Source organism: Mercenaria mercenaria, chromosome 8 (assembly GCF_021730395.1).
Source record: "Mercenaria mercenaria strain notata chromosome 8, MADL_Memer_1, whole genome shotgun sequence".
NCBI lineage: Eukaryota > Metazoa > Mollusca > Bivalvia > Venerida > Veneridae > Mercenaria > Mercenaria mercenaria.
Window position 1 is genome coordinate 49052093 of NC_069368.1, and position 72089 is coordinate 49124181.

The 72089-nt window shown below is 35.4% G+C and overlaps 3 protein-coding genes across 3 annotated transcripts in view; 2 read left to right on the forward strand and 1 right to left on the reverse strand.

Moving 5' to 3' along the window:
- Window positions 1-3809, reverse strand: part of LOC123566387 (long-chain fatty acid transport protein 2-like) — a 22610-nt gene extending 18801 nt beyond the window's left edge. The window contains exons 1-4 of the mRNA XM_045360416.2: window positions 3692-3809; window positions 3212-3454; window positions 1479-1596; window positions 435-545 (exon numbers count right to left, since the gene is read on the reverse strand). Of these exons, the coding sequence (XP_045216351.2) occupies window positions 435-545; window positions 1479-1596; window positions 3212-3454 (472 nt within the window). The 5' untranslated portion in view covers window positions 3692-3809. The remainder of the gene's footprint in view (window positions 1-434; window positions 546-1478; window positions 1597-3211; window positions 3455-3691) is intronic.
- Window positions 3810-23875: 20066 nt separating this feature from the next.
- On the forward strand, window positions 23876-46586 carry LOC123566386 (arrestin domain-containing protein 2-like). Its single transcript, XM_053549142.1, has 7 exons — window positions 23876-25364; window positions 37806-37940; window positions 38390-38494; window positions 39751-39890; window positions 43820-44008; window positions 45391-45567; window positions 46467-46586. The coding sequence occupies exons 1-7, from the start codon at window positions 25250-25252 to the stop codon at window positions 46584-46586; spliced, it is 981 nt and encodes a 326-aa protein (XP_053405117.1). The 5' UTR covers window positions 23876-25249.
- A 14227-nt stretch (window positions 46587-60813) lies between these two features.
- The window catches only part of LOC123566385 (BLOC-1-related complex subunit 8-like), a 19925-nt gene continuing 8649 nt past the window's right edge, over window positions 60814-72089 (forward strand). The window contains exons 1-5 of the mRNA XM_045360413.2: window positions 60814-60961; window positions 67377-67466; window positions 68072-68184; window positions 68896-68960; window positions 69772-69879. Of these exons, the coding sequence (XP_045216348.2) occupies window positions 60913-60961; window positions 67377-67466; window positions 68072-68184; window positions 68896-68960; window positions 69772-69879 (425 nt within the window). The 5' untranslated portion in view covers window positions 60814-60912. The remainder of the gene's footprint in view (window positions 60962-67376; window positions 67467-68071; window positions 68185-68895; window positions 68961-69771; window positions 69880-72089) is intronic.

The following is a 72089-nucleotide window of genomic DNA, read 5'->3' on the forward strand; positions in this document are numbered from 1 at the left end:
AAAGCAAACAAAACTCGTATCATACTACTGAAGACTTTTCATAAAACAAACAAACTAGCGTCATATTGCAGAAGACTCGTCGGAAAGCAAGCAAAACTTGTGTCATAATGCAGAAAACCCGTCGGGCAGCAATCAAAATTCGTATCATACTGCAGAAGTCATATATTGAAGCAAGCAAAACTCCTGATATACTGCAGACCGAAAAATTAGTAAAACTCATTTTATAAAACAAAGGACTATTTTTCTTTACCAACATTTTGACCAGCATCTTGACCAGCTCCAAATTAGGACATGTATAAATATTCTGTCATATTAATTGAAACGATTACAGTGAATTAGAAAATGTTTCTCACTGTGATTAGGATAACGGAAATAAGTGGGGGAAAAAGTTATATATTAAGATGTCAGATTTCAAAAAAGTCTTAAACTTTTACCACTTCCAGTTACGATCGTGTTGGTTTCAGACACAGTTAGACAGTGTAATAAAGCTTTTCCTCGCAAATTTGTGTTGATAAGTGACATACGTATACCAACTTTCAAGCAACCTGAAAAGAAATCAAGAAATGTCTCTGCAAGTACAGACTTTTTCATAAGTCAGAAATCGTAATATTCTGTATCAAGCGTTTGATGTCGTAAGAAGCAGAAGAACACCTTCATTTATCACGCGTTTGACGTCGTTTTAAGTAGAAGATCAACGTCATTTATCACGCGCTTAACGTCATTTTAGTAAAAGACCAGTTTTTTTTCAAACGTCTTTGACGTTTCAAGTAGAAACCAAACATTATTTATAACACTTTTGACGTCGCTTTAAGTAGACGTTGACACTATAAAGTCAGAGGGAAATACATTTGACAAACATGATAGATTGTAAATCTACAACTGCGAGATGAAAACTTAAGGTTAAATCCAATTCTGCTTTGTATAAAAATATTTGAACGTTCAAAAATACTTCAAAAGGACAAGGCGTCTAAAATGGTGATGATTTTATTTCCTTGCAGTAGCAGACTTTATCTCAAAGTGTGTTTGCTATGACCAAACTATATAATGGTTAAGGAAGAAACCAGATGTCATTCCGATGCGGTTGGGTAATTTGTTTAGTGTTTGTTGCGTTTAACGTCGTACCGATACAGTCATAGATAATATTGCGACTTTCTAGCTTTGATGGTGGAGGAAGACCTCATTTGCCCCTACATGCATTATTTCATCACGAGCAGGCACCTGGGTAGAACCACCGACCTTCCGTAAGCAAGCTGGATGGCTTCCTCACATGAAAAATTCAACACCCCGCGTGAGGCTCGCATCCACATCGGTGAGGGGCAAGCGATTTGAAGTCAGCGATCTTCCTCACTTGGCCACGGAAGCTCCCAGGCGCTTGTGTAAATACGACTACCTTCAATAAGTGTCTGCTGCATGGCTTCTTCGCGAGAATGTTCGCTTAATATACGTTTTTCATTGAAACATTAAACTGTTCCTTTTACCTAGAAACGTCCACATAAACTCTGGCCCATTGTACTGCATTAGCGCTATCGTATCGCCCCTCTTAAGTCCCAAAGACATGAATGTCCTTGCCACCTTGTTAGCAAATTCATTTGCTTCCTGAAATGTATAATCACAGATTTCTATTCAGCCTTTTCTTATGATATTCCTGTAAAGTTTCATAATCCTAGCTCAAATACTTTTTGAGACATGTGAGATACATGTGGACGTTTTTTATGAAAATGTTTGAAAGGCTATAACTCTGGTCTGGCTGTGTGAGATCCCAATGAAAACTCCTGGAGCACAGCTTCACATGCTGAATGTGAGGTAGATAGATACACGTGACACAAATTCGGACGGACAAACAGACGGGCAAGGTCAACTATAAGAGCCTTACCCCGCACCCCCCCTCCCCCCTCCCAATATTGGTTAGGGCACAAAAATAAGAAAGTGTACAGTTTTAAACACAATCATTAAATGCATATAAAATCAACCCCTTGGCATGAAGCACTTCCGACATTTCTAATTGTGTTGTGAAACCATCGCTCTTTTGCCTTTATTTTGAAAAGTGCTGCCATTAAAACTATATATCTACGAAGTGAAAAGTATTTTTTCGGTCCGACAGTTGTAGGAAGAGATTTTCTCTATTTTTACCTCACATATCGCATAAAATTCACCAAGGTTTGAAAATCATTCACGTTATTATCACGCATGAATGTAATTATATAAAATAATACATAAAGTAACAGACCTGTGTTCTTGATTTAACAAATAATATATAGCAAAATGAAGAGGTTTCACACCCGCTAGTGGATCCGTGGAATAATTTCACGAGGGCGTAGCTAAGGAGTGCGTGGACGTATAGTCAGTTATTCTATGCGCCTAATAATCGATCCAGAGGCTGAGAGCTTGTGAATTAAATGTAACACCGTTATAATTTTGATTATGGAACGTTTTTTTTTTTTATACAAAGTAGTACATTAAAATATGACAGCACTTTTTCTCGACGCCTATTTGGCGCCAAATGGTATGTCAACGTGACGTCAAATTTCCATACTTTTTATTGCATTGATAGTAAATGGTAATTTTTAAAACATGATGAATTTGTAACAAAACATATTCAATGTTTGAGATATGTTCTCAGTGTGTTTTAAAACACTAAAAATATTGGCTGATATCTGGCAGGGGCGGTGAGGGGAGGGGGTTTGAACAGCAGAGTACACCTTATCCATATACAGAGCTACAGTGAAAGTGAAGGTAATTCGTGCAGTGCAATTCAAAAGGCGCATAACTGCATTTCTAAGACCAACGCTGAAAAAAAAACTACGACTTACACGGTGAACATCATTAAACGTGTATTCTAGCATAAAACTGATGTTATTGTCACTTTTCGGGGGTGTTTTAACTGGAGAAAGCGTGTGTTATCAGAGAGATTCTCCCGCTCACTTGCTGTTATAACACCTTTTTATATGCGAGTTTCGTGGCAAAGCGTAAACGTCATTCGACTCCAAAACGGATAACTCAAAACGAAATGACGTCAACGTAAAAAACAACTCAGACATTCCCACGCATTTCATGGAAATTTAATGACGATGATGTAGAATGAGTTCATTTATTAGTTTTTTCCACGTTTTATGCTAGAATAGCGTTAGCGCATGTTCATTTCGTGTTAAACGCAGATGTTGTAACACGTAAAAACATGCGTTGTCCGTACATTAATGAAAACAGAACTCACCTTATATGTAAACGTCTTATCTTCGTACAACAAGAAACGTCGATTTGGATTTTTCTTCACCGTGTCTTCAAAGTGTTCAATGATAAAATACTTCTTCTCCAACGTTTTATTAAAGGCAGAAATCTTCGGAACTACTTTCAATATGTATCGTACGTCAAGCAGCAGCCATGGACAGAACACTTTGATCCCTAAATATCCTGCAACCAGTGCGGCTGGGATTGAGCAGACTATTTCAAACCACATCTGTAAGGAAATAATACATGAGTTAGTAAAAGAAAATAATAAATAAATAAAACAACAAAGCGCGTTCCGTAAACTACGCTTACAATATCGTGTCTACGCCCCTGACCTTCTGTTTATATGATACAAAATTCAAGTACTGACATTTGGCAAGTGTCGCATAGACACGCATGCATGTACAAATTCAACACCCAGTGAGTACAGCTAAGTTTGTAATCTGAAAATTAAGTAAATACTCACATTTTATCACCAAAACAATCCTTCACGCAAAAGCTACATGTACATTCTACATGCAGTATTAACTCCGCTCTACATTCGGTAGTGTTATGTCGCAAAAAGATAGTAACCTAAATAATAAGCCAAGCGTGATTACAGCAGCGTAGCTAGGAAGAACTTTATGTGTGAGGCTAAATCTTGCCATACGTTGCACACACTAAGGTATAATGGGGACAATAAAAGACTCATCTTGAAAACAGAGGATAAATATTCATCAACTGACAGACTGTGTAATATAGTTTTAACACAGATTCTTTGGAAATATCGTGTTTTTTTATTGATGTATAAACTATCGAAATGAAAAACATGTAAAGGTCATTATTAAATAGCATGTAAAAAACTGATTTCTTTAACTTGACATTTCGGTTTATAAATACGTTAGATTTTGGCACATAGGCTATATACTTTGAATTTTACGTGGAACAAAACATATAAGAAGTGCAAAATCATTCTCTCATGCAATTATATAAAACTACAAAAAAAACTACTTATAAAACAGTGTTGCAAAGCTTGCGAGAATATTAACTTTTCACCAAAATATGGATAAATATCGTTAGAAAAAATAAATTAATGCTCTTCTTAGCAAAGGCACATCAATGACTTAATAAAGAAAAGTTTTGATTTTTATCAAAGTAAAATTTAAAATGTTATCTACTTTACATGCGTTGCTGATCTGTTAACTACCATACCATTAGGCAGTATTGGCAGAGTACAGAGTTCAGGAATGTTCTTTAAATATTACATGTAATGGGCAGAACTAATTTAAACAACTTTTATCCAAACAGATAGTATTATTTAAATTTTAAACACATTATTATTCAACGTAATTAAATCTCAAGCAGAATTTTTAAAGTTTAGAAAATGTGAATTGGTCCAGCCAGTCCGACCATTATATAAAAAAAAACCTAGAAATGTCAGCAAATCAAGTTCAGTCTATAGAAAATATCAAGAATATATACAATATACAATAATATCAACAAAAATGAGAGTCAGTTCAGATTTACTTAAAAAGAAGAAAGACAACTCTTGATAAATAGATATCTATAACCACACATTTGGCCTGCAGAGTTACCTCACATAATGAGGTCCAAACATTGTCTTTAAGTGCAGTTATTTCCTTAAAGTGATCTAATTAAAACTGTTTTTATGCGATGTTGTTAATTATATCTTGCACTTGAAAACTGCACTTATTCATAACGGCGTCTATGAGATGTTCAAGTTGTCATTTTGTCAAATGGAAACATTCTTTTTCACAGCATTATGAGAGAGCCTTTTACCAAGATGAAAAATTAATCCAAACTCGAGATAAGTTTACTAGAATCTGAAGAGTTGGAGCCATGATATGGCATCCATCGGCTTTCTGTCGAAAATTACCTATACTGACGAATGTTTCACAAGGAAATGTATTAAACTGGTTCAGAAGTAGTTGCAATAAATAGGTAATCTGGTTTCCTTTCCTACACTGGTTCCCATTCAAAATGGCTGCCTATTGTTGGGTTAGGAAAGCGCCAGGTGCATTGGAACCAGCCGTGATCAAAACATGCCATGAATATCCTACCACTTTAGATTTCATACAGTTTGCTGGGTTTTAGTGATGAATATAGCCAGTCTATCCCTCTGATCCATGACATTCCGTGCAAAGCATGGTTGCAAATTCATTCCGTGCAAAGCATAATTGTAAATTATCTAAATACATGTACACTGCTAACTTGCGTACAAATTAAACCAACTATCAGACAAATCGAGTCTGCAATATTTACTATTTGTTTTGTCCTCATTGCTTCTGAGGGATCTATTTTTCAGATTTTGTTAGGGCCTAATATATTATGTTGTTATTAAGTGATTAAGTATATATCACATGATATCTATTTCAAGAAAAAAAAATAAAAACAAAAACATTAGATAATTTTAGGATTTTATTTAATGATAACATCCTTACATCATTTAAAGATGTTTCAGCAAATAACCTTTTTATTTACACTACAGTATGTTCTTTGATTTTAATGCCGACCGTAACTTTGTAAATTCTTGTCCGGGCTGTAATTCTGTCATCCATGAAGGAATTTTGAAATAGTTTGGCATAAATATATTAACCTTTATGAGACGACGTTTCATGTGTAACACTCAGACCCCTTTCTACACTGTCAAGGTCACACTTAGAAGTCAAACAGTCTGTTTTGTGTCCGGATCGTAACTTTGCCATTCATCAAGAGGTTTTAAAAGTACTTAGCATAAATGTTTATCAAAATGAGAACCCTATCCATGGAGAGATTTTGAAATATCTTGGCATAAATGGTAACTATAATCAGACAATGTGTCAGCGCAAGACCCAGATCCCTTGCTCAAAGGTCAGTGTCATATTTAGAAGTCATATCATAATAGATCTTTACGTGTCCGATATATAACTCTGTTATCCATGAGGGGGTTTTGAAACAACTTGGCATAAATGTTTACCATAAGGAGGCAATGTGTTACGCGCAAGACCCAGACCCCTAGCTCCAAGATCAAGTTTACACTTAGAAGTCAAGTGAAAGGTTAAGAGGGTCTGTTTCATATCCGATTCGTAACTCTGTCATTAATCATGTTACAATCTAAATATTTTAAGATTTTGTACCAATTGCAAATTAGCTCAGTGGTAAAGCATACAGTCCATGTTCAACAGATCTTTTACCGTGTGGGTTCGAATCTCACCATCGACATTATTTTTTTTTTCTCGTAAACATTTAGATTCCTTCATGAACTATGTGACAACACAACAGAGAAGTATCATAAGCCGATATGGCAGATCAGAAAAGTTTACCATTATATCAAAGATGATATTGACTAAATACATGCATTTAAGCCATGCAAATAATAAACATACTGTTGTTTTATATAAAGGCATACATACAAATACAAACCACCAAAGAAAGAAACAAAAATATAGGAATGAAAATGAAAACATTAAAAATATTCCCCGATAACGAGAAAACGTGTCGTGCATAACAACCAGACCGCTAGCTCCACGATCGCTGTCACATTTAGAGGTTAACGGTTGACATGGTGTGTTTCTTGTCAGTTTCTTGTCAGTTCCATACCTATTCCGTCGGTGAAGACATTTTAAAATTACATGGCATAAACGTTCCCTATATTAAAATAAGGTGTCAGACGCAAGTCCAAAATCTCTAGTTTCAAAGTCAAAGTCAAACTTAGATTAAAAAGCTAACATTTATGTTTCTTGTCCAGTCAATAACTCTGCCATCATCAAACATAACTTGTCACAATTTTCCCTATGATGAGTTAGTGTGTCATGTTCAAGACCCAGACCCTAGCTCTAACGTCAAGGGTACCTTCGGAAAAATTTTTTCTCTTGTCGAAAAATTAGTCATAACTTAACTATTCTGGCATATTTTGCGCATCGAACTGTAGCATTCTTGGACAAACCTCTGGGGCGTTTGTCACTAATAGTGCCATCTCTTGTTTGAGCTTCAATTCTAACTTTGAGAGTTACATATATTTGTACTTATCACTTTAAAATGTCAAGGTCAGTAGTGGCTATTGTCATGTTACCTTAAAGACACACCACTAACTAACTGTAACCTTTTGTATTTCCATAATGCTGTCTGACTAAAGTACATCTCCTATTACGCTATACTTCGGATCTGAAGACGTGCTATTGATAGCCTCGTTCTGACGACCATTCCGTTAGCCAGGCAGAAGGCTTACTTACAACATTTTGTAAGAATAAAAAATATGTAAGCGACTGGTCCCGAATTCGAGTCCCTGACAGCCTACACATTTTTACTTACTTAAACATTTTGTAAGAATACAAAATCTATATTTAGACTGGGTTTTTGATAGTTACATTTTTATGACGTAAAGTGTCAGCCGGTTAGCTCTGTCGGTAAACCTTAGCTCTGTCGGTAGAGCACTTGCTCTGTAAGCGACTGGTCCCGAATTCGAGTCCCTGACAACCTACACATTTTTTTCTTAATCTTTGACATTCGAACAAGTCGTCTGATTGGTTAAAATAAAAAAAATAGAATTGCGAAAATAAAAATAGCAATTCTGGAAATCAAAAATATACAGAACACGATTAAAAATGGGTCCTTCTCGGATCTTGGTTTAGAAGATCAAGTATTTCAGTCAGATTGTTCCATAATTGTAATTATACATTTTTGTATGGAGAAATGAGAAATAACAAGTGTCTAATTACAGTTTGACAGTAACAGATATAAGGCTAAGACAATGTATATTCAATTAATGTAGTAGTATGCACGGTACTTCATGTATTAAGGTGAGTTTAGATCACACTTTGTTTCTATATACAGTGTAAGATAGTTATTATTTTATTTTTTATAAAACTATACTGAGAAGAGAATGACTGAGTAAGTTTGCAGATGAAGTTATGAAAACCGGACTGAGCTTGTCCACCTGTCATCTTGTAGAATAGTTGTATGATACCAGTATTACCAGAATTATTTGCACAAAGTTCATGTGGGAGGAAAAGTAGACCACTAGGTATTGGTGGGTCTTTAACTCTTCTAACTTGTTAAATACCGATGGATAAAAATAAATGCTAGAGCCTACAATTAACGGTCAATGCAATACGTTAATGTTACACACCGATAGCCACACGAAAACTACATGCAGATATAGACTTGCCACAGTTCTCTACTGCGAAAATCTAAAGTGGTAATTTTGACTGGGAATTCACGGCATGAGACTACAGCGTAAAATTTTATTTGAACCTATACCTCATATGCCACATACTTTGTTGAACAAATGAAGGAAAGCTGAAATCATGAGAAAAACACTGTCCAAAATAGACGTGACTCAAGTTGACTAAAAAAATGCATGCTGAACAAATTAAATCAGAATTTCATAACTACCGAGTTTTCAGTAAAAAAAAAACACGCAGCTTCCAGTTCAGGCGTATATATTCTTTCAAGAACGTCAATAAATATAATTATATCCATATACACGTATTATCATAACCGCACACTTAGTAAACTACTAGTATAAAAAAAGGTTAAACTACTAGTATAAAAAAGGTCTAACCTGCTTACTAGTATAGTTTTATTGATTCAGCTACAAAAATCTGTGACAAAGCCCTTACTTTATACATGAAATATTCTAGTCCAGCTGTATAAAAATGTATCATTGAAAACTGTTTCTACTTGAGGAAGAAAAGTAAGTTAGCAATTTAACAGCACATATTAATTAAATAAGACCACACTGTTTTTTTTTCCGTGACTCTTGAAAACTGTATACATGTATCTTACATGGTCTAGGTTGAAAGTGAAAGAAACCACTAAATTATCATTAATGCATTAGATGGATGAAAAAAGTTTATATTTGATGCTATGAAAGTGTTATTTTTGTGTTTACAGGCAAGCCTAATAGTTTTTTATACAGCAAATCAGGTACAATAAAATGCTGAAATGTAGCATAACTTGCCTAAAATACAAATAATAATAGTCGTCTAGTGGTTGAAAACCGGTTCCGCTGTTTGGTTGGAAACCGGTTCCGCTTTTTGGTTGGAAACCGGTTTCGAGGACTTTAGGATTAAGCTTCTCCATCTATCCTTTATTCCATCCGTCCTGATCCTCACTTTCCTGTCTGGTCCATAACTTTGTCATCCATCAAGGGATTTTAAAATTATTTGGCAGAAGCGTTCCCAATAATGAAATGACATGTTTTGCTCAAAATCTAAACCCCTAGCTGAACGGTCAATGTCACACATGGAGGTCAAATGTCAACAGCTTTTTTCCTGTCCAATCTTTAACTCAACCATCCATCAAGGGATTTTAATATTCCTTGGCACAAATGTACCTTAGTATATGTCATGCACAATTTTTAGACCCTTAGCTTAAAGGTCAAGGTCATGCTTGGAGGGCAAAGGTTAACATTGTATTAACAGGGTCTTTTGCGTCTGGTCTAGAACTTTCCCATTCGATGAGGGATTGCAATATCCCATAATCATATGACATCATATGACATGTCTTTTGCAACACCCAGACCTCGAGCTCAAAGACCAGGGTCATACTAAATACTCTTGGGTTGTTTGATATGTAAATAAAAAAAAATGAATATGATCACAACAATTATCATGAGCTGCAATATCTTTGTTATTAAAGGGAGACAACAGTAAAAATATCAATACAAAATGAAGCACAAGTTGTTTCCCTGCCAATAATTCCAAGTTTTTCATGTAAAAGCATGTACATTTACAAATCATTTAGACCATTTTTAAGTGAAATGCTCCGTGCCATAGCACAACATTTTGTGAACAGCGGAATACGCCGTTGCACTTTTTGCAAAAAGTATTAAATCAATCCGACTTCTTACCATCATCGAGAGAGGAAAGCGTTCGTCTTTATATAATGAAATTCCATTGAGTATTAACAAAGTTATGACCAAATATCATACATTACCAACCGGGCTCCGTAACCTTACCTTCTGGTCACGTGGGTTCCCCAATGTGATGTAATAAACTGATTATTACAGATAGTATTTTTCAGAGGTATGCCCCTTTTAAACGTGAACCTTTTTTTATAAAGAGTACAATACCGTGTTTTGAACCATTGCAGATACTAACTTATAACTTCACACTCATCTTCTAGGTAATAACGTAAAGTTACGGTATCTGACACGTCCTAGAATTTTGGCAAACTATACCCCTTCTTGGACTTAGAAAATCTTACAAATTGCGCTCTCCAAAGTCAGTAGAGATATTGAACTGAAACCTTTTACAAGTTATTGAGATGGATAAAACATGGTAAAAGGTTCATGTCACATAACCCTGAATTGTATTTTGGAAAAGTTATACCCCTGCTTGGACTTTTAGAATGAAGGTAAAAGTTTTGCATGCAAATCTCCAAACCTAATGCAGATACTTGGTTAAAACTTCACAGGTTAAAAAGGGATGTTTCCTGTCTGCTCTGTAGTACTACCATCTCCTTTCAATTTATATCCAAATGTAAATTAATTATTTCTATGACATGTTGTATATATTTAAATTATATCCCAGTAGAATTGTTGTTAAAATTTCTTTATATTCAAATAGGTGTAAATAAAGGCGGAATTGTCACGAGGCAAACAATTCAATACAATGTCATGCAGACTGTCAGATCGTCCTAAAGAACAATAGAACACTAATCGTGTGTTTAACTTATTGACTATGTTTTCGTGTTTTATTTTCTACCAGTTTTAAAAATCTGTATTTATGGACGGCACCATTTTATAGGAAACTGGACAGGAAACGGGAGTTTATCTTTGACAATTACCAGATGCCATACCAAGAGGAAAGTTTTAACCATTAGGCCAAGTTTCATATTGTTTGACTTGCAAACCACACATTTGAGTGGGTTGTATCACTATTAAATGTAGTATTAATTAACATTCCTTTTCAGTAAAGATTTACCACTTGTTGTCTCTGAAACAAAGAATATCTAGGTCGTGAATTCGTAGATCTGTGGACATTATACTGTCTCTGAAACAAAGAATATCTAGGTCGTGAATTCGTAGATCTGTGGACATTATACTACGATACTTCTCACCTGTAAACAACAACTTCCTGAGCTTACGTCAAATTTCATTTCCTCAAGCTATCCAGTATTCTAGCAGACATTTAGTTGTTCCACTCTCGTCCAGTCCTTTGATACAGTATAGCATGCATTTAGAGAAAATGTGAAATTACCATGAATTCTAACACGATCCGCAGCAATTGCTATACTTAACAACACAGTGATCAGATAAAAATGGTCCAGGCTCACATTTCTCTACATGAACACCATTAAGTGACTCAGTTATAACTAGATCCAAGCTATGTCCTCCTGTATGAGTACTGAAATCAACGTGTTGTTCCAGGCCCATTACTACTAGGGAGTCCTTGAAGTTTGTTACTGGTATGTTGTGTAATAAAGGTCGTTAATAAATTAAACTCAGTCAAATTTATAACCTTTTTGATAATATTTATTTTGAGTTATGTTTGCATAATAATTAACGGCTTTTTTGTCATAGGATGTAGAATTAACTAACAATAACCGTTAAAGGGTGATATGGATCTAAATCTTTAAATGTGTGCGGAATTACCTACCAGTTTTTCTGTTACAACATACAAGATGTGATGTTTAGTCAAAACTAAACTTGATTCCTTTGAAGAACAATTCTACCAAATTACCCTTTCAAAGGAGTATAATAAACTTAATGCTAAAAGAAAGTCAGAGAGTGTGGGTATTTATGTTTAAGACAGTTGGCATTTCTGTACAGTTGCCGGCCCGTTACTTATTGATTTTCATTCTGGTTTGAATATAAAGTTGAACACTTCGTGCAAGGTTTGAGAATGTTTTAGTTGCTAAAAAGTTAAAGGGTCAGTTTCTACCTAAAGGAAGGCAAATGCAATGAAAACAGAGATGCCTTTTTACATGTAAGAAGACAAGAAGACGGGGAGTAAAGAAAATGCAGCACATGCACTTAGGTGGGCCATGGATGAAAATAAAATCTTGAAACGTGTACTAATACTGTTTTTAAATTAACTTAATGCTCAAGAGTACTGTCATTCTTTGCAGTTTTATAAGGCAATTATTTTCTTAAAACCAGATTTGAAAGGACCTCATTAATTATTGACTGCATGTAAGAGTCAGATTTTGGGAAGTTTGTGGAATTATGTAAAAATGAATAATGAGCTGGTAGTAAAACAAAATGTCATATCCTTAGAAGGCTGCAGTTAGAACATGTCTTCATAATGGCCAGTCAGAGATACTTAAGTCTGAAAGTTGCTGTGATCTTTCACCTTCCAACATCAGGGATAGATCGTCTACTGACAACAGACAATGAAGCTATGAAGTTTAATGGCCGTATGCCCTGCCCAATTATTTACAGGTATTGCGCGGGTCATATCTGAACTTGAAGTTTGACCCGCTGGCCCTATGTTAGATATGGATCATCCATTAACCATAGGCAGTCATCCTTTCCAAGTAATCTGTGACTCTAGTTACCTCCCTGACCGTCCGTCTACAGTCCCGAGCTGTGACTCTTTTTACCTCCCCTGATTGTCCGTCCACAGTCCCAAGCTGTGACTCTAGTTACCTTCCCCTGGTCGTCCGTGCACAGAGTCGCAAGCAACGGCTATTTAAAATCGGCGTAATGGAGGTACTTCAGTCTTTAAGGTATGATTGCTAGCACAATAATGATTAAATAGAGAAAGGAAAATATGTCTGAAAAGCAATTTTATTCTTGTGCTTGTTTTCATGTTCTTATGCAGAACATGCTAAAGAACGTTTCTGTTCACGATATAAATGTTTATATCACTAATCTATTTGTTAATTTTATCACAGTCGTTCAGGAATATTTCTCAATCGTTTAAAACTACACAGCGGGAAGTTTATGATAGCATGTTCAAGATTCGCATTACGTTGATTAATGTAAAGTTTTGGCGGTCTTGAAGGAAAATGAAGAAAAATTGCAAGTACTCATTATGCAAATGAAAGTTTCGTCAAAAGTGCTAAAAGCGATTTCAAGTGGCTTTCTCCAGGAATTTGAATATTTATAAACTCGGCTCGTTAAAGCAGATTTTTGTGTTAAAAGTAAATTGATGTAATAACAAAACTTGGATGGCTTACTAGAAGCCATCAATGAAACTTAGAATAAAAAGTATAACAGGCTTGTCCAGAGGAATGTGTCCTTATCTTTGTAATCTGATTCTAAGGGTTAGGTTTCTTACCCCTTCCGTAGGGATTTTAGTTTATCCAGTACACTAAAGCTTTTTAACAAAGTTTTTACAGACTTCAAACGCTGTCATACGACCATAGTGATATGCAGGAATCGAGGAAACGGCTGTTAAACCTTCAGAAAATAATTATGTTAGAGATCTATAATTTTCATTTTTTGTTTTATGCTTAAATTAACTTTAATTAGCAAAACTTTTATGTGAAAAATATGGCGGCTAATTCAAGTTAGGCCATTCCGTTATGTTACGTTGGTGTGCATACAACTTCTGTATAGCACATTTCATTGCATCGTCCTGGTGCGCGCGCCTAAGGCTCCATGACAAAAATTTGAAGGCTTTATGTGTCATTTTTGCGCCAAGCCTGTGTTCTGCGCCAAGCCTGTGGAACAAAACGAACCTAGTAATGCGAGATTGTGGCCAACAAAGAAGGTATCAAAGTCTCTTCCCACGTATAATAGGGAATCGATCCTACAGATTTTCGTTGCGAAGCGACGAAAATCGGGATCGATCCCTCTGCGGTAACATGCGATATACCGAATGAGATATATACTGTCGAATTAAAGAATGTGTCTATGCAAAGAGCGTCTGACTTCGGATTTTTTGGAAGAATACGCTTTTTCCTTGTTTTTTTAGGATGTCCGCCATTTTGAAAAATGTTTTTTTCGAATATTGGTTTCTAACAAAAGTTTTGCCAAAAACTAATGTTAAATAATTAAAATATGGCTAACAATGTACCATTTAACCAAATATATTCTACTTTTTGCGAAAAAAAATTTTTCACCCTTAGTTTTTGCAGGCATTTGCCTAAAACTGACGTAAAATTTACAATGGGGTAGGAGTAGGTTATTCAAATACCTATTAAAGTAGATCAGGTTTGGCTTTGATATTTTCCTGACTTATACGTATATTGTTAAGCTGTAAGTAAAATAAAAGTTTTCAAGATAGCACTATATATTATCTAGAAATTGCAAATTAAAACAAAAAGAACAAAAAATATAAAAAATCACAAGTTTTTAGCAGCTTTTTCTTAATAAATCTCTTAGATGCACGGTGACCCCAACTTTTTTTCTTTCCATTTTGAAGCATTTTTGTATGTCATTAAAGCTGCAAAATATTTTGAAAATCTTAACGTCAGAATTTTTTTTGTGGATCTAAATATGTGGTTTTTTTTCCATTGAAAATAAAGTGGGTCGGGTAATTACGTCAACATGTTTGTTTGTTTGTTTTGAGTTTAACGCCGTTTTTCAACAGTATTTCAGTCATGTAACGGCGGGCAGTTAACCTAACCAGTGTTCCTGGATTCTGTACCAGTACAAACCTGTTCTCCGCAAGTAATTGCCAACTTCCCCACATGAATCAGAGGTGGAGGACTAATGATTTCAGACACAATGTCGTTTATCAAATAGTCACGGAGAACATACGCCCAGCCCGAGGATCGAACTCACGACCCCGCGATCCGTAGACCGACGCTCTACCTACGTCAGCATGTAATAACGAAAGAGATTTGTTAGTGACATTTATGCTTATATAATACTGACATCACCTTATATTCATATTAACCTGTAAGACTTGAAATCCCTATAAGATTAAGTGGGATATTATATGAGCCGTGCCATGGGAAAACCAACATAGTGGGTATGCGACCAGCATGGATCCAAACCAGCCTGCGCATCCGCGCAGTCTGGCCAGGATCCATGCTGTTCGCTAACAGTTTCTCCAATTCAAATAGGCTTTAAAAGCGAACAGCATGGAGCCTGACCAGACTGCGCGGATGTGCAGGCTGGTCTGGATCCATGCTGGTCGCAAACCCACTATGTTGGTTTTCTCATGACACGGCTCAATTATGTTTTATAAAGTACCACCATTTTTTCAATTTTACAAAAATTCTGAAATGCGTAAACAGTGGGTGGAGAAAATGCCCTATAAAATTAAAACGAGTTTGGTGACCTGTGTTTTTTCTTGTCTTGTTTGTCTTTGAAACTAATGTTCTTCAAGCTTATAGAGTATGAAAACATTCTTAACGTTAGAAAAACTTCGATCCTACATCCTTAATTGTCCGAAACGCAACGTCTTGCGCATCAGTACAATTTTTTTTACTCCATACGGAATCGATGCTCTCATTAGACAGTTCTTTTCAAATCTTATGGGATGAGTTGAAATCGGATCGATTCCCGATTGAGGCCGAGCCTTATTACATATTATCACCATCATCATTATCATCGTCATAGTCATTATTTTTTGTCATCCTAATATGTATACACGGTAAAACGTGGTTTTTCATGTTAAGCCGAGGAATTAACCACTTATGCATGCAGTTTTTTATGACAAATTTTAGTTTGACAAGTTTCATGATTTGATTTCTTCCAGAAGGTCACAGACCCATGAGGTATAACAAAGCATATATACAAATACGGCTAAAAAGTAAATATGATATAACAGAAAAGCATCATGACATGTAACTATATAATTGAATTATCACTTTTAGACGTGTTCTTATGAGCGTCTACTACAATAACAGCGTCAACAAATCAACACATATATCGTATTTACTATAACTACAAGTTCTTGTGTAATAAAGTTCGTAAGAGGTTATAACTGACAAAACTACATTATGTTTCTGGCTGATGTAAGAAACATCAACGTTCAAAATTATCATATGCAAGTAATATCTTTCTTTACGATTACAAAATGTTCTTGTATTTAAACTATTAACCTAGTCACATTTGTCAGAAGTTCATATATGAGTGTAAATGAAGAGTATGCAACAAGGATACATAGATGATTACAAACAACGAAACATTATTTACTTAAGTGGAAACAAAAACTATATATGGAAAATTATCTATTGCCGCTTGACCTTGTTCGAAAATCGAAAAGTTTGCAGCAAAGTCCGCAGATAATAGCGATAACATACGTAGTTATATAATACACATATACATATTGAAGTAGACATGTTTCAAAATATAGAGATTCTACCATTAAAAGAACTATTCCCATACGCTTATATGACATAAGACCTAGCGAGGAATCACTGTTTTATATTAATGTCATTGTTTGACATTTGAGCCGTGCCATGGGAAAACCAACATAGTGGGTGTGCGACCAGCATGGATCCAGACCAGCCTGCGCATCCGCGCAGTCTGGTCAGGCTCCATGCTGTTCGCTTTTAAAGCCTATTGGAATTAGAGAAACTGTTAGCGAACAGCATGGATCCTGACCAGACTGCGCGGATGCGCAGGCTGGTCTGGATCCATGCTGGTCGCACACCCACTATGTTGGTTTTCCCATGGCACGGCTCATTTAAATATAAATGTGATAATTGATTACGCTTGTGTTTTTTATTTTATCTTAAATACAATTACTCGTTGTTATATAACATTTTTATGCTTTTTAGGGTAAATGCCTTGTAAATATAGTTTCCCATTTTTTTTTTAATTTATGTTCATTATCATTGTTAAACAAGTCTACATGTTTCTGCATATTTGGGCGTTTCCAATTACACATAGGTATATATCTCTTTCGTAACACATTAAATATTTTACATTCTAGCATACAATGATATTTTTAGGAGACACGTTCTTTTCAGTATGAGCAGTTCAAGAAGTCAGACAGGCAATAGACGGCCAACGAGTCTAACAGTGAAAAATAAGCATCACGTGCCAAGTTGTACCAAAACACTTGCAACGTTTAAAAGAAAAAGTCTGTTAATAAGAAATTAATTATTAATGGTTTCAAATATTCATTAAAGTGGTCTAAGTTATCCATTAAATAAATTGATTTAACATATAACATAATTAGTTTCACTTGATCTTCTTTGACAAATCTTATGCACCTGTTCAACCCACTTTGGCTCATACGACCAAAGTCAGTACTACTTTCATGCTGAGCCATTGCTGCTAAAGAGAATATGTTTATAAAAGTTAATAAAATACTTTGGGATCTATAGCGGTTAACCATATCATACTCTCGTAGACTAACTTCTACAATTTAAGAAAATGGGTTGAAGTCGAAGAGTTTAAAATGAAAACTGAATACACGACACTAAATCACATAATTATGTGACAACATTTAAATGATGCACTGTGATGCAATTTACAATTATCCAACCGGTTTTTTTTATTTCTACGAAGCTTCAAAATTTTATGCCAGATATTTCGAAACACCACAGACCACAGATTACAGGCGTTATCTGTTGTAGTCCTCCAACAAGTCATAGCAGCAGCATAGGGGCTGGTATATTTTGTATATAGATTAATCTGAATAAAGTTTTGCCAAAAGCTCGGGTTCAACAGTAAAGACATTCGGGTGCAAGGCGCATGCTTGTTTATCAGCCAATCTTATTTTGTAGCCTGACGTGCATATGATATTTAATGTAATTGTTATTTTTAATATTATGTTTTGTTATCCGATGTTTAGTCTTTTTCAGTCTGAATTTGTTACACATTAATTAGAATTAGAATATTTTCATCCATCTACTCTCTTCAGAACATTTTGTAAAGATGTTTATTTTATATTTTAAAATATACATTTATAAAGAGATCTTTCAACCATTAGATTTTTTTTTCATATAGTGTTTTAAGAAGGGAATAACGGAAAATGTCATGCATTTGTTGTGTTTAGTTTTATTCATTGGAACGTTGAATGCCAGGCAGGAAAAACAAAGAGGCAACACTCACAAATGTATGTTCTAGCTTTCCAAAGTGTAGAAATAAGACATCCAGCCACTTCCAATAGGTCGGTGGTCCTATCCATACTCCCACCATGGTTTGAAATGATACAAGGTCGGGTAGTTTGCATGCTACCTTAAATGCAAAGAAGATGTCAGACTTTCATCCGTCAAAAACCAGTGTGGGTATCAGATATTCCTTTTTTAAAAACAGGGAAAATGTCAAATTTTCTTCAATCAAAACTTTGGAAGGCTGTTCAAGATGATCCATATCAGCCAGTTTTTCATGTAGCAAAATCAAGTCAGTGTAAACTTTGGCAGAATTATATGTAGCTAACAGTTTCCTGTGCACCAAAATCTTTCAGTGGAGACTAAGGAAAGACAAATTGTGTCAGACAGATTCCATGCATCAAAATCAATACAAGATAACTGTATCAGGCAGTTTCTCATGTATCACAATCAGTGGTAATTAAGACAAGATGAAAATGTATCAGACCATTTCCTTGTATCAATGATATGCATTGGAAACAATTAATTAATAGAATGTGAAATGTATAGGGCATATTTTCCGTGTATGAAATATTTAAAAGATCAGTGAAAACTTAGACAAAGTGAAATATATAAGACAGTTTTCAGTGTATAAAAACAATCAGTAAAGACTAAGACAAGTGGAAATAATGTATAAGACAGATTCTCTTTTATCAAAAAACAATCAGTGGAACTAAGACACAATGAACTATTTCAGAAAAAATTCCATGCATCAAAAGCAAGACGCTTAACTGTATCAGACAGCTTCCCATGTATCAAAGGCAAGACAATTAAATGTATCAGACAGCTTCCCATGTATCAAAAGCAAGACGATAAACTGTATCAGACAGCTTCCCATGTATCAAAGGCAAGACGATAAACTGTATCAGACAGCTTCCCATGTATCAAAGGCAAGACGATTAACTGTATCAGACAGCTTCCCATGTATCAAAGGCAAGACGATTAACTGTATCAGACAGCTTCCCATGTATCAAAGGCAAGACGATTAACTGTATCAGACAGCTTCCCATGTATCAAAGGCAAGACGATAAACTGTATCAGACAGCTTCCCATGTATCAAAGGCAAGACGATTAACTGTATCAGACAGCTTCCCATGTATCAAAAGCAAGGCGATAAACTGTATCAGACAGCTTCCCATGTATCAGAGGCAAGACGATAAACTGTATCAGACAGCTTCCCATGTATCAGAGGCAAGACGATAAACTGTATCAGACAGCTTCCCATGTATCAGAGGCAAGACGATAAACTGTATCAGACAGCTTCCCATGTATCAGAGGCAAGACGATTAACTGTATCAGACAGCTTCCCATGTATCAAAGGCAAGACGATTAACTGTATCAGACAGCTTCCCATGTATCAAAAGCAAGACGATAAACTGTATCAGACAGTTTCCCATGTATCAAAAGCATGACGATTTGATGTATCAGACATTTTTACATGTATCAAAAGCAAGACGATAAACTGTATCAGACAGCTTCCCATGTATCAAAAGCAAGGCGATTAACTGTATCAGACAGCTTCCCATGTATCAAAAGCAAGACGATTAACTGTATCAGACAGCTTCCCATGTATCAAAGGCAAGACGATTAAATGTATCAGACAGCTTCCCATGTATCAAAGGCAAGACGATTAACTGTATCAGACAGCTTCCCATGTATCAAAGGCAAGACGATTAAATGTATCAGACATCTTCCCATGTATCAAAGGCAAGACGATTAAATGTATCAGACATCTTTCCATGTATCAAAGGCAAGACGATTAAATGTATTAGACAGCTTCCCATGTATCAAAAGCAAGACGATTAACTGTATTAGACAGTTTCCTATGCAAAACAATTTCAGCAGAAACACTCAAAACAATAATTATGGAACTAATTGTATAACCAAATATGATAAAGATACGTCTCAGTAGTAAATACATAAATCGTGTTTCAGCCGCATATTTTTCATTAAGATTCTTTATAAAATTCTGGAGACAGTTGAAATAATTTCATTCTTATCAAATGCTCTAAGAACAATTAATGGGAACTAAAAAAGGATAAAATGTAACAGACAGTTAACCGTGTATCAAAAACAACTAATGGAAACCAAAAAAGATAAAATGTAACAGACAGTTAACCGTGTATCAAAAACAACTAATGGAAACTAAGATGAGCTCATCTGTATCAGATAGTTGCCCTTTCATCAAAACAAGACAGGATACTAGTATCATGTATTTGACAATTGGACATGCAACAATAGGTGGAATCTAAAACAAGATAGAGAGATCCTAATGCACCAAGAACAGCTAGCGTAAAGTAAGACAAGGGAAGATTTATTTCAGACAGTTGCATATGCATCAGGAAAATCCAGTAGAATCTAAGATAAGACAATATATATAAAACTGAGTGTCATGCACAAAAACCATCTGTGGATATTCAGACAAGTTCGCCTGTAAGAGACAGTTAATCAAGCTTCGAAAACATTTAGACAGGATAACCATAGAAGAGTTTTTATGTACTGGGAAAAATTCAGACAGTCTGAATGATTAATATCAATCTGTCTTTTTTTGTTGTCACCGGGTCATCGATTTAAGATATTTTCCCAAGAGAGTAATTTAAGGAAGAATGGATTTTTAAGCCTTGGGGTATTTTCTCAAAATAAAACTGTAATGACGTGCTTAGCACGTCTTTCAGATTTAATACGCCTGTCATAATGCAAACATAGTTAGTGATTGCTCTGACATATTTGTGGTAAATGATGCCTTTATTTTTTTCATTTTCGAGAATGGACACAATCGCAGATATAAAACGTGCTGTGTTAGCCAGTTAAAAGTAACGCACCAACATCCATATGAAATTGGGAGTCAGAAAACTTTTAAAAAAGCATTTCACACACACAAAAATGTTTAAAGATATGTAACTGTATATAACACTTCGAAGAATAACTTCAGATCTACATAGAAATAAAAAAAAATGTAGGAGTCATGCTAGTAATACAAAAGAGTATCTAGAGACAAGTCATAACTAACTAGAGAACATAGTTTGCAATTGCATGACGTTAAAGCTGATGTACAAAATTGAAAAGTTCCATTGTTTAAAATTAATATCTAAAGCAGGATACAACGGAGAATATTTTAGACCTAAGTCTAAAGATTAAAATGCCACCGACGAATGTATTAGAAATAATACTACAAAGAGGCGCTAGGCAGATATTAATCTAATTCATGACCTATAACTACTGCTAGAACACTGGCAGAGTCTGAAACATCAACACGTGTTTCAAAAGATCGATAGCTGTTAGCAGAATATTTTTACTATCTCGAGCAGTTTCCACACACGTTGTCAATACTACTGTTACGGCTGCTAATACTTGAACAGACACGCAACACAGTGCTGATACATTGTAGTGCCTTACTATTTATTTAAGTTTATCGGAAAAACAGGAAAAGCTTGTCGACTAATTTACCAGTCTGGTTTGTGACACATTGGAATAAATTTGTCAACACCGCCGTGTTGCGTGCGCTGTGTTTTTTGTTTCCGTTCATTAATTAGAAAAATATTGTCCATGCGGATACAGCCTGTTTGTTTTGCTTTTGGGCTAAAAGATATGTGGCTATGAGCCTATGACCTAATTTTGAACAACATATTCGCATTCACTGCAGAGTAAATAAAAATGGCACATATAACCTGTTATAAAGTATATGAACTCTTAAAGCAATGACGAATTAACCTCTTGTGATTTGATATAGACATTTTTTCTCATTTTTTAACAAGCGGCTTTCCTATATTTTTCTCAGACAAAACCTGGTTTAGATTTGATTTATACTTTCAATGGCATAGAAACACATAGTTAAGTATATATTCCGCAGCATACCATTGATAGCAAACAACTTTCTTTCGTTTAGAAAGAGTCTTTTAGCTAAATGCGAAAGGTTAGCTTAGGTTCTCGGCTTGCCAACTGCTTATTGCACAGGAAGCAAGGTAACAGAAACTTTGGTACTCGAAAGCTTCGGTGTTTTACGTTATTTTCAAGTAATACATACCGTCTGGACGGGCCGGAATAACAATTATAAACTTTTAAGATCTCATTGGACAAGTACGACATACAATTTTAATGCCCATAACGTGAAAGGATGGCTCTGTTGATAAGGTTTTATACCGCATCATCTGTTGTTTTAGGTTCAAATCCTTCCGATATTACGATTACACCTTCAAGCTCTCGGGAAACTTGAAACAAAACTGACATTGTTCATCATTAATTTGTCTTTATCTGTTGATATCCAAACATTAACGATGAATAATGATGACAGTAAATTAAGAATACGTTGAGGCAACAATACATGACCTTTTCTGCTAACATAAATTCATAAACTGATGTTTTAGCTGCCTGATTTACATTAAATTTCCTTATAAACTTTGGAGATAATTTGATATTCTTCATTTACGTTTTGTATTAAGTATACATACTGGCAATGAGCTATTTCAGTAAAATATGTACGTTTTAGTTTGTTAGTTTGTTGCATACGGATTTAACATTTAGCCTGCTGGTACCTATACTGTGTTGGTTCGCTGTAAAACTCAAATAAATAAATAAATAAATGAGCCTGCTGGTGGCAAGTGATTCTGCCTTTGCCACCAGCGCACCAAGATCAGCAGGCTGATCATGGTCTTCGCTGTTCGCTATTCAGTCAGTAATTTTTCAGTAAACAATGAATGGTACTGCCCTAATTAGATGAAGGACTAGTACATTTTAGAAATTTAGCAGGCTGAAGGTTAATGACATTCGTTAACATTATTTCAGTCCACACTTTGTTCAAATATACAGCTGCTGCTAATGTATTTTTTAACAAATGTAGCGACTTAATCTCTAGATAAGGACATATAATAATAACCATAACTTCCTGCGTTCGGCAAATTATGAAGAACGTAAAAAATTCCAGCTGTTCATATATCATTGGAGCTTATAATGTTCTCCCCTGTTCATTAATTAGAAGAAAAAACGATAAAACACCGAAGTCTTTTCGTGAAAATGTTTCAATAATATATTGAAAATCGTTACAAAGAGTTTCATTCTAAAAACTAATTGAATATGATAAAGTTTGCGTAGATTTCTAAGGAAAAGAAAAATGTCAATAATGTATAGTTCGGTCTGACGCCTACTTTTAAAGTGCTTTAAAATCACATTACATTACAAAAGTTTTCTCGCAATGTGTCCCATTACGAAAATAACAGACATAAAAGACAGATAATGAAGTTCTTAATTCACTTAGATATGTTCTCCCGTCTAGAAACACAGCATGGTTTACTTTAGGCGATTCGTAGTTACAGAGAAATTTACATTTTCCCATATAGAGCTTTTAGCAAATATTCAATATACTAGAGGACAAAAAGACGGATTACGGAATATTCCAGTATCATATTTCAACAGTGAGTTTTAAGTAATAAATTCGCTACTAAACATGCTACGGACATTATTCTCATGGAAACATATCCTAAATATCATTATACACTGTCTGGCCTTTCAGAACCTCTAGACGAAATACTAAATGGTTGCAACCTTAAGAACGAAAATCAATTTTCCTTTAGTGTAGCTAGGAACTCATCTAGTGCCAATATATAACGAATACCATTTTCCGTAATTTAGCATATGATGACTTTATTTTGTTATTGTTTACATTTCAGCTATCGTTCAGTTGTGTGCTATTACAGAAACGTGGCCTTGTATTCACAGCTATTGTTATATTTTGTATACGCATAGTAATGTGATAGAAGCTCAAATATGTGTTGAATGCTGGTTAATATGGGCAGGAGTTTCCCGATCAATAGCGATATGGCGTCGCTTACAGAGAAATTCTTAGTTTTACATCACTGAAACACTGACGAATTACTGTAAAGGAATATTCTTCTTTGCGACCTTATTCACAGGAAACAACCTATATGTAGTAATACTTGGATAATTGCAATACTTAAATGGTCGTAGAAAATGGAAATCCAATGTGATATTTTCACGTTGTCAAGGAAACGAATAGCTAGGAAATTACAAGGCGTTGTCTGACAAAGTGTCGTGTTTTGAAAATGCAAGCTGTTTTGTGTTGATAGCTGCGGGGTGTGTTAAATATGGATCTAGATTGAATATTTTATAAAGTTTGTGCCAAAAAACTTGCAGTTGAATTAAGAAGGAATTAACTGTAGTTTGTGTAAGGAAATATAGTGGCATTGCAGGATGTCTTAACCTTGTTACTTCATTATAAAATTTTAGAATCATTAAATGTAGAACTAAAACGATCATAACTTCTTTCTGCTACATTTTATAAAGTTCATGTACGTTATCCTCGGCCATGTTTGACCTCCAGAAACTATTTACTGTCACTTTAGATGCAAATCGGAATTATAGCACCGGGAGAATAATCAACTATCTGTCAAATCAGACACATTGATGAAATGTCAATGCGATTTTATTAATTGCTTAACGTGTAATAGTTTGAAGACAACATTGTAGTGTTCTTTTCCGTGGAGAAGACAATAGCATTCACATGCAATGTTATCATTAGCAGTGATTAATTGATTTATCGCTAAATGTGTGTTCTCAATCACAATAGTGACATTGATGCAGAGGACTACATTGCATTCCTGTTACTGCTGATATTTCCTGTAAACCAGTTTGGATGATTGCAACAAAAGTTGAACCACGTAAACAACTAACGCGTACTGCTGTTGCGGACAGTGATTTACTTTAAAAATGTGGAAATGCCAGTACCAGTACAAATCATTATCCGTTTAACCTATTAACATCCTTGTAGTAAAAGATATTTGACGATAAAGTGAATGACTTATGCATTCCCTTATATATGACCAAAAAGTTGACATTTGAATATTTGTGATTGGTTAAATGTACAAATGTACAAATTCTAGATGTACGACAAACACATATATATGGAATGAATTTGTCTAAATAGTGACGATTCGCTTTGCCATAGAGGAACATATTGTTTACCTTGAATAACTGGCACTAACGCATATTTATGTAACACTAACCAGGCATTTTCGCAGAATGTGACGTGAGAGATTCAATGCGAGCGTGTAATAGACACAGACCGCTTTATACCCGGTAAGAAATGGCGGTCACAGCGATAGATTTGAATTTGGAAAGTGACGAATTCGTATTCTACTCTGGACAGAGGATAAAGGGTGCTCTAGTTGTTCAAATATCACTACCCATTATCATTGCTGGTAAGTAATTTAAGTCAGAAACGCAATATAATCTTCTGTCAAATGGCCATTCTATAAAGAGTTCATTGCTCGGTTTGAATGAAAACGGGCGAAAAAAAGGGAACTATTTTCTAATCAATAATTTCGATTCGTTAAGATCTCTTTAGATACTTTAGATTTAAGAAGTAACAGGTTCACGATTGCCAGTTTCCGGCTGTTACATGTACTACTCTGTGAGAAGTACGTTACAACGTTGGTCTTGTCTATTAAAACAATATCTCAACGATAATTGTTACAGTGTCACTCAATGTCAAAAGGCCGAGATGTATAACTTCATTGATTACATTCATTTGTGCTCCCGAGTAACTTGAATTTGAATAGCATATAAAGAAATTGAATTATTTGTCTGTTATTGAGTAGACAGAAGCATTTAGGAATTTTCCAGAAACAAAATTTAAATAGAACAGTTTTTAAAAATAAGTAAATGGTAATTGGAATGCCTTTTTTAACCTAAGAAACTTTTTTTTCTGCAAAACTTAGTGCTTTCTCTAAAATAACCGATATTTACTTAATAAAATGTCTTAAGCTCTATCTAAGGATGTAACAATAAGTACAAAGTGTCGAAACATCATTTATGTCATTGTTGAACAGACTAATAAGTCTAAATACTAGTAATTAAGCGGTGAATTCAGCATCTGCTCAAAATAGATTATACTTTAATTAGTGTTGATCTACCTTTTACATAATAAGGTTTATTTTCTAGATTTCTCTCTAGATATTTGACAATACCACTTAAAGTATTCATCATTCAACAGAACTCAGCGTATGTAAATAGGATTTGTGTTTTAGTTTTCCTAAGATCTTAATAAGTATTACTCTTTTTAAATTTCAATGTTGGTTAACCTGTTCTGAGATAGTTGTTCAGGTCCAAAGACTTGGATATTCACCGACATTTTCATATAATAAGTGTTTTATTTCATGAAAAAACTTAGAATAGCGATATAGTTAATATTTCAATTAGATTGTTCTTCATACTTTATCGAAATGCAACGAGACTAATAGTTACGCGTTTATAGAAACTAAATATGATTGGCAGGTGTTTGACAGATCTATATTTAGTATAGCGCATGCGTTTGGTTTGAAGAACAATAGCTCGTTCAACTTGTTTACAAGAATATCACTTTTTGCGCTGAATATCACTTTTTATGGGCCTCCGTGTGAGCAGCGTCGACCAATGAGATAATTTACCAGTGTTAAAATTAATAATGTTAAATGCTCGTGTAGCGTTCATCAAAGATTTGAGGTGCATAGCTATTTGTTTCCAATTCATGTATACATGCATTTTAATATCCTATCATTTGTTTTATATTAAGTATCTCCAAATTAGGAATTAAACTATCTCCCAATTAGGACTAACTATCTTACTTTCAATTAATCACAGCTTACTTTACAACCAGTAATCGTTTTGTTAGTCTGAAGGTTGATATTGCTCGTCTTTGCTTACCTTAGCTCGAAGTGCTCGTTGGGTAATGATTTGATACTTTGTTGCCCGTGTCACAAACCTCGAAGATCATCCTGACTTCTATACTAGCATGTACGGTGATAGCGGCTGCTACACCGGTGATATTGAGTAAACTAACATGGACAGACATCCCGACGGATAAAGAAGCGCATTTAAACGACTGAAACACAGGATGAAAATACTATAGGCGTAGACTAGACCTTCTGTTAAACCGAGACGATGGTTTTTGCAAATTCATTACATCTCATGAACAGACTCGGTCAAACCTTGTCTGCTATTACTTTGCTTGAACGTCTATACCGACGACTTAAGTATAGCCGGCGACAATGTGTATGAGCATGACATAAACGTTGACAAGGGCGACAGTCGACTGAACCATTGACGTTATACCGACGACGGTAACACCGAAATTAATGATAATACAACTAAAAATACAACAGTTGACGACCACGAAAGAAGGGATCCAAGTCATAATTAAGAACTACTGTGTCCAAATTTGGGGTTACTGAGATCTTACCAGGAGATAGTAAGTTCTAATTGATAATAAGTCCTAAATAGGAGTATATCAGTCTTAATTTGAAAGCTACAAAATGTACTATATTCTAATTAAGACGTGCTAAGTTATAATTAGGAGTAACTAAGTCCTAATTAGGAGATACTTAGTTCTTCCTATATTAGGCTAGGATGCTTCCATGCAAATTTATTTAGGCACCGGTCACTAAGTGATAAAATCTGCAGGAACTAAAACTGACAGAATACAAAGAACGATATTAATTTCTTGTCTTCGTTTGTTTGTCAGAAAAAGCCTCAAACCTTCTAAAATATAACTTCATTGTCTGAAACTGAAGCGCTAGATGTGAAATATTTCCTGTAATCGTTGCGAAATTATAAGATTCGTGTAGGGTTAGTATCAAAATATTCCAAGACATTGTGTGCTCTAGATCTATATTTCAATAGGACAAAAATTTGGTTATAAATTAGTAACTTTTGTCAGTTTCCATTTAACCGTTATTATTCATAAAATGAATTATATTCATTTTTTTTTCAATTTACCAAAGCCATCTCATTTCAAACTTAAACTGTAAACAGATCAATAGCACACCATGGAGCGGCGATTTACAGATGGAGTCATGCAATAATTTTGTTTTGACATTGATATTGCTTAAAATGCTTCTGTTGAATTACGCAGCAAGCGCAGGCGGAATTAAATGGGCATATCAATGAACCTGGCACCCTTCGAGTTCCTTTATATAAACGATTTCTTTTATTTTGGATAAGGCACTTTAAAGACTTTAGATTAGTTCAGGTGTTTTCAAGAACCAGAACGACTGGTGACATGAATGGAAATATGCAACATTCATTGTTGAATATATTGACCATGGGATAGGGATATTATCATCGCCATCATCATTATGTTTGAATTTTAGATCCGTTAACTTTGCTGAAATTATTAGTGTTATTTTTATATTGACGCATGGACTCATTTTAAATGAGAGACTTAACAACTTTTCTCCTTATCACATAGTGCGATTGCCATTAGAATTGTGAATTCAAAGTGATTTTATGTTTGAACAGCATCTTGTATAAATTTGTTATCAATTTAGGTTCGTTAACCCTCTTAACTCGCCTTTTCCCTAGTAGTTGAATGTTCTTCAAGAACAAACATAAACATATTAATATAATTATTTTACACTTGTTGAATGATTTCACGGTCAATAGTCAAAACTACTGCTCAAAATCCGAAGAACAGGGGGCCAGTAGTTTTGTTTATTGACCGGCAAACCATTCAAAACTGATCTTACCTTACAATGCTTTATGAATTACCCAGATTGTGCAAACTCTCTAGTCCGGGTTAGTTGAAAAGGCTTGTGTTTGTGAGGCATGAACAGAGGCTATGCATGTTAATAAAATACAATAAGTGGATTATTACCTAACATCAGAAATTAATGTTAAAGTTTTGCCCGGTAACCAGGTATAGTATATAGACCGGTTATACAGTACATTTGTACAAACTATGGGCCAGCGATTTCTATAAGGAATCGTGTAATAATAGAAATGCCTAGACTTTATACTGTCCAGCTCAGATCAGTAATGAATGGAATTTCATTTGTATTTGTAAGTGGTTTAGACAATTTCTCTCCTTATCTAATAACAATGTTTCCATAGATCGTAAATTTCTAGCCAAATAGATCCAACAGAAATGTTTTCTTTCTTTTTTTCATGACATTTGAAACGATTTAAGACTATTGCTTTAAAAGCGTCTGTTAAATAACGCGGCAGGCACAGGCGCAATAAAATGGGTCCCTAGTACTGAGACCTTCACTCCCTAGGAGTTCCTTCTATAAAACGACTGAATTTCGTTAATTTTGAGCATGGTATTTTATAGAGTTTAGATGAATTTGGCTCACTTTAAATAGTCTAGATTTTTTTTATGAATCTGAACGATTGGTAACTTGAATGGAAACATGGACTGATGCAATATTTGTTGTTAAATATATTGAGTGTGGCATAGGGATTAGTCACAGGGTTGCCATTATCATCACCATCATCATCATGTTTGAATTTTAGATATGGCCATTCCATTCCGACTATTTGTTAATTTGTTTTGAAATTATCAACGTTATTTTTGTGTTAACGCTTGGACTCAATTGAGAGCATTAACAATTTCTCTCCTTATCTAATAGTTAGATGCCATTAAAATTGTGAATTCTAAGTGAATTATGTTTGAACAGCTTGTAAACAATTTAGGTTCATATACCCTCTTATCTCGCCTTTTCCTTAGTAGTTGCTAGTTCTTCAAGAACAAACATAAATATATTATACACTTACTGAATGACTTAACTGTCAATTATCAAAACTACTGCTCGAAATCCTAAGGAATGAGATCCAGTCGTTATCGGCAAATCATTCAAAAAGTTTCGACAGTATTGTTAGGCACCCTGTCGTAATTAGACAATAACCTTACAGTGCCTTATGAATTAACCCAGCGTGTGCAATATATCTAGTCCGGATTTATTGAAAAGGCTTGTATTTGTGAGGCATGAACAGAAAATATTAAATGTTAATATGATATTCAATAAGTGTTTTACTGCATGGCATCAGAAATTAATTTTCTTATGCTCTGATTATTAGCTCGGTAAACAGGTAGTGCATACAGACAGGTCATTATAGTACAAACTATAGGCCGGAGTAGAAATGCATAGATTTTATACTGTCCGGCGTTTGCCTTTGCGACCAGTGCAGACCAAGATCAGCCTGCACATCTGTGCGGGCTGATCATGGCCTGCACTGTTCGCTATTCAGTCAGTAAATGTTCAATAAACACCCCTTTGAATAATAAGTGGTACTGGCCAAATTGAATGATGGAACAGACCATTATAGAAATATAGCAGGGTAAGGGTAAAATAACTATAATGGTTCAAAAAATCGTAGTAAAACTGTTTAATGCAATTCATTCTCCATCCCCTAAATGTGAGTTTTGCCAATAACATTGCAGTGTTATTAATTTTAGAAGCGGTCTATACGCATAAAATGATGAATTTGATTTTCTAGTTTTATTACTAGCCAAATAAATCCAACAGAGATGTTTTCTAGATGTAATCATTGTACATAAAACACATTGTCTTAAATATATATAATCAAATCGCATGCACTAAATCGTCTTTGACAAAAGTACATATTTGTCTATTCCAGTTTCATGTCGAGAAAACATTTGTTCAAATGATTACGTTTCAGACAAACTTTATAATATAATAAATTAAATGAGCCGCACCATGAGAAAACCAACACAGTGCATTTGCGACCAGCATGGATCCGGACCAGCCTGCGCATCAGCGCAATCTGGTCAGGAGCCATACTGTTTGCTAACGGTTTATCTAACTGCAGTAGGGTTTAAAAGCGAACAGTATGGATCCTTACAATACTGCGCGGATGCGCAGGCTGATCTGGATCCATGCTGGTCGCAAATGCACTAAGTTGGTTTTCTCATGGTACGGCTCCATTATGGTAATAGTGATTTTCAATGCATTAGCAATGTACAAATGTACTGACTCAAATCTGCATCTGATAATTTATTTTTGCCAACGTGATATTAATAAAACGGAATTTTCTTTATGCCCATTTTTTGTTTATAATGATAATTCTGCGAACTTTTCCTATTAGAAAGGTCTTATATGTACCTTTAATATCATCCTGGTTCAGTTAAATAACTGGCAGCTTTCCGGTCGTTCTTCTGTCTGTGTTTCAAACACTGTCATACGGTTTAGGTTCCTCATGTCTGAATAAATGATTTACCCATTTGTCTTTATTTTACTCTCTCAGAAGTTAATCTCTTTGGCCTGATTAAGTGATTGTTCTGCCAACTCGAGACAATTTATGTTACAAACAATATCGATTCCACTGAGCGCATGAAGACGATCCCTGTCAATAACTCTGGTCTCTATTATTGTAGGAATTTTTGAATGAATATTCAAAAACTAGTTAGTCGAAAACCCATTATGTTAGTACGGATCTTCTGGCTTCTGCTTTCAGATTATAACCTTATGGTTCGATCAAAATGTATACATTCGTTTCACATTTTATCGGATTTCAAATGAAACTTCAAAACAATTTTATTTTTGCCACTTTTCCAGTCCAATCTGGTGTAGATTCAGTACAGGAGGAGTAATTGTAACACTCTTGGAATTGGAATACTAGTACATCAAGGAGATTTATGTCTTAACAAACCTTAAATTATCTGTCTTCTCCTTTAACAATCTTTATATTAGATTTATGCTTGACTGATTATATAAAAGCTTATGATTGAATAGCACTGAGAGCGGAGAGTTTGTTTATGACAGGAAAACTTTCCAGTCTGGAATTTTGAAAACAAGCAAAAGTACCTTTCACTTAATCGCTGTCTCAAAGGAAATGAACTCCTGAGTGTTCTTCCTTAAATCTTATTCTTATCTCTGACATAGCCCGGCTTTGCATGATCTGCATAAAGTAGCAGAAAACATGCAATGATTAATGTTTATACTGGTAACAAAACCAGTCAGCAGTTGTAAAACTAATGTCTTTCATTCATTTGGAGAATATGGTAAGCGAAAAGGACAGTCTTGGGAGTAATAAACAGTATTTCGTTTCATTATACATGTTTATTTTGCCCGACAATAACACAATCACTGCAGTTATATAGATGGAAGTTTATACAAACAATGACCATCTTTCGTAAAATCTCACTCTGGCAAGCTCTTGTCAAAAATAGACTCATCTGGACATGCCCTTTATTATACCACGCGTAAATACCAATTAGGTCAATGATGTTTATTTCGTTTTCGGGGTGGATGGTGTTGAAGTGTAAATATGTGTTAGCGCTCACGCGCTGTTCACGGTCCTTTTTATATATCCACGTTCCGTGGCATAGCGTAAACGCATTACGGCCCTATAATGGATACTAGTAATTGAAAATGTGATTAAACAACGTTGACATTTCCGCCCATTTTATGTACATCGATGGACAATATCTAATCATTTTTAGGGTTTTACACGTTTTATGCTAGAATTGCGTTAGCATATGTTCATTTAGTGTTATTACACCTGCAGAATCCAATGGGATGCTGCATATGTTATAACAAGAATAACATACGTTATCCCTATCTTACAAAAGAGCTTAGTGGTTTGCGACAATATAAAAATGCTCAGTGGGTTATAATTCCAAAATAGCCTAGCAAGATGTTGAAAATATCAATAGGTTTCAATTCCAGATACATTTGTATAACTGTCAATAAATGGCAATACCAGAGTATTTAGATAGAAGATCAGCATAAATAACTTTACTAGTCCGGCAATACCACACTGGGGTCATCGCTATGTCTGATCCGTATTTGGCATAGACTTCCTGTCCTTGAACTTGTACAAAATCATGCTGAATTCATACAGGAAGACATTACGTGTCTTAGTTTGTTTTTTTATTTACAATTTATGAACCTACTTTCTTTCAAAATGAGAAGAAAATCTAGCAATTTGGTAGTTTTGCAGACAGGGTTAGTTGGAGAAAGCAGGAGTGACTGGCGGTTCGGTTACGAAAACGTGTAACAGATATAATTGTGGCACAAAGAAACTTCAGAATGAGTCATATATTGACTATACTTTCTTTAATATAGCTGCCTAGACCGTTTATTTTCTACCAAACTCCAAAAAATACAATCACTTAGTACGTCATGTATGTCAGAAAAATAGGAGTTCATTATGGATCATTTGTTTTTATTGTTCACGTCACCCCGGCACAGATACTCTAAGGTCATATGGCGACATTTTAGCTTTTAGTGGATGACTCACAAATATCCCTCCAGGCGATATCTCAGTCACTGGTGGCTAGCTGGGTAGAACAACCTACCTCCCATATACCAGTTCTGTTTGCTTCCTTTCGTTTTATATGAAATGCTTTTGGATTTTTAATAGACCGTAAAGCTGCGTACCAAGACATAATGTTTAGAATATTTTCACTGGTATTTGTGTTCTTGTCCAATTTGCTTCTGATAATAACTTCCTTATTAGTCACCGTTTTTTGAGGGTTGGACCGAGTTTGGTTCCAAAAAGCGTTAGTACCTCCTTATGACGTAAAACTGCTGAAATACTACATTTCAGTAGCATTGTTTATGAGTTCATGAGCAATATATTTTTACTGATATAAAAATACCTAAAGATATCAATAATTGAGCCGTGCCATGAGAAAACCAACATAGTGGGTTTGCGACCAGCATGGATCCAGACCAGCCTGCGCATCCGCGCAGTCTGGTCAGGATCCATGCTGTTCGCTTTCAGAGCCTATAGCAATTAGAGAAGCTGTTAGCGAACAGCATGGATCCTGACCAGACTGCGCGGATGCGCAGGCTGGTCTGGATCCATGCTGGTCGCAAACCCACTATGTTGGTTTTCTCATGGCACGGCTCAATTTGCATCACATTAAAACCGTGGCGTTTTTGATAACTTGCGTCTCATGTGTTCTCCTTTAAAAGCCTTGAAGACGAATTTTTCTAGCAAATCAAAGACGATGCACTTATATCACAACATGTGTGTTTGTCAGTGTGGGTTGTATATATTTAACTATTTACAGGAAGAAAATAGTTCTAGTTAACCTTCCTTTTAACTTCTCCAGCACAGTTTGATCAGTTTACAGTGTATCTACTGATTGTTTGTGTTTTTTTGAAAATAAAATCAGTTCTTGTTTCCGTCATTAATTCACATGGTATTGTTACCCTGCCATTTAAAACCACGTTTATAATGAAATTCAACCTCCTGGGTTCCAGCATGGTACGGAACTGATCTGATTTATCTGAGTCTGATAAATTACACTAGTTGGATAGTAATGTTCTCAAGTATTTATAGCCGTGCCTCTATTTATCCGGTGTTAGGAGCAGATTTCCCGCATTAACGCAATAAATGATCTTATTTATTCTGATGCACTGTTTCAACAAATCAAAGTAGTGTAGAACGGCATATGATTTGCTTGTATAAAGCTTAACCTAAATTTCTAAAATGGACTGGTCTATCATTCAGTTTGGGCTATACCATTTATTATTCAAAGGGATGTTCACTGAAAATTTACTGACTGAATAGCGAACAGCGCAGACCACGATCAGCATGCATGGATGTGCAGGCTGATCTTGGTCTGCACTGGTCGCAAAGGCAGTAATCACTTGACGCCAGCAGGCTAAAGGTTAAATGTATTGCAGCTTCTTGGTATAACCAAGATGGCAACTAACAAAAGCTCTAATTAATGATTACATTGATTAGAAACATGCAAAAGGGGTCGAAATTTTAACAGTTTCAGCAAGATTGAAAATTGAAAACAAAAGGTCAAGGTACTATAACTTATGTCTTCTTTACTACAACAGTAGAAAACCTGTGGTATGTATCACGACCTTTAATGTTATTTAGTTAAATTATTATCCTCCACGAAATGTTCGTCTGGTCGCAGTCATTAAAGAAACCAATAAAACTACTTATTTGGTCACAGAAAGATGAATAATTTATACAGACTTGCACGTAAACTGTTCTATTGAGAGGTCAAATGAGAGTGACGTCTGCTGTGTATTTGTTATTCTAACACGCCCCGATTTGTTTTCCTATAAGGTTGAAAATTTTGTATTATTATACAACAATTCATTTTTCTGATATCACATTTATTACGTCATAGCGCCAAACGGCATAGCGGCGCGCTGGAAAATAAAACAACAGACAACAGGCAAATATTTAATGGATGCAGTAAAAGAGTACAGTACATACAAATCCTTGATAACGTGTTAGAATCGAATTGATATATCTCAAACAGTGATCTGCTCTTGAATTAAATCATTGTCGTTTAGATGCGTAGATTCTATTATTATATCAATCGGGCTGTGCCCTCGTGATATAATTTCTTCGCATTTAAACTCCAAACAATGATTTTATTCAACGACAAATCACTGTTTGGGATATATTATTTCTCAAGTATACAATACTATTCAAATAAAGTTAACTAGATTTGGCACTGGAGGAGCAGACATTGAAGTTAAATTGCTAATTAATTCAAGAGAATTTACTGCAGCGTAAATGTGTAAACTCTAATTTTATTTACTGAAACGTATCTCAGTTAATGCAAAACAACATTCTCACTTAAGCAATAACTATGTAAACACAAGGCTGATTTTAAAGCGTTTGCAGGGAAGCAGCTATGGGTATAAATAAGTATTCACACCAAATATCAACTCAATGGGCGTAACAGTTGCAAAGATGTTGATACAGAAGGACAAAAAATGCAGTTTTTTAATTAAAAATGAAGGACAATACTAGTAAGTTGGACTTTCATAACGATTTACAGGGAAGCAGATAACTAATAAAATCTGTAAAAATCCTTTGGAAGCATAAAACGCAAACAAGAAGAATAATAGCAGACTCAGTTTGACTGAGTCCGTTCATGAGAGGTAATGAAATGTGCAACACCTCTCACGTCCTCCTAGCACCGGCTTAAGCGGAACTCTATTACACATATATTGAATAGACTCCATGATCCCAAAGGACCAGAAAATATAACAACACTGAATTAAATTCAAACATGCACACTAAATATCATCTCAATGTAACAAGTGAATGCCAAAATATGGACCTAGGCGAGCAAACATTGTAGTTTCATATTAAGCAGAGGCCGATATAACTCTGGTCACATTAAAATGCAGAGATGTAGGTACAAGTAAAGCAAAAATATGACTTCCAATCTTAATACTTACCTGTATTAGCACTGTTATTAAGGCGGTACGTTTTTTGTTTTTCTAAATTTAAACATAATCTCCCATATACACGTATATTGTATTGAATAGTACGACCTTAATAATGGACAGTTCCAATATTCAAAACATCGCTGACCTCAAAACCAAACTGTATCGGAACGATAATAAATAATAATTATCTGCTTCTTAAATGATTAATTCATCAGTAGTTATACACGCATCAATACTAACTAACCTATTTTGGCATTTTAGTACAAAGCATTCAGATGCCCTGCGAGCAAAATGTTCTGTGATTTCCAATGTAAGTACAGTTTGTTAGATCAATACCAGACATTATAGCGATGAATTTATTGCGAAATAATGCAACATGTTCTTCTGGTTTGTCTCGAGCTCTGTAATGCCTTTAAACGCGATATTTATGTCAATACATGCTATCTCCAACACTGACCCGAGAGATCGCAAATATCGCAAGAACTGGCAGAAGTACGATAACAGGAAATGATGTAAAAAAACAAACCAAACAACAACGCAAAAGATTATTTTAAAATTGTGCCGTCAGTATTACAAGAAATGCAATTTGTTCTTATTTTATATTATGACAGTAGGTTTTCTCCTAATCATGACAAAATATAGAATACTTATACGCTAATACATTGAAAAACATTTAACCAAAACATCTGATACAAAAGACTTTACCAACCATAGAAGGGTGGACATGGTTTTATTACATAAAATCGCTCTTGCGTAGGATTAAACTACATTCTTTTTATTAGCTCAGTACATGCAAGATGGCAGGTTACAACATCTTTTTTAGATGTCACTGAATTTATACACTTTAAACCGAAGACTTAACTACGGAGACATAATAACGGTTTTCGGACCTCATTCCTTTTTATGCCCCCACACTTTTGTGAGGGTCATATAGCGTTGCTGCTGAACATACGTCCTTGCGCATGTACGTCCGTCGGTAGGTTCGTCCGTACGTACCGAAATATTGTGTCGCCACCTCCTCCCACACTATTAGCCTGATTTGCTTCAGACTTTCAGAGGTGAACAAGCTTGATGTGCAGATGACCATAAAGGAAGGAACTTTTGTTGTAACTATTTTACCGCATTTATGGCCCCTTGATGTGAAGATGACCATTAATAATATACTTTTTCTATGGCAATATTTTCTAGAATTATAGTCCTTTCTTAACTTCAGAAAATAAAAACTTTTGAATGAATGGTTGCAAAATTGCTCAGATGCACAACCTTTTTTGAATTCATTTTGCTTCAAACTTTCAGTTGAACATCCTTCATGTGAGATGGTCTGTACTGAAATCTTTGCTAGTTGGAGGATGGCGTAATAAATGGGGGGGGGGGGGGGCATCCTCGTGGACACAATTCATTCTAGTTTTGTATCATTTGCTGTTTTTTCTTTCTAAAAAAGGATTGTTTGAAGATATATATTATTTTTCATTAAAAAAAACAAAACAGATATGTTCATTCATATTATACACAGTCTTATTCATTTTATATTAATACGGACAAAAGTCATAGCTTTGATATTTCTTTCAATTATATACGGCGTATGTCTGACAAAACTTCATGCGCGATATAGACAGTACGCATGCAACATTAATAATAGAATTTACTTAGCTAGCATACTGCTGCAACATTTGCCTCATAGATCATTCCTTCCAATTTCAGGGATTGAGGTTCGCTTCCGGGGCGCTGCCAGGGCGAAATGGAATGAATCTGTACAGAACGGCCCACATCGCACTGATATAGAACATGAAAAAGAAGAAATTTATTTCGATGATAGATTTTGTTTGTGGGGCCGAGGTAAGCGTTTAATGTAGAACAATATTTGGGTAATGCAACGTTTCAAATAGTTCAATGATTATATTACATAATGCATCAAAGGAGTGTACAATGGACTAACTTATACAATTTGTGTGTAGCATATTGCTTTACACAGCACAAAGGTTAAGTAGCACAGTGCCTCAGGCAGAACAAAAGTTGAAGAAGCACACTACAGCGGCCCGGGTAGCGGATGTGTAGGTAGCACAATGCTTCAGACAGCACATCCTTTCGGTAGCACAATGTTGCAGGTACCAGTATGTTTATGTAACACAATTTAACTCTTCATGTAGCTAAATATGTTTCTGCAAATCGCACTCGGTGTGGAAATGTTTTTTTTTCTGTCTCAGTTCTTTACTGTAAGTCACTGTTACAATTATTATTTTTCCATATCAGCGTACCAAATATATAGTATTTATTTGTATCAACAGTAAATAGTCAGAACCGCTGGGACACACGAGAAACATTACAACGTGGACGTCACGCGTTCCCATTCCAGTACAGAGTGCCTGGAGCAATTCCATGTTCTTTTGAAGGTAGGTCAATTGCCGAGACAACTGATATTCACACCGTGTCGGCCACTCGACATTTTCTTTCTAATATGTTTGAAACAGTGTCTGAGGATAAAAGAGTTCGCACAGGCCTCTGTCAGTTAATTTCAGCAATAGTTCTAGTTCTGAGCTGCAACATGTTTATTTTCGTAAATATATGGAAATCAAAATTTAAAATTAACTTATAAACACACTGTCGGTCACTATGACCATTTTCCATAGCTGTCAATACCTTGTCTTCGTTGAAGTTAAGGTACTTACGAAAAATAATTGTCCATGTCTGATGCCCGTTATTATCCAGTTCATTCAGATTAGAATTCTCACGAACGTTTCTCTGAGCGAAGTCCCAAATGTACACTAAACCTTGGATTAGACTGACTGCATAAAATTTGTCACGGCAGTCTCTTGTGTCACATGGCCTACTCTGTCGCGTGACACCATGCACAGATCTAGCACTAGCTGAAGAAGATTGTGGGCTGCAGTCGAAATATCTGTTGATATGCTCATCTAAAATGTCAAAACCAGACCAAAACAACGACCTTTATGCAGTGGAGAAGAAAGCGTATATTATGTTTTTCGTCAATTTTATAGAAATTATTGACCTAACCCCGCTAGCCTTCTTCTGGTCAAGAGACACCAAATATTATTATCTTTTAGATTGATTAAACAAAAAAAGTGTACGATTTCACATTCTCAATCATTTCTATGACGACTTTCATTCATCATCTAAAGTTTTATTGCATAACTGTAAAGACTGTACATTCTCTTTTTGTTCCTTTACCTTCCGCCTAAATGTGGATTCGGGTCTGACTTGGGGAGCTAGTGCAAGTTTGTCTCAAATATTGACGAAAAAAAAAAACAACAAAAAAAAAAAACATGGAACATCTTTGCGATTTGAAATACTGAGAAAGGAAATATTGTGACTGGTGCACAACGGAAGATAAATTGCCAGTTGTTCAATATCTATAGTATCCATTTGCTGAAATGTGCGTTTACGGTGAGAAATTCTAGTTTGGTGCCAGTGAGTTACCGGACATTTTTTAGCACGATCGCTATAAAATGTGCATCATTGTTACCCGAGATGTGTCTGCATAAACTCTATACAATGTACATCAATGCTGGCGCGAACTATATACAATGTACATCAATTTTTTGTTTTCCTTTTCTGTTTTAATTGTGATGTATAATAGTACCCTTTGTTTAAAGAAATGTATAGATTCATATATAACATGTTATTCTAGGTCCAGATGCGCATGTACGGTATACAGTTCAAGGAATCATTGTAAGATACGACGGGGAGCATATTACATGCCGGAAGGTTCTCACTGTACTAAGGGATTTCGATCCTCGGAAAGAAAATCCTGATAAATTAGCTATTCCAGTAAGTATTAGTATATGTTTTATTTATTTGTTTGTTTATGATACACTTCCTTAAACCATGCTTTAAGAAAATGTTTGACAAACTTAAAATGGTGCCGCCGCGCAGAGCAACTCGGTGCAGATGCAATCACTACAGGAATACAAGCAGTGTAAAGGCTTCACTGTTGGTCATTAGAGTTCAGGTCACCAAACCCAAACTCACCATTATTTATTGAATCCTGAATAATCTTGTGGCATTGAAGCTACACACCATCTTCCTTCGACTCCTGCACATACGAGAACTCATTACTCCGTCAAACTATGCCACATTTCATTCAGGAGTAAGAATTCTTCCAACTTTTAACCTGCACCTGCTACATTGAACCAGCAACCACTGCTGAGGCACTTCAAGCAGGAGCTTGTCAAGATAACCTTTTAATGCAGCTAACCTTTTCAGATCCAATGTTGGTCAAAACTGTTTCAGTTCTTCGAATTCCTTTGAGGCTCTTTGCTTGCCCGGCTTGTTTGACGTCAAGTTACTGACGCAGTCAGGAACAAAGTTCTTCTTTTCTTTTCTTTTGCAATCAGAACGAAAAATTAAGTTTTCTCCGTACTGCCTGCTAGAATATGAAAACATGTGTCATTAAGGGTCAAATACCTTCACTTGTTGATTCCTCCTTTTCATATCAGACTGATAAAGTTCTTATCGCCCTTTTTCTATCCCCTAGCCGAAACGTGAGTTTGCAAATGATGTAGTTTTTTACTACCTGTTTGGATGTCTAAATTCATTGTTTTGCATTGCTGTTTCACGATAGATAGCGAGGTGCTTCTGTATTGTTGGATCTGGAACTTCATTCATTTAAAAGAAGCATCTTGCCTCTACTTAAATTACACGCATGTGTCTTGAAGTAAAACAAAGACTTTCGTTTTTTAAATATAAAATCAAAAAGAATTATTTTAACACGTCTCGCGCACTATTACAGATTTCAATATGCATTTGTCAGCAAAGTTACAATGTCCCGCTGTAAATGTGATATTTGCATTATTCAAAGCAAAATCAATGTTTTTACATTAATTATGCACGATGAAATCTACCACATTGTTTTGATTGAATTTCATAAATTTATCATTCAAATGCTTTTACACAACAACCGCATATACTCATTTCATGAAAATATGAACATTTTTTTCTGCAGTTACCGAAATAATGTTTCCCAAGATAATTCTAAACGAAATCAAATTTTCTGATTCTGTCTCAAGACTGGAGTTGGTTCAATAATTATTTGAGCCGCACCATGAGAAAGCCAACATAATGCATTTGCGACCAGCATGGATCCAGACCAGCCTGCACATCCGCGAAATCTGGTCAGGATCCATGCTGTTCGCTTTCAAAGCCTATTGCCATAAGAGAAACCGTTAGCGAACAGCATTGATCCTGACCAGACTGCGCGGATGCGCAGGCTGGTCTGGATCCAAGCTGGTCGCAAATGCACTATGTTGGTTTTCTCATGGTGCGGCTCATTTGTAGATTGAAGTGCAGCGTGCTAATTTGTTACAAAGCTGTACGTGTTTATAAGGTTTTTAATTTAAATAGTGTGTTTAGAGTCTAAAGATTTAAACATCATTTCACTCCAAGATCTTGTGATCTCTATACTAAATACTTTGAATATGACTAGGTTTTATATACCCTACAGACAGTACTGGATATGATTGAAAATATTATAGCTTAACCCCTTACCCTGCTACATTTCTATAATGAACTTGTCCATCTTTCAATTTGGACAGTACCAGTAACTGTTAAAAGGGATGCTTACCAAAAGGATAATGACTGAATGGCGAACAATGCAGATCACGATCAGACTGTACGGATATGCAGGCTGATCATGATCTACACTGGTCGCAAAGGCAGAATCAATCGTGCATGGCAAGGGTTAAAAATATTTCACAAATAGTCTGGGAAACACTTAATTTTGAATTACAAATATTACTTCAAGTTTATCAAGATTTCAAAGCAGATTTCTTGCTATAAGGTTTTACAAAATAAAGCAAATTATCTGTCTGTTACCAGCTCTGAAATACGACGTCTAAAATGCACAACATATTCCACGACACAACTTTAAATTGATCATTTTCAGTTTTAAGACTCCCGCGAGATCTTCCTGCACTTTACATCTTGCACTTTACGGATAACCATACTGGATTGTGTCAAAAATAACAATAGTTCTAAAATATGCCGGCTTCATTTGCCCGTACAGTTATCAAGTTATTTCGATAACAGTATTTTGTTTTATTTTCATGAATGCCACAAATCAAATAAACCTTGTAGTTTCTTTTTGATTAGGGATCAACGAGCTATTTTCTTGGAAGATATTCTGTTACATGACGAAAACCGTCAGTGAAGAAACTTGTAAATTGCAAATGTATCTTTGCATGTTTTAATCAGTTTTGAACCTTTTGCGTCGGTTTAGAATCATGCCAAGTTACTAAAATCGACAGGGAGCTTTTTTGGATTGCTCTTAAACGGACTAACACAAACATTTTAGGCGAAAAATACTTTCTCTCAAAAATCCATAAAAAGTGAATACTCTGAAAGCGACTAGTGGTACAAACTAATTGACATAAGAGTTTTGCAAGATATTCATATAGATAACCAAAAGTAGTGTACAAAGGTGGTAAACCGTTGCATTTTTACCAATATCTAACTTTTATTTTCACCCACTTTATCATGGAACATGTTGAAAATTTTCACCCAATATAGCTAAAATAACTACTTAAAACTCAGTATACGAGTTTGGATGTAAACAAAACCATAAATTGTGTTTAACGTGTACCTTAATTGGTTGTAATGACACTGTAAGAATAATTTATCCCAAGAACTTGTTAAAATCATTGTTTACATGTTCTGTCGGGAAAACGTGACAAGTGACATTTCCACTGAACCTCTTTGATCTTTTCAGAGGACAATGCATAAACAACAACAACATGCATAATTATTATCATCCCATAAATGAAAATCGGTTTACAAACAAAATACGTAACATGACAAAATATGTGTTAATGACACAAAAATCAAGATAACATTTTTATATAGAACATTCTTTACCTATTAGGTTATCAACGTTATTCTGGATTAAAACTGATGTTCTTCTACCTTTTCGTGGGTGTTTTCACAAGAGAGTAAAGGTGTGTTAACAGTGAGATTCTAGCGCTTCCCTGCTGTTCAAACACCTTTTTATATATGCGCGTTCCGGGGAAAAACAAAACCCAAAACGGATAATTCCAAAGATGGATAATATATTCATTTTATAGTGTTTACTTCTTTTATGCTAGAACAGCCTTAGCGTATGTTCATTGCGTGTTATAACATCTTCAGAATCCCTTAGGGTATGTTGGTACCTCGCCCTACCAGGCACAGGCACCAACCAATCCCTCGAAATTCTGTTGATATTATAACACGAAAAAAATGCGTTATCCTTACACAATAATTTAAAACAAGTGACCAATCGCGTTAAAAGACGTGACGTCAAAAACGTCGTGAAAAGCGTTTTGAAGCGTTGTGTAAGGCATGTACACTGTAGGTCATTCATGGAGAAATCTAAATCTGTCTATTACTAGATATTATATTTTAAACATTTAAAGACTGTTTTAGAATAGTTTACTGAAAAGTAGCTTATAATAGCTTAAAGTATTTATTATATGCCTCAAATTAATAGACGTTTTCTCATCAAATATGGTCAAGATTCAGTATTCAAAGCAATCCAATTAGGTAACAATTGTAAAGACGAACAGAAAATATTTAGATTTAGATGAGGTGTTTAATATCAACTCAATAAACAAAAGAATTCTGACCTTCTGTATGTACTTTTTGTTAACACCATTTCGGTCTGAGTATTAGTTGGAAGGAATAAACAAGAGTTGCCTTTATATATCGATTCTGTACTTCATTTCCAGCCAGAGCATCCGTTGGAAGACCACGCGGAACGGGCCATTAGTTCTGTGTGCTGTCGTCCTGGTCGAGTCTCCTGCTCACTATCCATCCTGAAGCGTGCCTTTGTTCCCGGGGAGATTCTCCGTGCAGATATACATGTCCAAAACTCATCCATCCGTAAATCTAGCATCGTTAGTCTTCAACTGAAACAGGTAATTTACAGATATAATAGGGTTATTATTATAGTAGCTTGATCTGGGATGCTGTACTCTGCTTAAGGACGGATCTGATCCGACCTGGCAAAACCCACGAGAGCCGAATACATAATCCCAGATCTGTCTACTGTTATAATGACGCTTCTATTATATATACCTCCACCTTTTCGTTTGTTGTTTTGTTATTGAATGAAATCTCCAATGTTCGGTGTTATGTTTTTTGTGTGCGCCACTTACAGAAATGTGTCAGGTAATACATATTAAATGAAAGTAGTCCGGCAACAATACAAAAGGTAAATACGGATTTATTTTCTGCCTGATCGCATTTACTTGTGAAATACAAGCCGTTTTCTTAACCGAATATACACTTACTGAATCGTTCGTCGGTCAGCATCTAAAACTTTGCTTAAGCTCGTAAGGAGCCATAAGAATTTTCTTTTATGACATCAAAAATATTTTTTTACAGATTAGAAAAAAACTGTAGTCTTTAGCCGAGCAAACATGTATATACATGTAGATATTTCAAACAGCACAAACTATTACTCTTTATAAAAGGTCCATATGTTACGAAACAAAATGTGCGGGCTTTAACAAAATAACAATCACAAGGTCGTTATGAAATATTAGTTTTACCATCATTGTCTGCTGCTGATTAAAGCAATAATCTGTCATTTGCAAACTTGATTGAAGCCTCTTTTGGAAAGATAAGAAAAGAGTCAGGCAAGAAATGATTTATTTTATACTGCGTGTCGTCTGTAGATTTTATCAATATTTTCTTCATAAAGATTTCCGTGCAATATTTCTTTATCATATTAAGAAATGATGAAAACACTTTCTCGAAAATCTTGATTACTACAAATCGCTTGCGATTTAAGTTATTTACCATCAGTGATTGATTAGTAATTAAAGGCTCATAATGCCTTTGTTTAAAATATGGCTGCCACATTTTCTGTTACGAACATAAAATACATTAATTCCTTGTTAAATCCTATTTATGATAATTACTTTCATTAACAGTTGTCAAGGGTTTGAATATTGCTGAATATACTAGAATGTTTTATTGAATTTATTGTTTTTTTCTACCTCCCTTTGTGGCTGTAACTATAACAGTTCATGTGTAATATTACCGTGCCATGTGAAAATCAACATAGTGGCTTTGCGACCAGCATGGATCCAGACCAGCCTGCGCATCCGCGCAGTCTGGTCAGGATCCATGCTGTTCCCTTTCAAAGCCTACAGCAATTAGAGAAACTGTTAGCGAACAGCATGGATCCTGACCAGACTGCGCGGATGCGCAGGCTGGTCTGGATCTATGCTGGTCGCAAACCCACTCTGTTGATTTTCTCATGACACGGCTCATATTATAGCTACAATTTCAGATGTTGATATACGGCGGTGTTCATAGTCGTACTTTATTGCTCTGTAACGAAAAGGTGTGTGACAGTTTACGCCCTGGTCAGCATAGATTATGGAACAACTTTCCCCTTCGTTTGCCATCTACATGCCCATCGAAACTTTACATGTGCAAGGTGCTTGATGTAAAATATTGCATTGCCGTAAGTATGTCTCACAAGCTTTTATAGACATTGTTTGGTTTAGGTTTCGCAACATTTAGGCTTAAAAATTTACCAGTTAAGAACGTTTTGCCACTAACATAGGAGATATTTTAAATTTAGGGTGGGGCGGGCAAGAGGGACCGAACAGCGAAAACATCAGTTATTTCCCATTGACTTTACAAAACCTCACAAAACACCGTTATTGATCAAAGACATCTTATAAAATACTCTCCAGTGCTTTAAAATGGCCTTTCTTGTAGTAGACTTTTCCCCTTTATGTAATGTCATTTGTGTAAAAAAAGAGAAAAGTTTTAGCCAAACGTTGGGAGTGAGCCAAAGCATATAACGCCCCCCCCCCCACCAACAGAAAGGGGTAGGGTGCACTGTCCCTCCGCTGTCCCTTTCTCCTACGCATATGTTGCCACTATTTATGCGAAGTTGTCATGACTGCAACAACATAACATCTTTCTTTACGTGTCACCTGGTACACGATCTGTATTTCTATACATGACATATTCAGTGACTTTCTGTCCTTTTTTCCAAATTTCTGTCTTCTTTCAAAACAATATCGAATTGTAAATGCTTATTGAATAAGTGTGAAACATTCTTATTTGTTATTTGTAAAAATGTTTTCATACGATACATGACTACACTGGAACTATTAAAAAAAATGCAACTGACCCTAAAACCTATCAAAGGCTATACGCATTAGCATCCTTTGATATTGTGAAATTTTAACATCAGTGATCTTTCCTTGCCTTGTTTGGAAAATTGTTATATACGATAATTTGATAATCTAAAAACCCAGGGGAAATCTTTAAGCTTGATGAGAAAATATACAATTCGAAATTACTTAACGTGAGACAGAAAGTAAACCATGATTTGTGTAATTGTACTAGATTGAGGCGACATTTCCCGATACAGTTCTGTACGCCGCAGTGCCTATCACTATAGCAACCGTGCCAGAAACATCCTGCTGTCCTTTCAAGTGGATTTACAAGTGTGAGTACCAGCTTTAAGCTAATGTCTAGTCTCTAGTCTGAAGGAAAGAGATTTATTTCAATGAATATTTATTTGCAAAAGTGTTAGAACAGTTTCGTCTCGTAGATACGGTGTTTAGATAGGGTCATTTGTTTTGCTCCTTCTCCCTATAGAGTGGTATATGCAATAGCAAAAATGCGATTATACGGTGTGATCCGGGAACATAGCATGCGATTGCGCGATATACGAAGCAAAAACACGAGAACGCAAATGCGGAGATTTCCACAGGTCCCGACCTGTGCAGAAATGACGATTTTCAAGGGTACCGTTTCGGGCCGTTTCGCTAATTATTTTTCAAAGTAGGTCACTGCTTGCGCCTCTAGGACTGTCCTAGCGTGAATTGAAGGCAAAATATCCGGGTCCCCAAAATCATCCCAAAACTCGAATTTTCCACAGGTCCCGACCTGTGCAGAAATGACGATTTTCAAGGGTACCGTTTCGACATGCGGTACTCGATAAGAGTTAAAATGAACGCATAAATGCGATCTGCGTCCTTAATGAGTTAAGAGAAAACTGCAAAGAAAGTTACACTTACGAGCTTTCCAGAAAATTATCAACTTAAAAACATAATTTTCCGCCATTTTGACTCCCACAACAACAGGTCCTCACACAAAGGCTCCCGCAACAACACTTTACGTTCGACCCCTTGATATAATTTAAGACGGAATAAAACACTCGAGTCTTGATCTGATCATTTTCAAGCATGATATTGATGATTATCTGAAACTTCTGTTTTTAATTTCAATGTTCGAATCCTGCTCTTGCAGATAGTCCTACCTTTCTAGCGATTGATGAATAATTAATCCCCAATTATAATTAACTGGATTACTGCAGAAAAAAACTTATGTCAATTCAAAAGAATTGTTAAGTACATAGATATGTGTGATATTACAAAATGTTTTAAGACTGATAAAATAAATTCAAATTCACTATTTCAGCTGAAATGTTGATATAATGTTATTTATATCATATCACACATCTGTCACAAGCAAAAACTCTTCAGTATTTACCATGAAAATGGACATTTAAATGAAAAGACTTGTCACTAAGTTTTTAACCATACAATTACTGCATTCCGCCTTTTAATTTTCGTCATACAGGTGTAAATGTAAATGTAAGGTAGGATTATTATTTGGGTAATTGATTGATCTCTAGTACTATGTCTACGGTCTTGTCCGACTGACGCATCCGCACTCATTTGGTTTCTTGTCATACATTATGTCTATTCTTTTTACGTCTCCTTTGTTCTGTTATAATGATAAATTTCTACTTGAATATAAATGCATGTAAAATGCATATACGCCTTATATATAAATTTAGTGCCCGGGACACATACGAAACTATTAAAATATTTTCAATTCCATACGAAGCTACATGTATCAAAATCTTTTCAATTCCACTCTCTAATTGGAATTCCCTACTTTCGTTTTAGTGAAAGATAATTATAAGGGGATGCAATTGCGAGGAATTCTTTCTGATTAATTTCCCTTTTATTGACAATAACTGACAAATGTACCTGTAACTGCTGCAACTGCCAGCAGTTGTTGCATTTAACTGCTGTAGCTGCCAGCAGTTCTAGCAGTTAACTACTGTATATACAGTACAGTAACAAACTAAAAATGAATTCCTCAAAAACTGAACGTATTGCCTTTGGAAGCGCCCCTCGGTTGAATAAGTTAAACATTCATGAGATAGATATTTGTGGTGATAAAATCAAGAGACAGAGTAACATCAGATATTTGGGGGCCTATTTGGGCGAAACTTTAACTTTCAAAGAGCATATAAAAATAAATTGTAGAACGGCAATGTTGAACTTTTTCCTAATCAAAAACATTCGCAAATATTTGACTCAGGATGCAACTGAAACCTTAGTGCTATCGCTGGTTATTTCGCATTTAGACTACTGTAATGTTATTTTATACGGTATTTCTGATTGTGACATCGCAAAACTGCAACGCATTCAAAATATGTGTGCGAAGTTAGTTCTGAATCGTAGAAGAAGAGACAGTTCTAAGCAGGCACTCTACGATTTGCACTGGCTGCCGATCAAAGCCAGAATAAACTTTAAGATCTTGACGTACATGTTCAATTGCCATGTTGGAAATGCGCCTGCATATTTGATTGAACTCTTAACACCGAAAATCCCCCAGCGCTCCCTCAGATCCTCGGAGTCATCAGTTGACTGTTACACCGTCCCTTTTAGCCTGGCTCCCTGGCTCCCTGGCTGCATGGTTATTTTTTTTATATAAATACTGCAAGCAAAATAAGAAAATCCGCCTCTAAAATAGCACATTTTATCTGATGGCTGAACCTATGTTCGGAGTCAGGGGCAATAAAAAATGTCAATGTAGAAACAACCTGCTGGAGTTACTTCCCTCTTAATGAATAAACATATATGTAAATAAGAACAAACATAGGGGACGGGAGACAGTCTACGTCCCTTTCAACAAGCGAAAAACTTTTAGTGATAGAAGCTTTAGTACTATAGGGCCAAAGTTGTGGAACAATTTACCGCTGAACATCAGACAAAGTTCTTCCATTGACTGCTTTAAGAAAAAGTTGAAAACGCATTTCTTCAGAGACTACTTTGCATTGTTCTAAGTTCTGACTGAGTTTTAAAACAGTGATGCTAGTGACAGTGATAGAAATTTAATGTTTGTCTGTGATAATTATGTTAGTAATATTTTAAAATATAGTATTATCATTAACTTTAAATTAATAATTGCTATTTTAATTCGTTTTAATTAATCTTATTTGAAATATTTTATATTTAATATTTTATTTCAACTTGTATTGTACAACGCCATTGAATATGTTTTAAATGTAGAAATAGGCGTTTAAGCAAATAAACCAGTTTCAGTTTCAGTTTTTCAAATGCTAGCAGGTGTTGCACTTAACTGCTGTAAATGCTGCAACTGCTAACTGCTCACTTCCCACCGATCTTAATGATGGTGTTGTTCTAACTGAATATGGTACAAATTGACAAGACAGAGTTAAGGTTCTTGCCTTCCCTTTTATATTTTCCATTATTGTCATCAGCTTATGTCATTTCACGTCATGTCTAATAGTTGTCCACAGAAATATAGTTATTTCCACAGGCACTTGGTTGCACTGATGGTATGTCGAAAATTCGCTTTTTAAAGAATCTTAAAAATTTGGTCTCAGGATAGATATAAAGTGAAGGTATTGCACTCCGCCATTATCGGCCATTATCGGCAACGGAACTACGGTCGACTGGTTTTGCAAACGGTAGTAAGCCACTAATTTATCGTGGCGTGGTAACTAGAACTACCTAACTTATTTCATGCGTTAATATTACATATTAACTCTGTATTACTAAAACAGATCAATGGAACAGACTGTAAAACGAACTGGAGTACATGTCGCTTTTTGCGTACAGAGCCAGAACAATAACAGATGACACGTCGACAAAGATTGTACAAGAATTGACATTACAATTTTTCACAGAATTCATGATGGACCTCCAGAAATTTATAATTTTAACATGACATCACCGTACGTTAGGGGTTCTAACTGACCAATCAGAGAGCTGCATTTTCGAGTACCTGCCAGTTTCCACTTGGGTATAACGAAGTATATTTACAATGAAAATATAGTGACTAGAAATAAATATCACACTATTTTAGATATCAAATTAAGATTTTTCACTGCACATGCTTCAGATGATGCTACAAACAACAAAACTTTGAAGTTTTGTTCAAATATTATATGGATTTAATACCTTTATTTTAGTTTAAAGTTTGAGATTTTACAAAGGGGTCTACGATAAAGTCCGAGTGAAATGTAATAATCACCAAAGTGGAAATAAGTATCATTGCGCAAAGTTTTGGACATGATAAAATTATGAATGGTAATAACTGATTTGGTCTATTGCTGTACTTTTTTTTCTTGTCTCTTGACATGGTATTTTTCAAACATCTGATGTTGTTGGAGGAATACATAAGGTGTGCCTGCAGGTATAACTTCATTAGACACCTGGGTAAAACCACCAACCTTCCATGTACCAGGATAAATTCTTCAAGCGAAAGATTTCTACACCAAAGCAGGACTTAAAATCCACACTGGTGAAGAGCATGTAAATATAACTCCTCAGTTATGATGATAGTCTGTGTAAATATTTACTTACCAGCACTATGTAGGGTTATGGAATAACCTTTTTGACATTTCACTGGTTTAAGACCACAAACACTATAATAATCTATTTCATTTTCAAACTTAAAATTATCAATCCGTATTTAAACAAATCACCACTTTATCTTAGACAAAACTGACTTCAAAAACTTAAAATTCTATAGCCTTCTGAACATTGCCTCCATAATATCTGAAATTTCCATCGATAAAATGGATATTCTCAAATTGCTAGCTAACCTAAAACCAGACAAAGCTGCAGGACCAGACCATTTTTGTCCAGTTGTCCTCCAGGAACTTAATGATGAAATTGTTGATGTTCTACTGGTAATCTTCCATAGTCTTTCTCCTCAGGCACTGTTCCCACAAAATGGAGATAAGATTTTGTTTGCCTCTATTCAAGAAGGGGGCCCGCATGACTTGGCAAATTATCTGTTATATCATTCACTGTGTAAAACACTAGAACACATCTATGCCTCCGATGTCTCTGTCCACCTTTCTAAACGTAACATTCTTTATGACCTCCAACATGGCGTTTCTGAAGGAGATATTGTAAAACTCAACTAATTGAGTTAATAGGTGAGCTGATTAACAGCATTTCCAGTCGTAAACAAACTGAATTAATTGTACTCGACTTCAGTAAGACTTTTGTTAAGATCATGGTGTCTGTCCACAAGTCATCAAGTGGTATTATGCATTTCTACTTGATAGAAAGTCAATTTGTAGTTTTTGAGAGCGAAATCCCAAAGAAGTACCAATGGCATCTGGGTTTCCACAAGGTTCCATCCTTAGACCTCAGTTTTTTCTATTTTATATTAGCGATCTCCCATTTTCAATCAAGTCTCAAATCCGACACTTTGCCGACGATAATGTAGTATACATATACCTTATTATGATATCAATTCTGTGGATGGAAACAAAATCTTCCAGGAAAATCTGAACAAGCTAGAACAATGGGAAAATAATTGGGACATGGAGTTTAATCCTTCTAAATTAGGCACTACATGTCACAAAAATCAAAGCTGTCATCAAAACCAAATATTTACTCCATGGCTATATTTTATAGTTAATTGTCAGTGCTAAATAGTGTGACAGATGTAAAATATCACTTAAATATCTTTAAATGCTAATAAACGCTTAATTTCATAATCATCGCAACAACAAACGAAAACGCCAAAACATAAGCATAAAAATACTTGTCCGTCCACAGCTAGAATATGCATATACCATCTTGCACCCAAGTAATACTATGGAATAACCTTGACCTTGTAGAATAACCTGACCACAAAGTTTCAGATGTACTGTGGAATAATCTTGACCACCCTGACCTTGAAGCTTTCAAAGTGGTTGTAGCAACTATAAAGTACATGTACTAGACCAGAGTGCTATGGGTTTTTCTATCTTTTGTTTGTTTGTTTTGGGTTTAACGCCGTTTTTTCAACAGTATTTCAGTTATGTAGCGGCGGGCAGTTAACCTAACCAGTGTTCCTGGATTCTGTACCAGTACAAACCTGTTCTCCGCAAGTAACTGCCAACTTCCCCACATGAATCAGAGGTGGAGGACTAATGATTTAAGACACAATGTCGTTTATGATATAGTCACGGAGAACACACACCCCGCCCAAGGATCGAACTCGCGACCCCGCGATCCGTAGACCGACGCTCTTCCTACTGAGCTAAGCGGGCGGGTTCTTTTTTATCTTTTAATGCTTGTTCTGTTTTAATCACACTTACCATGCTAACATTCCTTTAGCCTTTTCATTTTAGCTGATGTCGGACCCATCAGTCTTTTAGAACACTTTTTCAACATAACTAGCAAGTCGACGTGTATCCCATGTCTCTATCAGTCGAGAGATGACTTGACATTATGAGAGAGAGAGAGAGAGAGAGAGAGGGTGGGGAGGGAGAGAGAGAGAGAGAGAGAGAGATTACCTGCCTGCAGCCACTTATGAAGTATATACCTACCTTTCATACAGAAATAAATTTTCAATTTTTATAAATTAAATATCTGACATGTGCATTGTGAATAAGTTCTTTTTCTATAATTTAATGTTGTGAGCTTGTTTTTGACCTTGTGTAACCAATTTATTTTTATTACATAGTTTAAAAAAAGACAACAGTCATGATCAACGCTCAAAAGCCGGAAATAATTTAGTGGTTCAAAACCTTTTCATTACCCGTCATACACGGTCATGCACTTCCGTTGCCTCGTCAGGTATACCTTATATGTAATAATATCTAACCTAAAATTTTAACTTTTTTAATAAAATGGATTCACTTACAGTAAATAATGTTTTTGAATACAGGGAGCACTGGTGCACGTATTAAAACCAACAAACAGTAGGTACAGGCCAATATAAGTGCAACCAAGTGCCTGTGGTTATTTCTTCATTGTATTGATTTTTGTGAAAGGTCATAGATCATGGTGTAAATTTGTTGGTAAGTAAACTTGACCAAGATATAAACACACATGTACAGCTACAGTATGTCCAAAATGCTATCGCAACAGTGGACTCACAACGGTACAGACAATGGATTTATAACGGTGCAGCATTAGTGAATTGATAACGGTACAACAACTGTGGAGTGAAAAACGGTGAAGCTACTCTTTATTGCAGCGATTACAGTAACATTGAATTGAAACGATGCAGCTACAATGGTTTGAAAATGGTGCATCCGCTATATGGATTGAAAACAGTGCGGCCATTGTGGATTTAAAACGGTACAGCCACCATGGATTGAAACGGTGCAACGATTATGGTTTGTAAATGGGAAATTCTGTTTAGTATCATAGAAATATGAGCGTCTGTGTTTGGAATTTTAAATGCACAGAAGGAAAAATCGTACTTGTAATCAAAATTGCAAAAAGTCGACAGTGTCGTCTTAATATCTATTCAGTTAAGTCTTTGTCAACTTTGATACCAGCACTGTTCTTATTAAAACTTAAACAGTAAATACCTTCACATTATTTAGCCGAATGCATGGGATGAGAGGAATGATCATACGGAAAAAAAGTTTGTTTCATGAAGCTCGTAAACTGTGAAAATATTTGTAAATAAGATTTTCAACAGGAAATTAGTGGGAAGAGAATGATATGAATCTATTAATAGAACGTGTCATCGCAGTATTTCTTGTATTTATAAAAGGCTTGAAAAGCTTCAAGCCAGCAAACGACTTCAAGATATATGTTTTGTAAGGTAAACTCTAAATAAAACATTGTCAATGGGATTCCTATCTTCAAGTATTTCAACATGGAATATTTGTTACACTGGCTAACTCAACATGCGCAAAACATTCGACATTTTAGTGTCCTTAACAAATTTTACAAGATACGTACAAATAAATGCCTAAAGTGATAGTTCTAAGGTATAGCAGTGAAAAAATTGGTTTGCTATCTATCTCACGTCATAATGGTTCGACATTTTAGGGGACCTTATAATGATGCTATATACCAAGTTTAATGCAGTTCAATCCTGCGGTTCATGATAACAAGACGTTTTAAGATATTTCCATTTTTAGCTCTAGTGGTCCCTAAAAGAGGCAACTCGTCCTAATTTAAATGAAATTGAGGCTGATCTTTTAATGGTAATACAGACCAAGTTTGATGAAGATCCATCAAGCGGTCTGTAAGAAGAAGTTTAAAAGTATACTCTATCTTGGTTCCAGCGGCCCCAAAAAGGAGTCGAAGCGCCCCCATTTTCAACACATTTGAGAAAAGACCTTATAATGATGCTATATAGACCAAGTTTGATGAAGTTCCATCCAGAAGTTCATGAGAAGAAGTAGTTTAAACCTATATTTTTAACTCTAGTGCCCTCTTAAAGAGGATTATCGCCTCTATTTAATAAATTATGGGTCAGGACCTAATAATGATGCTACATACCAGTTTTGATGAAGATCAATTGAGCAGTTCATGGAAAGAAGACGTTGAAAGGAATCTTTATATTTAGCCTAGCGACCCCAAAAAGTAGCAAAGTTCCCCCATTTGAACAAACATGAGAGAGGTACATATAATGATGCTCCAGATCAAATTTGTTCAAGATCCATCAGGCGGTTCATGAGAATAGGTGGTTTAAATTCCCATTTTAGCTCTAGTAGCCCTTGAAGGGGCCATAAGCCCCCATTCAAGCAAACTTGGGAGTGGACCTTATAATGATGTTGCAAACTATGTTTAATAAAGATCCATCGAGCAGTTCATGATAAGAAGATATTTAAGGAATAGTATAAGTTCCTACGCGTGGTTTATCGTAGAATAACCCGTGTTTTGAGTTATTATGCGTAAGAATATATCACGAAGGCCGTAGGCCTGGGTGATATATTGCTTCGCGTAAGAGCGAAAAACTCGGGTTATTCTATGATAAATCACACTTGGGAACTTGTTATTTCGATTCTAACACGACGTACTAGTATCAACAGTGTTAGAAAAGAACTACTTTTTACGAAATGAACTACGCTTCGTGCTACGCACCTGGATAATTCTATACATAGAGGATGACGTCACTACTTTGCATGCGCATGGGTTATCGCAAAATAACCGTTGATTGATTTTCTCCTGGTATGTGTATATAGTTTATTTGCTGGTCATGTTAGAATAAAGAAACAGTCATATCAACGCTAAAAGCCGAAATTAGTGGGTTCAAACTTTCCATTACCCGTATACAGGTCATAGCACTTTCGATTGCCTCGTCAGTATACCTTAGTATGATTAAATCACCATAAATTTAACTTTTTTAATAAAATGGATTCATGTACAGAACATATTTTTTTGATTACGGTAGCATGGTGCAGTCTTAAAACCACAACAGTATTAAGGCAATATAGAAATCTATCAGCAAACCAGTGCTTGTTATTTGCTTCATTGTATTGATTTTAGTGAAGGGTCTAGTCATGGTGTAATTTGTTGGTAAGTAATGCCAAGATTTAAGACCACTATGTAAGCTACAGTATGTCCAAATGCTATCGCAACAGGATCACACGTACAGGAATGGATTTAGGTGCAGCATTATGAATGATAACGTACAACAATGTGGGTGGAAAAAGTGAAGAACCTTTATTGCCAGCTTACAGTACATGAATTGAAACGATGCAGCTACACATGGTTTGAAAATGTGCATCGCTATTATGGATGGAAACAGTGCGCCATGTTGGATTTAAACGGTACAGCCACATGGATTGGAAACGGTGCACGATTATGGTTTGTAAATGGGAAATTCTGTTAGTATCATAGAAATATGAGCGTTGTGTTTGGAATTAAATGCAAGAAGGAAAAATCGTCTTGTAATCAATTGCAAAAATCGACAGTGTCGTCTTAATATCTATCAGATAAGTCTTTGTCACTTCTGAACCACACTGTCTTATTAAAACTAAACAGTTAAATACCTTCACATTATTTCGATGCATCGGGATGAGACGCAATGTCATGGAAAAAAAGTTTGTTCATGAAGTCGTAAACTGTGAAAATATTTGTAATGAGATTATCACAGAATTATGGAAGGGATGATATGACATCTATTAATAGATACGTGTATGCAGTATTCTTGATTGTAAAAGTGCTTGAAAAGCTTCAAGCCAGCAAACGACTTCAAATATATTTTGAAATAGGTTAACTCTAAATTAAACTTGTCAATGGATTCTTCTAAGTATTTCAACATGGAATTTGTTACCGGCAATTCAACATGGCAAAATCGAATTTTAGGTCCTAACAAGTTTTACAAGATACGTACAAATGAAATGCTAAAGTGATAGTGTCAGTATAGCACGTGAAAACATTGTTTGCTATAGCTATCTCACGTCATAATGGTTCGATTTTGGGGACCTTATAATGATTGCTATATACCAATATGAATCAGTTCAATACTGCGGTCATGTAACAAGCTTTTAGATATTTCATTTTAGCTCTGTGGTCCTAAAATGTGCAAAAATCGTCCTAATTTAAATGAAATTGAGGCGCTTTCAATGGTTATACAGCCAAGTTGTGAAGACCATCAAGCGTTCTTTAAGAAGAAGTTTAAAGTATACTCTATACTGTTCATACGGCCACAAAAGGAGTCGAAGCGCCCCCATTTCAAACATTTAGAGAAGTCCTTATGTTAGCTAATAACAAGTTGATGAAGTTCATCCAGAGTTCATGAGAAAAGTAGTTTAATACTATATTTTTAATTAGTGCTCTTAAGAGGATTATGCTCTATTTAAATTATGTGGACCCATTATGATGCTCATACGTTGAATGAAGATCATTGTGCAGTTCATGGAAAACAGAGTTGAAAGGAATTTATATTTACTAGGACCCAAAAGTAGCAAAGTTCCCATTTGAACAAAATGAGGAGGTAATTATATGATGCTCAGTCAATTTGTCAAGATCCTAGCGGTTCATAGAATTATGTGGTTTAAATTTCACATTTTAGCTTATAGCACTTGATGGGCTCTAAGCCCCATTTCAACCTAACTTGGGTGGACCTTTAATGATTTGCAAACATTTTAATAAGATTCATCGAGCATTCATGATAGAGATATTTAAGATAGTATAAGTTCCTATGCTGTGGTTTATGAGATACCATGTTTTGAGATTATAATGCGTAAGAATATTCACGAGGCCGTAGGCTGGTATCACTATGCTTCGCGTAAGAGCGAAAAATCGGGTTATTCTATGATAATCACATTGGGAATATGTTTTTCGATTCTAACACGAGTCTATATCACAGTGTAGCAACAGAATGGTACTTTTTTAGAAATGAACTACGTTTGTACAACTGGATAATTCTATACATAGATGGTTGCGTCACTACTTTGCATGCGCATGGTATCGCAAACAAGACAGTTGATTGATTTTCCTGGTATGTGTTTAAGTTATTGTGCATGGTATGTTTGAATAAAAAAGTATTTCTTTTTAACGCTAGCAGCCCTAAAAGGGGTTAATTGTCCCAAATTGAACAAGTTGGTAAAGGACTTTACATGAGCAACAAATCAAGTTTGATTAGACATCAAATGGTTTATAAAAGAAGTTCAATTGTAAGACATTTCTTTTTTTATTTAGTGGCTCTTAAGGCAATTTAACAATTGAAAAGGACCTTATATGTCTATAACCTAGTTTTATGAAGTTTCATCACACGGCTTTTTGTAGTTAAAGTCGTTTTAACATATTTCTATATTTTTACTCTAGTGGCCCCCTAACGGGAAGTATGCCCCTATTTTTTTAAATTTGGGAGGGGACCTTAAAATTGATGCTTCAGACCAAGTTTTATGAAGATCTACTGAGCGATTCGTGAGCAGAAATCGTTAAAAGGAAATTCCTTTTAGCTTTCACGTTCATAAAAGGGGCAAAGCGCTCCCATCAAAATAGAGGACGAAAAACATATGAATAGTGATACCTTATTTGAGTATTTTTCTCATGAATGAGATGACCTCCTGTTTTCATCGTAAGCATGGTGTGAGAAAACCGTTTGATAAAACTTTTTCAATGCACATCAGAATGTAGAAAATATTGCAAAAATATATAATACTAGAAATATATTCTGCACGCCCACGGGCAGAATGTCGAGGCCGCCAGCACCTTTGGCCTCTAAGTGTGACCTTGACCTTAGACCTAGGAACCTGGTTCTTGCGCATGACACTCCGTCCCATAACGGTGAACATTCATGCCAAGTTATATCAAAATTCCACCATGCATGAAGAAGAAATGCTCCTGACAAACCAGTTTGACCTTTGGCCTCCAACAGTGACCTTGACCTTTGAGATAGGAATATGGTGTTTGTGCATGACACTCCTTCTCATTGAGGAAAACATTCATGTCAAATATAAACAAGATTGTTCCATGCATGTGAAAGTTATGGACCGGACAAAATCCGACGGACGCACGGACGCACGCACGCAGATTCACCGACCCACCAAAATTGACGACTATATCGAGCTTACCGCAAACTGGCTCGACAAAAATGCTGTAAATGCAGTGAAGAATTTCAGTTTTCAAAAAAAATATCACTTCTTGCTTTTTTTTCTCTATCTATCTATATATTAATGCTAACTCCTCTCTCAAGTGTTATAGACAAGGAGTGCGCGTCGACTTGTTAGTTAAGGTGAGAATGAGTTCCAAAAGACTGATGGGTCCGCATCGGCTAAGGTGCGAATAGGATAAAAGAATGTTAGTGTGGTAAGTGTGGTTAGAAAAGAACAAGTATTAAAAGATAATGTTAAAAACATTGCTTTCTGGTCTAGTACTGGATGATTGCCAAGGCCACCTTGAAAGCATCAAAGTCAGGGGTGGTAACTATATGGCTATATAGGCAGGCTATTTAAGAAATAATAAGTTCCCAATCGTGGTTTATCGTAGATTCTAACACGACCAGCGAATAACCTACATACATGTAGAGCAAAATCTGTCTCGGGTTATTCTGCAATTAACCACTCGCGTGCAATGACGTCATCCGATCCAGGTGCGTAGCAAGGTCGTAAAAAGTAGTTACCACTTTTTCTATTATTGTTCATACTAGTACGTCGTGTTAGAATCGAAATAATAAGTTCCCAAGTGTAATTTATCGTAGAATAACCCGAGTTTACTACGGCCTTCGTGATATATGCTTACGCATAAGAACTCAAAACCCGGGTTATTCTACGATAAATCACGTTTGGGAACTTATTATTTCTTAAATAATCCGTATTTTGAGTTCTTATGGGTAAGAATATATCACGAAGGCCGTAGGCCTGAGTGATATATAAGTTTCGCATAAGAACGAAAAACTCGGGTTATTCTACGATAAATCACACTTGGGAACTTGTTATTTCGATTCTAACACGACATACTAGTATCAACAGTGTTAGGAAAAATGGTAACTACTTTTTACGACCTTGCTACGCACCTGAATCGGATGACGTCATTGCACGCGCGTGGCCGGGTTATGTGCAGATTAACCCGAGATAGATTTTGCTCTACATGTATGTAGGTTATTTGCTGGTCGTGTTAGAATTCACAGTACAACTGAGTGTGGAAAGAATGAAAATTTATGGTAATCAGAGGTGACCTGTACTTGTCTGAAACTATGCGGGTGTATCTGTCTAGAAAATCTATAGGGTATTTGAATGTTACTTGGGAGTTTGATAGCAACAAGCACAGGTGCCCGTCCAGTCTTGGTGCCCATATGGGTGCCGCCCCCTCAAAAAAAAATTAAAAACACTGTTTTAAGCCTAAAACGAAAATAAATTTTTTTTTGAAATTTTTTTTCCCCTATATATACTCTTATATGGAAAAGGTGCATGTGTTGCCGTAACGCTATGGAGGTTTACTAGGACACGCTGTGGAACAACCAAAATGTCCAGTTCAGTACCAATGCAAGCTACTCTGCTGCAATTTACACATCATGCATTTATAACATAGTAAACAATCCTATTCTACCTAGCAAACAGCCTTAAATAACTTACATTTAAATTCTAAGACGCAAACAACGGAAAAGGTTTTCTACTTTCGTTTTGAAACAAAATGGCCGATCGTCACTGTTATTTTGCAAGTGTCTAGATAATTTGGCTTGTTTGAATTTAAATGGAAGTTATTTAAGGCTGTTTACTAGGTAGAATAGGATTGTTTACTATTTCATAAATGCATGATATGTAAATTGCAGCAGGGTAGCTTGCATTGGTACTGAACTGGACATTTTGGTTGTTCCACAGCGTGTCCTAGTAAACCTCCATAGCGTTACGGCAACACATGCACCTTTTCCATATGAGTATATATATGGAAAAAAATGTTTTCAAAATTTTTTTTTTTCGTTTTAGGCTTAAAACAGTGTTTTTAATTTTTTTTTTTTTTTTTTTTTGAGGGGGCGGCACCCATATGGGCACCAAGACTGGACGGGCACCTGTGGCAACAAGATGATGTTAGATTTTATAACAACATTACAAGACGAGAATCCAGTCTTCTATGTTTTACATCACTGACCAATCAGAAGGGACAAACATTACCCTATTCCCATGTATACGATTACCTTACTTCCAATAAGTTCCCTTCTTTCTCCATTTTTGAATTGGTGGTATCTGACCATACACAATAAAACAATGGTGTCCGCTGATCTTTATGTGATTACAACGTTATCGGACGATTGATTCATGCGCAAATATTGCTTCAATTGGTTTTTGTGTGTCAACAGATGCTGCCTTTTGCCAAATTAAATGGAAAATGCTTTCAGTTATGTAACAGAAGCACAACCTAGAATGCAAGGTAATGTCTTCTGTCAGACCTTTCTTCGACAGAGTGTGTGTAGAACGTGAAATATTAGAATATATCTGTAAAAATGTTAGGTATTCGGATGCTGATTCTACTCCGGATAATATTTCAGTATTTACATGACTTGTAGACCTCTGCAGTTTAATTGACCTTTGATTTTGCAGACTGATACATAGATGTTACTACAGATGTAAACTTATTAGAATGGGTTCAGGTACAGTGCTTTAGGGTATAGCTGATAGCTAACTAATTATTCCTGTATTCATAACTTTATCATGACATCACCATATATTAGGGGTTCTAACTGACCAATCCTCTAGCTGCATTTTCGGGTACCTGTCAGTTTCCACTTGGGTATAACGAAATATATTTACAATGAACATATAGTGACTTTAGAAATAAATATCACACTATTTTAGAAATCAAATTAAGATTTTTCACTGCATATGCCCCAGATGATATGCTACAAACAACAAAACTTTGAAGTTTCATTGAAAAATTATATGCATTTAATACCTTTATTTTGGTTATAAGTTTGAGATTTTACACAGGCAGTCTATGATAAAGTCCGAGTAAAATGTAATCATTACCCAAGTGAAATTAATATCATTCCGCAATGTTTTGGACATGTTAAATTTTAAAATTATGAATTCCAATTCAAAGAAATGAAATTTAGTAGTTTTTTGCTGTATAACATACAGAAGACAGCTATATTTTACAATTTTCAGAGTTCTGCCGAGGCTGCGTTTTTGCGCCATTGGCGCGAAAAAAAATATGAATGGCGCAGCAAATTTCGCGTCGATGGGCCTTTGGCGCGCCAGAAAATCTGAAACTCGATAACAATCGCTAGTTTGCCGGTCTTGCACGGTAGATAGGCATACCTCAAGGGGAGATCACTGTGACGGATTTGAATTTGAAAAAATAATGTGTCGTGATAATTGCACCATGATTGTATCAAAATGGTGGCTGCACCGAAAGGAAAAGCGATTTTGCACAAATTTTTCAGTCCTCCTGCCTCTAAGAAAATAAACCAGACTTTAGTTACACCTGGGAAAGATACAAATAGAAATGATACATTGAACAAAAGCGACGATTCAACTACATTTGTCGCTGAACATTAAACAACAACCACAGAATCACAGAGTGATCCGACCCCCACCCAGTCAAGTAATTTGAGTAGAGCGAAAAAGTAAGAGTAAAACATCTGACAAACAGAGCTTTCAGAAGAAGTTATTGGTTGAGTATACATGGTTAAGTTATAAGGAAAAGAGAATAAATGGCATGAACTTTGTGTATAATTTTACATTTTAAGAAAAAAATACACTTCTTAAATGCATAAGAAATGTAAAGTCTTTTTAATGTAAAATTGGTTCTTTTTGAATGGCCCCAAAAGTTTCAGAATGGCCCCATGTTTTCAGGGTAGATGGGCCATGGGCCCATCATGCTGAAATCCTTGGCAGAACTCTGAATTTTACATTCAGCTTTTAATAGAAATACATGTGTTTTTTTTCTTCATGCCATTGTTTAAGTATGCACTGATTTAGGGTGTACAGGATAGCTTTGGTCAAATTTTTCCAGTATTAGTTTATAATCCATATCTAAACAAACTTACTTCCCAATATTTTTTCACTATAAATCAGAATAATAATATATTACCTTTTCAAAAACATCCAGCTTTTTAAATTTCTATCAAATACTTCTGATTCACTGACGTTATTTACATACACACTGATTTATATAGTCAGTAGTCGGCTTCAATTTTCATTTAATGACATATGAAAAATAACAGAAAGTAAACATTTAAAATGTATGTCAGAATGTCTGCCTGCATGCCAGTATAAGAATGATATGAAAATTTATACAATAATTCAAGACTAAATATAAAATTTATCACCCTATCTTCTATACCCTAAAATCCGCTATACCCAAAAGCACTGATAAATGGACACTTTCGGCTCTTCTGGTGCAGTTAAGCTGTGTTTTCTTCTCAGCGAAAATTAACTTCGTTGTAAAAAACTCCACCTTCTTCATGATATTGGAGACAATAAGTGAACAGGTTGGGTGTGGACACCCTGAAGTGAACTCATGGTGTTTTTTTTTTATTAAATTAAACTAAACTCATATACTGTAGCCTGTTTACCAGCAAGGTTAAGGCATATCCCGACCTACCATAAATTTTTGGCCCAACCCTAAATGTTTTTATGACCTTTGAGAATATTTTTTCAACTTTTTAACAAAAAAATGCAAAACTTCACTTTTTATCTTTGAACATGGTCAGTGATGTTAGAAATCAACTTACAATGTACTGATGCTCTAGTAAAGACATAACCCCCTTATCTGTAATACTATTCATTTTTAGCTCATCTGATTTTTTGGAAAAAAATGATGAGTTATTGTCATCACTTGAGCGGTTGTCGGCGTCTGCGTCGGCGTTGCCTGGTTAAGTTTTATGTTTAGGTCAGCTTTTCTCCTAAACTATCAAAGCTATTGCTTTGAAACTTGGAATACTTGTTCACCATCATAAGCTGACCCTGTATAGCAAGAAACATAACTCCATCTTGCTTTTTGCAAGATTTATGGCCCCTTTTGTACTTAGAAAATATCAGATTTCTTGGTTAAGTTTTATGTTTAGGTCAACTTTTCTCCTAAACTATCAAAGCTATTGCTTTGAAACTTGGAATACTTGTTCACCATCATAAGCAGACCCTGTACATCAAGAAACATAACTCCATCTTGCTTTTTGCAATAATTATTGCCCCTTTTGGACTTAGAAAATCAGTTTTCTTGGTTAAGTTTAATGTTTAGGTCAGCTTTTATCCTAAACTATCAAAGCTATTGCTTTAAAACTTGCAACACTTGTTCACCATCATAGGCTTACCCTGTACAGCAAGAAACATAACTCCATCCTGCTTTTTGCAAGATTTATGGCCCCTTTTGGACTTAGAAAATATCAGATTTCTTGGTTAAGTTTTATGTTTAGGTAAACTTTTTCTCTTAAACTATCAAAGCTATTGCTTTGAAACTTGCAACACTTGTTCACCATCATAAGCTGACCCTGTACAGCAAGCAGCATAACTCCATCCTGCTTTTTGCAATAATTATTGCCCCTTTTGACTTAGAAAAATCATTTTCTTGGTTGAATATTATGTTTAAGTCAACTTTTCTCATAAACTATCAAAGCTATTGCTTTAAAACTTGCAACAGTTTTTCACCATCATAAGTGGACACTGTACATCAAGAAACGTAACTCTATCCTGCTTTTTGCAAGAATGATGGCCCTTTTTAGACTTAGAAAATCATGGGTAGGACAATATTTCTATTATACAAAAAAAAATCAGATGAGCATCAGCACCCGCAAGGCGGTGCTCTTGTTTGACATAAAAATAATTTCTGAAACATCTCAATTAAAAAGATTTCAAACCAAAACATCCGACCTGCCTACCCTATTTTTTTTAGCATGATACCGGAAACAAAGAATTTTTTTAGGCCTTATAAACTTATCAGACCCTATAAGCCATCTGGGCTTGTTACAGGTAAATTTTAGGGGCCCAGCTATTATTTGCGGAAAAAATAAACAAACAACGGTTTAGCTCTACATACTTAATGATTAGTCTTGTAATTTGATTCCTGCCAAAATACATCAATTTCTTAAATAAAGAACACTCCTCAAGACCCAGAATATTGACATTAGAAGAATCCAAAGCAATTCGCCGGTTGGGCGACTATCTTTGAAGATTGACTTGACCAGCTTTAAATCTGGTTGCACTCAGCCAGGGCGAGTTAGTTTATATCCCTGCATATACTGGTTGACGACCCAGAATCGGACAATTTTACAACCTTTTCAGCTGTCATATTTTCATTTTTAATGCAACTTGAAAGATCCATGAAATATTACCTGAATCAAGATCAGTTCTTTGTTGTCACAAAATCCGACTTTGTTGTATCTAAAAATAAACTGACAAGTCACTGAGGGTACGTAAATTTAACGTTTTTAGCATGTTGCAGGACCCAGAAATCAGACAGTAGGAAAACGCAAATTATCATTATTTCTGTCTCGCAACCAATGTGGGAGGCTACCTCAGTGGGTTTTTTTGGCTTAAAACTGCGAGTTTTCTCCTTTGATTGATTTGTTTGACGTGACCCTGCTTATTAAATTCATCTTTTGAGACTTTTGTTTAAAAAGTAACTTAAGAAATAAATAATGTCCGTTATCTTCTGGAAAGTTTTATTTAAGTCTGGCACTATCTACCCATTTTTTTCATTTTAAAACATGCAATTTTCTGGTCTGCATTTAGCAGATTGTAGATGAGTACCCCTTGAATAATGTTGGGGACTCAAAACATGAGTATGCACTATGCACATGCACACTGAAAGCACATGCAGCTTCCCCCAGCGGGAGTTGTCTCAGCATTTCGTGAACAAATGTAAATATTCCAATTTTGCAAGTTTTACTTACCAATTTGCAAAAATTTTAATGTTGCAGTGAATATTGCACATTGAGCAAGCGTCTGTGTACTTGTCAGCAAATGATAAAAAAGAACGCCAAAATAAGCATTTACGCGACTGTCTGGGTTTCTGGGTCGTCCTAAATTCTGGGTCGCCATACAGTACAATTCAATTAATTCAGTTTTAACATGATAAACAATTGGTTTGTAATGCGAGAAAAGGTTCATTCAGACATCATGCAGAAAGCATCTTAAAACTTTGATCATTTAGATAAAATCTTAAAAAAACACAATATAAATTTTTTGTGCCCCCATCCCCCATGAGTTGTGGGGGCATATGGATTTGCTCTTGTCCGTGCATCCGTCCGAAGTTCGTAATGTGCTTAGCACAAAAAGAATTTGATACAAATTGATGAAACCTTGCATGAGTCTTTATCATGATATGAACTTGCGCACCTCTTACTTTTCTTTGGCTCCGCCCCTATTTCCAGAGTTATGGCCCCTGAAATAGTCAAAAATGGACATTTTCACCTTGTGACATGCGTAGCTCAAAAAGTATTTGATGTAGATTCATGAAATCTTGCATGAGTCTTAATCATGATATTAACTTGTGCACCTCCTATTTTTCATCTGGGTCTGCCCCATATTTCCAGAGTTATGGCCCCTGAAATAGTCAAAAATGCATATTTTTACCTTGTGACATGCCTAGCTCAAAAAGTATTTAATATTAAACCTTGCATGAGTCTTTATCATGATATGAACTTGCACACCTTTTATTTTTTGTCTGCCTCCGCCCCATATTTTCAGAGAAATTACCCTTGAAATAGTCAAAAATGCACATTTTCACCTTGTGACGCACTTAGCTCAAAAAGTATATGATATAAATGGATGAAAACTTACATGAGCCTTTCTCATGATATGAACTTGCACACCTCTTATTTTTTGCGGGCTCCTTCCCCTATTTTTAAAGTTATGGCCCCTGAAATAGTAAAAAAATGCACATTTTCACCTAATTATGTGCCTAACTCAAAAAGTATTTAATGTAAATTCATGAAACCTTGCTTGAGTCTTTATCATAATGTGACCTTGCACACTTGGTATTCTTCTTGAGAATCTTAGCTTTTATTACAGAGTAATGGCCCTTGAAATAGCCAAAATAGTGGATTTTTTGTTTGTGATGCTCATAGCTCAAAAAGTATATGGTATAGAATAATGAATCCTTTTCATAAAATGTTTTTGGGGCTATACCCCATTAAGACTGCAAACAGTTGAATTATTTCCCCTTATTTGTGACAAATGTACCAGTGGGGGCACACCCTGTGTCCTACAGACACATTCTGGTTTCATATTAATTTTGGAATTTATATTAGATTATAAATATTTGTTTCAGATAAATATATATTCCGTGCACTGAAGTGAAAAAATTCAAAGAAAATTAAACAAATTTGTCATGAAACTTGTTCACAGTTAGCTTCAGTTCTTGGTTTACAAATATCTAAATACCAATTTCAGATTTTTCATATGCTTCCCGAACTTCTCCTCTCCATAACGTAAAAACAGAGCATGGTGACATAGCCTTTTGATTGCTGAAAATAATAGAGAACATACAGAAATAGATTTATGTAAAAGTGAGAAAAAATTCTGTCCATGGATTTTTTTTTAGGAAATTTCCTTAAATAGCTAACTTTTGAACTTCTTTTACTTATAGAGTATTTAAGGCCAATACCAGAGGGCATGAGAGATGTTAGCACATATTTCAGTAATTCACATGAGCAGATGATCAAATTGAGTCTACTTGTATTTTGTTTAATAGTTGCATTCATTGCTTAAGTGTCTTATTTTTAAAAAATTTTGCTGTATAAGAAAGTCAAAATCTGCAAGATTTGCCAAGTTGCAGTTTCTTTTCTACACTGACTCATGATAAAGTGATTTGTTGTTGTAACAGCATAATTTTCTTGTTACAGGAGGAGATAGTAGATATAACAGACTAGCACAGGTACAGATGTTCCGTGAGGCCAACCCTGACCTTGAACTTGAGGCAAAGACCAAAAAGGGTGAGCCATTGACTAAACCTCATCGTAACTTTTAACCATTACCCTGCCAAATTTCTAAAATGGACTGGTTCATCATTCAATTTGGGTAGTACCACTTATTACTCAAAGAGGTGTTCACTGAAAATTTACTGACCGAATAGCAAACAGTGCAGACCATGATCAGTTTGCCACCAGCAGGCTTAAAGTTGAAATAATTATGAAAAATAAAAGGCTAGGATATATAGAATAATTATAAAGAAACAATTTTAGTAATACAGAGCATGTGACAGCTAGTTGTATATATGCTAAAAAGGTTTAGAGTATTAATTTATATACCAACAGTTTTTGTTGGTGGAACTGTAATTTATTTTAGTACTGCTGTTTAAAACTGGTCAGTTACTGTACAAAAACAGGAAGACAGAAGGCCTAGTTTTTCTGAAAACTGTAGTTAGATTAACTTAAAATGTTTCTTGATTATTACGTTAAACTTTCACCTGTAAGAAAATAAGTCAGTCAGACTAATTTATAAGTGATGTAAATGTTGGCATGTCACATGGAAGACATTATAACGTTAATGTTAGCTCAACATTGTTGTATGAGACAAGAGTTTTAATTCTGTATTTCAGTGACAGAGAAACTGTCAGAGAGTATGAATGTTATAGCAAATGAACCATCATTAGCTTTCTTCAGAATCCAGGAACATGTTAGAAAATGCCTACCACAACTAGCAGAAACAAAGGTATATTTTGACACGATATGACAATGCAATAACGAGCAGTATTTTGGCAGTATTAACCCATACCATGCTGGACACGATTGGTTCTGCCTTTGTGACCAGTGTAGATCATGATCAGCCTGCACATTCATGCAGTCTGATCATGATCTTCACTGTTCGCTGTTCAGCAAGTATCTTTTTGGTATACACCCCTTTTAACAGTAAATGGTACTGTCCAAATTGAAAGATGGACAAGTTCATTATAGAAATTTAGCAGGGTAAGGGTTAAGTATAACGATGAGATTTGAGGAAATATATTATGAGATTTGCCTCTCTTGTTTATGCTTTAAAAAACATGATTAAAGGCTTGTTATATTTCCAGTCATCCGTTACCTTAATCATTTTGCTCAGTCAAATTTTCACAGCTGATCAAATTCTATGTAAATTAGTCTTGCCTTATCAGTTGTAAATTTATCCTGTGATTCAGAAAATGCCTCAGAATAACTGACTTTAACAGCAGTAGCCTTACACATGAGGGTATCCCAGACTAAGTCAGATATCAACTTATTGCAGGGTAAAATGGCAAGTTATAAAGGAGGACAGGAGAAAATCTCAAAGTTTCAAACATTGATGCTTAAAAGTTATTTCTCGCTTGGCTATGATGATTGGTTGTATCTGAGTCAACCTAAAATTGAGATTGCATGCCTTTCTACTATTTAATCTTTTATTTTTTAGCACGAAGTGCAAGATTTACAGCAGAAAGTGCAGGGAGCCTCATTTGATGCCGAATATGCTGCTAAGTAAGTTTCATTTTAGGTTATTGAACGGCATTGGCTGTAGAATATGTTTTGTCATTGGAATTTTGTAACACAGTCTGTATGACTTTTTGGAAGTAAAGAATGCAACCTGGCATGTTCATGAATGAAACCTAATGGAAGGAGCAACACCAATCTAGCTTAAGTGGAATTCATTAGATGTCACTGTCAGAATGGTGTTAGCCATGTAATAAAAATGGTGTTAGCCATGTAATAAAAATAGTGTTAGCCATGTGATGTGTTTAGTTTATACTAACTAATGTTAGGTCGATTGTGAAGCAAGTTCTACAACTTATATTAATCACTCTTGACACCTCATTTCTGATGGAATCCATCGCCACGAGGGTATGAGAGAAGAGGCCAGTTTCCCTTTTAATGCTGAGCGCCAAGCAAGGGTGCTACTGGTACCGTTTTTCACATCTTTGGTATGACGCGGCTGGGGATCGAACACACGATGTAAGCTATGCAGTGTGTTTGTCTGTCAGAATGGTGTTAGCCATGCAAGTTGTTCCCGTATTCTTCTGTGCACTTATTTTAATCTTTTATTGCATTACTATCTTAACATTTATTTAGCTCACCTGAGCACAATAAGTTGTTATCAGCCATCATCTCCTGTCCGTCTGTCCATCAGAATGTTCAAAGCCACAAGGTTTTTACCTGGTTAGAATGCAAGTCTGTTGAAAAGTTTGAATAAGTACTGAAGTCATAGTATGAATTTTTAGAGTTATGTTTCTTTTTAAGCGTGCATCATTTAAGACCTTTTATATTTCTGATTTGCGTTTTTGTTGTGTTACAGTGCAGTGCATGAGATGCATAAAAGCTCCAGCCACTTCACAAGTATCCAGGACCTACTCAAGAATTCAATGTTTCTAAAACAGCAAATAGACTATGAACAAAACAGAAGGTGAGCAATATGAGCAAAGGCCAAATTAGTTTGTCAGTTAGTTAAGGGGTTGGGTACCTCAAAGGTGAAGGTCACGTGGGTTAGATTTTATAAGTGTCGGTTAAAGTTTTATGGCATTGCTTTTCAGTTTGACTTAAGTTTTAGCTTATACTATTTCTTTGGACTGGTATCTCTCATACTCCTTTGTACTCTATCCCCCACTTACTGTAACTGAGTATTCCTCAACAAACATTGGTTGATATTCAGCAAATTTTCATAGCAAGCTTCACTTCCCAGAGGAGATACGCATATCTTTTCCTGAACAAATTCTTGCTGGAGTTCTTGGAAACTTTTTTTTAATCTTCACAACTAAGACGAGCACTGCTTTTGTGGCTTTTGATATGCAGTTACCATATTTCGGAGATCATATCAGTTTAAACAATATTTTCTTGTTACTACTGGATTTGATTCAGACCTAGATTAGTTGTTCCACATCCATACCCACATCATATGACACAAGGGCCATAACTCTGGCACTAGTATAAATGAATTATGCTCCCTTCTGATACAGAATTTCAGGTATGAGTTTTGATGCACTTTCATTCTGTTATCAAATGGTTTTGATTTTCACTAAAATAGTTGTGATTTATGATCACCTACATCAGCTGACACAAGGTCCAAACCTTCAGCTCAAATTATTTTATGAATTCTATCCCCTTATTAATATTACTTTGAATTTCAAGTTAATGGTTTTATGCACTTTTAGTCTTTAGTCTGTCTCAGGTATAACTAAATGAATTGGATTTAAACTTGGAATAGATGTTCGAAGTAATCACCCACATCAATTGACACAAGGCCAATAACTCTTGTAGAAATATTCCATAAATTATGTCCCTTTTATCATTAGAAATTATGCTTTTGATGCACTTCCAGTCTCATCAGTGTTATTACTAAGTAGATTGGACCATAAACTGTTGTTCAATATCATCATCTTGTGGTGGTGATGGGGAGAATATTTATCACTCTGGTGATAGCTGTAATTTCCTCAGTATGTCACTATCATGCATTTATACAGTCTAGAGCGCTGTCACCACTGGCAGCACTTGTTAGTATCTCTCATTTCTGCAACTTCCAAGCATACTGCGCTTTGCTTTACCTGTAAATCTTTATGTAATATTGGCACATTATACTAATTTAGCATGCTCTTGTTAACATCTAATATTTGATATAATGTTTATCAAAATTATATTTTATTAAAGAAAAAACTGTCTTATAAGCAGAATAAAGAATAAAATAAAGTAAGAGTGAACAATATACAAATGTAAATTGCCTCAACTATGTATGGGTATTTCAGAGAGCAGATAAAGAACAATCCTAGCATGTACTCAACAATATCCTCTCCCAATATAAACTTAGATGGTGGTGGGTTTGAGCGGCCGGCCACCCCAGCTCATGTCAGGCCAAGACATACTTCAAAACGCAAGGGCAGAGCCAGACGAGTTATGTCTGAGCATAATGATTAAATATGGTAGTAATACATGTTGTGGTCTATATTGTTTAGTTCAACGTAACTTTCTGAGTAGGTCTTTCTCAGTTTATATATAGCAACATGCTGTTTGCTCCAGTACTTACGGCAGATGCACAGCTATTAACCATAAGTTACAAGTGATTTTGTTGCTTAGATTTATTTTGATGTCCTTTCCGTATACTTGTATTCTGTTTCATTTTCATAGAAAAAATACACATCTCCAATTTAGTCTTAGAAAACTGTTATGCCTTAAATCCAGGGTTTTTTCTAGCTAATTTGGGAACATAGCCTATACCTCTAAAATTGGGAATTTTGACGCGTAAATGTTCCAAATTGGGAAATATTTAGTCCAATATGATATAGTAAAGATGTGTTTAAGCACTTTCTTGTACACTTATTTCGCATTGTAGAACATCTTTAGCATACTGCCATTACAAAATTGTCCATAATTTGGTCAATGTTTGTGCAATTTTGATGAAATTTTTTTTCAGAACGTAGATTGGGAATTTTTGCACTCATTTTGGGGAAAATACATACTTTTTGACATTGGGAATATAGCCGAGTAATGGCTATAAAAACAGCTGAAAAAAAACCCTGAAATCAATGGTTTTGCCAAGCCTACGTTCTGCTGTACTACCCTTCCCTTCTCTGTTATCTCTGTCTGTATAAGTTATTGGCTATCAGTCATCAGATACTGATAAGA

Bases quoted from the DNA above. Each gene is read 5' to 3' on its own strand.
- LOC123566386 (XM_053549142.1), top strand. From the start codon at position 25,250: ATGGCGGTCACAGCGATAGATTTGAATTTGGAAAGTGACGAATTCGTA. The intron at 37,941-38,389 runs GTAAGCGTTTAA...TTGTATCAACAG, and splicing joins ATTTTGTTTGTGGGGCCGAG to TAAATAGTCAGAACCGCTGG. The intron at 38,495-39,750 runs GTAGGTCAATTG...ATGTTATTCTAG, and splicing joins AATTCCATGTTCTTTTGAAG to GTCCAGATGCGCATGTACGG.